Source organism: Vigna angularis, chromosome 7 (assembly GCF_016808095.1).
Source record: "Vigna angularis cultivar LongXiaoDou No.4 chromosome 7, ASM1680809v1, whole genome shotgun sequence".
In the NCBI taxonomy this organism is placed as follows: domain Eukaryota; kingdom Viridiplantae; phylum Streptophyta; class Magnoliopsida; order Fabales; family Fabaceae; genus Vigna; species Vigna angularis.
In genome coordinates this window covers 13,785,971-13,845,474 of record NC_068976.1, presented here as the reverse complement: position 1 = coordinate 13,845,474, position 59,504 = coordinate 13,785,971, and the positions used below count along the sequence as shown (strand labels likewise).

Genomic DNA, 59,504 nt, shown 5'->3' with positions numbered 1-59,504 from the left:
TTTTATTATAAAAAATTACTCTAAGAATGCATTTTTGAAAAAAAATCTAAAAGCAAATGTTTAAAAGCTACACTAAAATCCAAAGAAAAACAGAAGTCTACGTGACAAATACTACTAAAAGTAGTAGTGCTTTAAAAATGATCATGACTTAGCACCACATAAATAGTTACCAAATATATAAAACTCTCAGATTATATTATGCTTTCGCAATCTACACTTTTTCCTATATGATAATTTTTGAAAAATGAGTAAACTTATATGATTAATTAATCTCATAATATTTGGTTTTTTTTTTTTTATCGAATTTTATGGTTTGAAGCGTTCTCCATTAGATCTTAACTAAGTTTGTAGCAAATCATATATGACATAAAAATTTGACCAACTTCATTAGAAACTTCAATCGTTTTTATCCCTTGGCAAAAACCTCAAGGAATCATCTTCCAGTAAGCTCTCAACTCTCAAAAAGTATTTTCCTAACATGGAATTGGAATACGAAATCCTTCGTATGTACTATATATGTTAACATCGACCAAATAACACAGTAACGACTATTTTCAAAACGAAAAAGTGAAAACGTTACTGAAGTCCCATAGAAAACTTTGGCAATTTCGATGCTGTAGTCTGTGACAAATATCAAACAAGACATGATAGTCATAAGAGAGGTATACTTACTAAAGACAAACTCGAGCTGAGTAATGGAAAACACAATGTTTTTTTTTCCTTTTTTTTTCTTTTTTCTGTTCTTTTTCTTCTGTTTACATTTGCTTGAGAACCTGAGAGATCGCATGTTTACAATTCCAAATAAGACCTCTACAGACAAAGAATAATTTTGTACGTTTTTTTTTTTTTTTCATTTCAGTTTCTTGTTTTTCTTCCCTCTCGGGATCCTTCATTTGTACCTACCTACTCCAACTAAACCTCCACTGCACTTATGCAGATATTGGGGAGGGACCTGCTCTTTTCTGAAAGGGTCGTGTCCACTGCCAACTTTCAATGTACCTGACTTCCCAGGTCAACAATCTTTTGATGTCAAGATGGACGAAAAAAAAAAACTAGCTGTTCTGGTTCTTTGAACCAACAAACAACTTTTGGTATTATTACAGTAACTATGTTATAGACAACTTCGTTTAATGTGTTGAACCCGTTTTTGGGGCAACCATATGTTGAACACGGTAAAGACGAGACATCAGCTGTGAGAAAGATGGCCGCAAGTGTGGCTCCCTGCATCAAAAGCAACCCAAATAAAATCAAACAGCACAAACCAGTAGAATCAGTGTAACTTGAAATCAGATTTTTTTTTTCTTTTGTTTTGTTTTTTCTATGGTGAGGGAAGGGATGATCCTTGTTCTTATACTTTTCTAATTTTAAGAGCATCAATCCTTACGTTTTCTCTTTCAGGTTTTCTTTGTACTTTATTATTTTCTACTTATTTGGGTTCTGATGAATATGATTGCTTTTCACTGAAGATATAGACCCTCTAAGTATCAAATCAACTTATTCTCGTTTTTGTTCTCACGAACACCAATATAAGATGAAAATATGGAACCAAAGTTTTATTTAAACCATCAACAAATAACTAAAATCTAAAGTTTACTGATGCATATTAACATATCATTATATTTTAGTCAAAATCATAATTGTAAAAGAACATGAACATGGCGAAACTTTGACAATAACACCCACTGGAAATGCCCACAAATACACAGCTTTCCAAGAACGGTGGCTCTCATAATCCACATTGTAACAATCAGAAAAGATAAGTAGAGAAATGGAACTTACGTTTGCCAGCAATCACGTATAATCTGTGCTACTACTGGATTGGCATCTTCTGGAATTTCAAGCCGTTTGTTTTGGAATCCAACAGCTCCAACAACCTGCATTGGGTTCAAACCTTTCCAGGGAATTCTTGTAGTAATCAACTCCCACAAGATCACACCAAAACTATATACATCACACCTGCATGCAAACTTTAACTATCACTTTGCGAACTTAGACATCATATTTGAATGGAGAATACACAGATACAGATTAAACTTACTTCTCATTGGCTGGCTCATTTCTTAAGACTTCCGGTGCCATCCACTCAGGCTGCAGGCAAAAGATATATTTAGTTTTTTTGGTAAATATTATATATCCCATAAGAAACCAACTACGGTGATAAATTGATAACTTATATCAATTATGTTTGGTAAATATTATATATCCCATAAGAAACCAACTACGGTGATAAATTGATAATTTATATCAATTATGAATAACGAGAAATAACAAATTACCGTTCCAGCACAAGATTTTGATGACAAAAATGTATGGTGCTTCATTCTTGACAGACCAAAATCACAAACCTGTGAAATGACAAACAAAGAAAGAAATAATAATATATAATTTTAATAGATGTTAAAAAAAGGGCAGGGAAAAGGGTTTTAAGTTGTCATAAATGTGAAAGCCTGACAATTCAAAGAAGAAAAAATATCGCCTTTCATCAAGCTTTAATTCGAATTAGTATGAGCAGAGTTAATTTTCGTACAACAGCTCTATGTCTATCACTTCTGGAGTTAAAAAGTGAAAATAAATTATTTACTTAAAATTCTTTAACGATTTTTATACACCAAGCACAAGAATAATTTAGTATCAAATCTACTGACATATTTTCTATATCAGACATAATGTTGGATGCCGGTCTAAAGCCCTATTAATTAAGCACATTTTGAAATCGTTTTAAAATATGCCCGGCATAGCTAAGAAAACTGTCACATGATCACATACCCAAAATTTCCTGGATAATAATTAATTCAAAGTGCATAAAGATTAGTTAATACTTATATATGATTATATATCAAATGCAGAATAGTTATCAACAGTGCGCAATAGCAGTGCGAAGCAGCAATTCGAACCAACAAGGTTTGAATATTGCTTCAGTTTGGAATATATAATTTTGTAAGAATGATTTCTAAAAAAAGTATGTCGTGTTTACTTTTAAGTGGAAAAGTTATGTAGTTACTTTGAATTCAGAGGTTGTGTAAATAAATTCAAAAGTTATTTTTATTTGTCAGAAGATAACATTTTCTAATTAAAAAACGACACCAAAAATAGTTAAGGAAAGGTGTATCCCCTTTATATAATGGTATAGATAATGTAGTAGTAATTTAACGTGTGTATTAAGCATAAAAATAAATCATTCAAATAATACCAACTGTATCAATGACATTTTATGACCAATTAATTGGACATAAAATAAATTGATACTTATCACTAGGGGAAACCACCCTTAAAAACTAGTTGTTAAGGGGGGGACTACACACGGAAATACTTTATTGAGCATCTTATATTATTTGATGCAGGACACAGATACCTATAATACCCATATTTCTTCAATTTGCACATTAGTCAGAAGAATAAATTTGTTAATGCCGCAGAACAAAAAAACATCCATTACTCTCTACCAAGCAAGCATAATTGTAACTTTTCACTGAGTTCTGTTTCTCACATCAAGCAATCTATTGATATTTCTTTCCTTTTTTTCAGCTTTTTGAAGTAAACTCCCAAGACAGAATTCATATAAAAATACCTTAACAATCCAATGCCTGTCAACAAGAAGATTTGGAGACTTCAAATCTCGGTGTACAATGGGAGGATGGCTCGTGTGCAAGTAATTCATTCCCTTAGCCTGGTAAGTGCACGATAAATTCACATTAAGTAAAGGAAATAGAGAATGGGATGACTGTCGAACTCCTTATGGTTCAGTATAAAAGCTTTGACAATAATAAAGCTAAGATGTGTCAATAAATATGTTGTTTATACAAATATTGGATAGAGAGAGATGCTCACATCACATTTATAAGAAAATCTCAGAGCCTCTACACTTGCTCCGCGATAGAATTATATTCATGGACTCTATTTAGTGTTCAGCCCATGGCCAGTTGATTTTCTATATCTTAGCTGTTTCTAATAAATTCCTTATTTCTACAACCAAAAAGAAAGGGAAATTATTTTCAACTCTTACCACATCTAGAGCCATGCGCAACCTTTTCTTCTCATCAAGCCGAATATTGGGACGATGCAGTAGCCTATATAAACTGCCTCTGTATACCAAAAGACAAATATACTTTAACAAGCAAACAATAATATAGAAAAAATAATAATTAATTGTTTTTATGGGAGGCATAGTTGCAAGTAGACTAATTGCCAGAACAAAACATTAATAAATAAAAAAATAAATGTACAAAATCAATAAAAGAAAACATTTCATGTAAACATAATCAAAGAGACCATTCAAGAAAATCACAAAAAGAAGTCCTATCATTTGCATTCCTGATTCAATCTCCCTACTGATAATATTTAACTTAATGCATAAGACAAAACTAACCTTGGAAGAAATTCGGTCAAGATCGAGAAATGTGGGGGCCGAGTAATTGCTCCCATGAAGAGCACAACATTAGGATGTCGCAGCCTTAGCATGATCTCAACCTACAATAAGACATAAAAGGGCATGAGTATTATGTGCGTATGACTGCATTATACATGTCCATATAGAGAAAATGGCTTACTTCAGATTTGAACTGAGCTAGTGCATCACCAGAGAAATCTTGGTCCAGAAACTTCTTTACGGCAACTTCCTGTCATGCAAACCATTCATGCAAAATTACCAAAATCAGTGCACAAAATTACTATTAAGTACTATTAAGTACTTTTAAGTCAAAGCAACAATGTATAATGAGATCTTCGTCATTCCATCTATACAAGTAACAAAAGTTTCAAACAAAATCAAGATGACATAAACCAACTGGGAAGTGACATAACGGCCACATATGTCCATTTGCACAAGGAAAAAAAGTCTGCATATTCATATCCATGTTTCACAGGCTAATAAAAGCAATTTACTAAACATCTTGACAACCATATAGAAAGAAAGTGAAAGTTCAAAGACCTGCAACAAAGCCAACTTATCTAAGATAAGATTACTGCTAGACCCCATCTCACCCTGATCCCTCTTGGAATCTTAATATTGATAGATATTGATTTCAAGAATAGTTAACAGAAAAGAATTGGTAACTTGGCGGTGCCTTAGACAAGCACTTTCACTTCATAAAATACTATTGCATTTGTATACTTTTTGAATGCTTTTATGAGGATGTACACCCAGGTCAAGAGCATGGAATTACAACTTTCTGCACAGGTGAGACTTTCATGGACATTCTAGATTCTTTCTTCACAAAACTACTCAAAGAATAGACCCAATTGTAAGTAAGTGAAAACATTGCAAGTTAAAATATAACCATAATCCAAATGTGACATGAAACTAGACATGGGCACAACAAATATTAATGAGCATTTTATCAAGGAGCTAAATGAACATTTTCAGATTATGTAATTTTAAGAACTTATATAGACAAAAACATTAAAAAGGACTTTGTTGATGTACTCAAGGACACAAAAATGTGAGCAGACTTACAGTGCCATTGCAATCGGCACGATAAACTTCACCATACGAACCTACAAAGGCATGAGTGAACAGGGTTACGGACACAAGAATACATCTAAGATGAGCATATTTCCAATCAGCTTGTACTAGGTCTCCATTAATGAAATCTATCATATTAAATAATATATCATAAATTGCCAATTATCTTACTAATGGATGTTTTGTTTAAGCTTAAGAAATTGTTTCATGATGCAATTTGTTTCAGACCTATTTTCACAAAAATAATAGCTTTAGCAAGTAAAACAACTTTTTAAGAGGCATTTACCTTTTTTATGAAAAAAAATTACATAATTATTATGAGCATTTAAAAGATAGACCTTTTATCAATCAAAACATGCCAAAAGTGTTGTTTTATTTTAAAAAAAAGGTGAAAAAAGAGCCCATAAAAGATATATTTATACATGTAAACCCTTATGTCTTTATATAACAATTGTATCTAAAATATAACATTTGAAGCAAGGAAATACACTTACCAATACCAATACGCTCACCAATATCAAGATCCTCCCATTGAATTTCCCATTCTGAGCCTTCACCAAGCACTTGGTTAACTTCCTTGTTTCTACCATCATAGCATTCTCCATTAACCTCCATCTCATTTCTCTGAACAGCTGAATCTTTGCCCAACCCTCTGTTATTAAAAGAAACTCCTACATTCTTTCCATAGCCATTTTCATCATCTTCACAGAAACAACCAATCCCATTATCCACTTTACAGGAAAGAGCTGCCTTGGGCAAAGAAGATCCAGTACACTTTTCTTTACATAACTTATTATGTGAGTGTATAGAAGCCAAAACAACATTCATTGCGTTAGATTTCTCTAAATCAATATCCCTATCAGAAGCATGTAAAAACCCGTTCCTTATATTATCACTCTGTGAAGAATTGCAAAATTCAACATCTGTGTGCAATTCTTTTTGTTGTTCAGATAAGCAGTCAGCTGATTGACATAACCTAGTATCACTGGCAGAGCCCAACCCATGTGAGGGCATGTGAGATTTTTCATACCTTAACAATAATAATCTATTTGTGTCATCTTGAACAGAATCAACATTTTTTTCATTAACATTATCTACACCCCTATCCTGGGAATTTATATTTGAAAAAAGATCAGGAGGAGGTAAGGCACCACTCTCTAGTAGAACATTATGTAATTTTTGGGCAAATTCTGGGTCCTTTGCTGCACTGAGAACATACTTAGAGACATTTTTTACATGCATATTCTCTGCAGGTCCTGTATGTGATGAGCATTCGTATGCTTCTGTATGTTCAAATCTCCTTGTCTCATTTACTTTAACATGATTAATTTCATCAGGCTCTGTTTGACTGCCCATAACTAATAATTCTTCTGTCCGGACTCTCCCCACTGTTGAAATTCTACCACAATCAGAAAAGACTCCTGGCGCACCAGTTCCATCATCTACCATTGAACCTGTCTTCTCTGGTAATCCAACAATCTCTGCACAACCCCTAACAGAAAAACTGGTGCTTTCGAGCTGGCTGCTGGGTACCTCAGCAGGAATAAGAGTTCCAGGGGCACCCATCATATCAATGATGTACTCACTGCATCAGTACAAAAATTAATAACAGTACTTGAAATTGTTTTGACATAAAGTAAGATCTGTACTGTTTGTGTTATTAAAAGTTCATTGCCATATGTGAGGAGAATAATACTTTGTGACCCAATTCCTTGAAAAAAGTAAGTTCAAACACACTAGTTGAAGTATCTAAATCACAAAAGTAACAATAAACTGCAGTTACTGTACTTCAATGATCTACTAGTCTGCAACAAATTAAAAAACCACTCTTACAAACTCAAACACAGTCACTTCAATATTCTATGCTTCATTTAATAATGTTTCATACTAATTAATTACACAGGTGGTGCCTCTTCCTCATTACATAAGGGAGGTAGAGTTTTACAAAGCACCAAAAGTACAGAACGAAAAGAGTGAAATAAAATTGTTTTTGGAAACCTGCCTCTGGTGTCTGGACTGCCCTAACAAAAAGTAAACATGCAATATAGAGTTTCTAAATAAAACATACAATGGTCATCATTTACATCAGAGGATAACTTAATGTGTCATGGAACTAAACTACCTTAAAAGCAATATAATAAAAAGTGAAACAACTTTCTACCATATGGTAAATACCTTCCATCATCAGCTTTAATCATATTCACAGCCCCATCATCAGTTCCTGTATAATAGCTCCCTTTTACCAGCATGCAGGGAATGTTAATCCTATCAGCAAGTACCTAAGAGCACGAGAAGTCAAGTTAGCGTTAGTTGAAATCAAATAAATTGATGTGCTTTCCTGACTTTGAAATTGAAAGTAATATAACTAAATCTTTCCGCTAAAGAGAGTCAAAAGTAACTCACTTTAATTTTGCAGATATTACTTTTTTAATAAACAGAATAACAAGGGCCGTATAACTCCACAATAGAGAAAAAAAATGCCTTTCCACATACTGTTGGATGATGAATAAAAATTGCACGAAAGCATTTAGTCGGATAAAATCTAAATTGTTCAAATTTGAAAGTCTCACACAGATCTCTTCAATCAATAAATGGAGAAAAATCTCACCTTAAAAAGTAGGGCTCGGTGACGTGAAAGTCCAACATCAAGACAGCCAAGGGGAAGAACAATGGTTTGCATAGAATCCCGTAACTCACGACTCCTCATAGCCCAACTCTTAGTAAGTTTCTCAGCATTAGTAACAGGTCCACCCATTCTATTAACAACAACATCCGCGAGCTTCTGAAGCAAGCCACTCAAAATCAGCCCCAGTTCAGAAACACAACACTCCTCAACCAAACTACACGCCTTCCTCTCAAGCTGATTAAGCTCAAGATCTACAACATGGTTCACCAAAATCACCTCACAATCGACATCTCCTGAGACAGGAGCCGTCTGCAGATCCACCAACAATGGCATCTTCCCTCGATCAACCAAATTCGAGGTAACCCCAAACACATCATAAAACCCATCCATCACTTTCTCATCATAACCAATCACATTGTAGTTCTGCCAGAGTAACAACACCACAACAAACTCTCAAAAACCACACTTTCAAAAAATATTCATCCTACAGTTTCATTTTATTTTTCCTTTAACACTTATCAATAAGTTCAAAATGTCTATCTATAAATAGCAACAACAAACCAAACTTACTCCAATTATACAAAAAAAATGCAAAATTAATAATTTAAAAAAAAAAACTACCATTTACAGGCACCTAATTGGCTAATACCAGTTACGAGAAATAGAAAACGAGAAAATGCCTCGAATGGAAACGCTACTAGAAATAATTATAATCACCGTAATAATAATAACTAAAATATTACCCAATAACGAAGCGATTGAAACTGAACTAGGGCATGAGTGTCAGTGAACGAAGCAGAGTAACCGAGGCTGATCTGTTTTGCGGCGTCGATCTGCGCAGATTCCGCGGTGTCACGGCGATCGGAATCGGAAGCGCTGATTGCGAGCGCTAGTTGCATCTGAAACTCCTCCTCCTGCAACAAGTTGAACTCCACCACGTCGTTCTGCGCCTCCACAACGGGGCTCCGAGTCGGCGTCGGATCCGAAACTATGGTGGGCGAAGAGAGCGTGGAAGTGGAGGGAGCGTGATGCTCGTGCGAGGACAATGCGTTATGATTGTGATTGTGATTGATGGTGGCAGCGCCACCACCGATGTGAAGCTTTCTGAGAAGGTGCTTCATCTTTGGCATGGATCATCGACCGTAACAGCAGATAACGACGATGAAGAAAACGATGACTATGCAGATTGAGATTCGCTTAACCGCTTCTATCCACCCTTTCGCGTTTGCGTTTGCGTTTGCGTTTCGCGTTTTACCCTTAAACCGTTCCTTATTCAGGGTTTCATTCCCTCCACTTTCTCTTTACTTTCTCTTCCTCTTCTCTGTTTTCTTTTCTCTCTCTCTTTTTAATTTCGAAATTAATTATTATTTATCATTAATACTTAATAATTAATAATTGGTGATAGTTTAAATCCAATTAAATTCTGGCCTTGTAACTCCCACCACCCTCTGATGGGTTTTATAATTACAGTTGTAGTTGCTTCTGCGTTGGAGGTGTGATTGGCTGCGACAGCTCTCAGCCGTTGGATTCATTGACCGAGAAAGTGTTTCACATCGTACGGCTGTAAGAGAAAAAAAAGTCAAAGCGTGTGATCACCGGCAGAAACTATAGCCACGAAATGAGTATTCGGATTGAAATTTTGAGACTTCGATTCAATCGTCTTATCCAATCGTGTGAAAATACGGAAATATATAAATGTTTAATTTAAGATTAAGGATTTTAATTTTATTTAATGTTTTCTTCATAAAAAGTATAAGAGGAAATATATCACTAGTCACGAGTTTAATCATCATGCATTAACAATACAAAGTACTTTTATACTACAAGTTAATTAAAAATCATCATGGTAAGTTGTTTGGCTCTACAATAATTAAATCAAAAGTCAAAGCTTATTCACTCTATAATGATTATCTTAAGGAGTGTTTGATATAAAATAAAATTTTAGTTTCATAAAAATAAAAAAAAAATTCAAATATGTTATATAAAAAAAATAATAAAATGATTAAAATATATTTAGTTCATTATTATTTTAATTTAACATCGTTTTTACATGACTCAATAGACCTATTAAATATATTATAACTAATCTCATCAATTTAGCATTATAATTATTATTTATCATTATGTTATTATTTATTACTTTATGAGATAAGAATTACTCTCATAGAAATATAAACTCATGATACATGTTAGATTCAATAAATACCATTATATTTTCTGAGGAATATTTATAGATCTTAATTATTTTTACTACCTTAAGGTGAATTTTCTCTTTCCAATAACAAGGAATCTCTTTCTATATGTTCAAAACCACTGTTAGAATATTCTCATTTATCCATCAATTCACGCTCAAAATCCTGGTAACATAAAACATCATTTTATAATTTTATTAAAAAAAAGATGAGCAAGGTAAAATGGTGTTAAAAAATGAAGTGTAATTTATCCTAATGTTCGATGAGGTGAGAAGCTACTAAATGACTTTTGGACATAGAAATTGTCCTTTGACGAGCTTTAATAGCAAGTAATTGGAGAGATGGGTTAAAAAAAAGAAAAGAAAATTATGATTTCAAAAAATTCTATTATAAAACATTTTTATATTATTCATTTATCTCTTTCTGTTGGTTTTTTTCTCATTCATTTATCTACCAAAAGAGCATATTCTTTCCATGTTATTCTTAGCATCGCGTCAAAGGTGTCTCTAGTAATTAAATATATGTTTTGACCATGCGAGTTCTTTATTATTTGTAAAAATTGTCTGATATGACTAAGGAATGAGTCATTTTTATTCTTTTGCTCACTGCATTGTATATAAAAGTTCATGTCTCAATTCAATGCACCACGGAACTTTGCAGTTTACCAGGGTGCAGTGGTTAATATAATTATTTAATTATTTTGTAAGGTTAACATCTCTATAATTATAAGATAAACTTTTGACAAGCTTGAAAAGTGAAAATTATCTTCTTGTCTAAGTCATTAAACGTCTGCGTTAAAATCTAATTTTTAATTCTAACTCTGGTATAAGCTAATTTTAGCTTATAATTATGGAATAGTTTCTTCCAACCAGCTCTCACTTATATAATTCAATAACACAACATAATTTGATGTTGATGTTGCTATGCAAATTCTAGCAACAACTGATATTTTTAGAAAGGGACCTGGTTTGTACATATAACAAAATGTTGGCTATTTTTGACTACCAAAATGTGATGCAAACTCAGACCAAACCAATCTGATTGCAGCTATGAACATGTTAGTATATGGCTTACTGAGATGGTAAGCTAAACCCCATCATCACCATTCACTCCATCTTATGTTTTGTTAAGAAGAGAAGCCAGATTGCGAAGCTCCTCAAATGCATGCATTGTTTCTGCATCAAATCCTCCAGCAAACTGCATTCACAAAATTTACTAACATGTTACTAAATGCAGTTATATTTAGAAAAAGAGAATAATGATTCTAGAAAGAGTGTTGTTACTTTAGTTACAAATTACAGTACAGTAATATATATATATATATATATAGCTTCAGAAGGATGTACTGAGATACTGAAATAGATTGGACTACAAACCTGATGGATTCGAAAAGCAAATCTCACTCCTTGGAGAAGCATGTAATCCATTGCAGGATCTTTTTCTAATGCTGACTTTACCTGAAGTTCCATAGCTACCCTTTTCATATACTTTTTAGCCAATTTAACTGAGCTTAGCTTTATCTGCAAAAGTTGATTGTAGAATTAAATGTTATGTGGACTTGTATAAAAAAACTCTAAAAGAAAGAAGCAATGTCAGATAGAACTTTACAATAATCTTGGTAGAAGGTTGTTGAAAAAGACCTATTTGCCAGCCTAATCCTTAATTTATGGCTCACACATCAATTCCTTGTATGCTTAATTTCATATTAATAAAATGGATACTGGCACATTGTTTTTTCTGTTCTGCAGAACCAATTGCTCAAGAATACTAATATATCTTGAGCTCTTGTATGTTATAAATTTTTTACATTTTGCAAGATTGATGCACATTGCAGAGTACGTGTACCTTGCCAATAGTTCCATTGTCAAGCATCCATTCTATGGGAATTTGAAACTCCTTGCAGTGACGCATTAGTGACTCTCTTGTGCGAAGAAGGTTATGAACTGTACGCTCCATCCTGACAATGTAACACAAATGCGTGTGTTATTGCAAAGACAACTAAATTTAGGACTTCAAACACTTTTTTCTCTTTTTGCAGGGGTGATGCAGAATGCTTTTGTGATATTTAAGTAGCTTACTTTTCAGACAATGCAACCATTTTCTTTAGAGCAATATCACAAGGTAGACGAGGATCATCCTTGTAGGAGTAAACTTCAGATTCTAATTTCTTCAAATCTTGATACCCAAATGCTGCTTCTCTTAATGTGTCGGCTTTCTTCTCTGGCCAATCAAAATGCTTAAGGACTGCTCTCTCATCCACCTTTGAAAGCACACAATCATATTTCTATCAGATGGCAAATTTAAGCATAAAATTCAGAAATAGATTAATTCTGTGATGAACAATAATAACAATCACAAATTTCAATTCTGTGATGGATAATTGGGACCTGTTTACAAGGCATAATTTCAAGATGCACAGGTCATAAGAAAAAAGAAACTTACAAGGAAACACAGTTCATCATCTAGCCACTTCACAAATGCCACCACATCTTCTATGTTCTGATAAACTGCGTTCTTCACCTCTCTAATCAATGAATTCACAAATTCTCCCTGAGTCTCAATATCTGCCTTTATCTGCATATCAAGGGAAAGTTATAAGTCATGTTGATGTGAGGCAAAAAATTCAATTAATTATGATAAAAGAATTTCTCATGTAAGCAGTCTAAATTATGTGCATAAAGTGGAAAGGTACTCACAGCAAGCAAGTGTGATGAACGGTTTTCAATTTCTCCAATCATGCTGCTACGAACATCAGCAACATCCGGTGCATCAGATAGTCCTCCATTTGAAGAATCCTTTCTAGAGTCTCTCTTCATAAGTGAATGATACAATTCCACCACTTGTGGGGCTCTTTTCACAGTTGCTGTGTTACTTTTTGATGCAAAATTCATAGGAGGTGGGGGAGGAGGTGGAGGTGGGGGAGGTAGAACTTGAGCAGAACTTTCTTCTTTTATTTTGCTTGAAATAGAACATGAAGGTCTTGGAGGAGGATTAGGAATGCGTAGGGCCCTTTTCTCAACATCTGAAGAAACCAAAAGCTTGTTAGTTTCTTGGCAATTTCCAAAATATTGTGGTCTTTGGACAACCTCCACACCAGATTGTTGAAAAGACAATGACACTGATTCCTTTTCCATTTCCTTTGAACATACAAAATAATCAGACTGTCTTCTCTTACTCAAAACAACCTCTTCCTCTGAGTAGTTTGATCCACTGATAGAGTGCCTTCTTCTGGGGCTTCCCCCTGCAACATCTGATTCAATACAATTTTTCTCAATGAGACTGCCTTGAAACTCTTCTTGTGATGTTATGGGCCACTTTTTTGGCTTCTTCATCATGTTGAACCTATTTGCACTGCCACAATTTAAGTACCTATTGGCTTGATCAGAGAAAGAACTTACACAATCTCCACTACTGCTCACAACCGTGTGAGGACTAGATGGCTTATCAGAATCCAATGCTGAGCATGTGTTCTTCAACTCGTTTCTTAAACATGAATTCACCCACCTCAAGTAGGCAAGCTCTTCAACCTCATTCAATCTGCTTATCTGCAAACCTTCCACTTGTTTGCATAGGTCTTCATTCGTGACCCTCAGCAATGATGCCTCGGCTTTAATTTTGGCAACAACGTCACTCTGCTCACAAAAAAGAAAAGGGCAATCAGCAAAACTCAAGCAAGTTCACCAAGCAGCATTATATGTACAACTTTAACTTAGTTGAAGTTGGATGTTATGGCCTAGCATCCAGCTATTCACGTCTAACTATGATAATGTTTTGTTAACAGTGTCTAGCTTAAATAAGTTATCGTAATGTTGGTTTATATATATATATATATATATAGATTTTGCTGCTTGTCGTTTTTGAAATGTATTTGAGCCAAAATGGTTGCCAAAACATACGAATACCCTCTCCAAAGCTCTAATACTAGGTAGAGGATCCTATTAAATAAACATGCATAATAATTTATGCTTTGTTTGTTGGAATGTTGCATAATATTAATCTAGCTTTGTTTGTTAAGAAAACTACCAATGCTTCTACTGAAAAAGCCCTCTACTCGTAAGTCTCCTAATAATAAATAGATATTGTCTTTTATACATCAACCGTTAGATTTTCCTTTTTCTTTTATGTATGTTAGTTTTTTTGGGGTAAGATTACATTTATAGCTTTAACTTAGCTAAAGTTTGATGTTGTACCTAGCATGTGATCTTGTGTTGTTGTGGTCACCATTCATGTCTACGACAATGCTTTGGAAACAATGACTCGCTGTATTAAGCTATTGTAAGTTTAGTTTAGGTTTTGCGATAGATTTTTGAAACTAAAGTTACATGGTTGTTTAGGGTGCTAACATGTTAATTGACAAAGTTTGGGCTTTTTAATGTACTTGAGCCAAAACGGTTGCAAAACATAGCAATACTCTCTAAATATCTAAATATCACAACCGAAGAAATATCTGATGCCCTATACTAGGTAAAGGATCCTATTTTATAAGCATGCATAATAATTTATGCTTTTTATTGGTGGTATAAGTCATTGGCCTCTTCATCAATTAGATATAAAAAAAAATGTTTTCTTTCGTGATGATCTAGAAGAGGAGATTTATATGGTTGGTTTGTAAGTTATATCAGTCTTTCTATGGTCTAAAGCAATTTCTTCGTGTTTGGTTTGGAAAAATTCATTCACATTGTTCAAACTTTTGTAAGTGGGGGAAATCATTCAGTTTTGTATTGCCATAGTCGTTACAGGAAATGATGCTACTAGAATCTCTCAGCTACACTTATGTAATCACTTCTAAACCAAAGATCTTGGAAACCTCAATACATTTTAGGCATTGAAATGGCTCAGTGAAAGGAATGTATTGTGGTTTCTCCAAGGAAATATGCTTTAGACATCTTGAAAGAAACTGGCATGACTAACTACATAACAGTAGATAGCATATGGATCCAAATAAAAAATTAACATTAATCTAGATGAACCTCTCTTATTCAGAAATAGAGAGATATAGAACTTGTTCGGAACTTATTTATCTCACTATTACTAGCTCTAGTATCATCTAAAAAAGTGAACTTTAAGTTTAACTCAAATGTACAGAAATGACATGTATGGTGCATGCTATAAATTTGTTGTATATCTAGTCCTAGGCTTGAGACGTATATATCTTAACTTGAGATAAAACAAATTTGCAATATATAAATGGATGAGTTAAATGCAAGACACTAGGGAAAGATATACCACATCTTAGTAGCTCGTATTCAAAGTAGAGAAAAATATGCAAAACAAATCAATGAGCAACTGAAATTTGATTAATGAAATACTTCAAAATTTCCATCATTTTGTAGCGAATATGAGTGAATTAGCTAATGAAGCGTTGATTGTATAATTTAAATTCAAATTAATTGTTTCAGACTAAAGGTCTTATTATTTCAATAAAAAATTTCAGAAAAATAACATATCACTCCAGAAACACTCATAAGGGGTAAGATTCCCTCACAAATTGAATTTAACTTATGTACTTTAATTTTAATTGAAATTCTTTCATCTAACTTCAAAACTTGAGTTGTGTTTAATCCATTTTTGGTGAATGTTAATTCATTTTACCTTCTTCTCATCACAAGTGAAAATTTATCCTAGCATGACCACACTCACAAGTAATGAAGCACCATGTCTTCTAACAGTTCCTACCCAACAATTCACCAAATGAAACATAAAACATATAAGATGTTTTAGTATCTTATAAATTTCAAATGAGTGAAATTGAGAAATGAACCTCAGAAGATTTATCAGGACAATGTGATTGAGCCTCAATAGAAGAAAGCCTGCAAGTGAGGTTCCGTTTCTGCATCTGCAGCTCCTTATTCAGCCTCCTCAACTCCACAACTTCCAGCTCAAGATTCTGCACTTTCACTTCCTTGTGCTGTTCTACTTCCCCTTTCACTTCCTCACAAGTCAATGCAGCCAATTGCTCAGTGAGAGTGACCTTCTCCTGTTCCAACAACCCAACCCTCTTCACAATCTCATCCACCTCACTCACCCTCTTCCTACACTCTGCCAGCTCAGCATTCAGCTTGCACTCCCTCTCCTTAGACTCTTGCAACAACCCCCTCATGTGGTCCAACTCAGTGAACAAATCAGTGGAAGACTGTCTCCTGTGAGTTGGGAATGCATGTGGATGAACCTGAGCAGGGTTGATTGAACATGACAAGTCACCTATGAGAGACCTCTTCACTCTGGAATGAGAAGGTACAAAAGGGTTGCTGCCGTTGCTCTTCTGGTTTGCAACAACGACATTCTCCGAGGTTGCTGTTGAAGATGTTAGTGTTTGTTTTTTGGTGGCAAAGGGCTTTGCTTTTTTGTCAGCAGAGAAACCCTTCACAATGTGAGCACCCCACAACCTGGTTTTGGAGCCGTTGTTGTTGGGGTTGGTTCCCTTGGTGGTTTGAGGCTTTGGGGGTTGGTTTTGATCAGATAATTTTGAAACTTTGGACCTGTTCTCTGAAGGGTTTTCTTTTTCTTCCCTCATGATTTCTACAAAAGAGTGCACAACCAACAACAACACAACAACAAATTTATTTGAGCTAATAGAAAGAACGTATATCACCGAAGATGCTTTGGTTTATTAGAAGCAAGTGAAAGGCGATGCATTTGCATAGAGCTAATAGAAAGAACATGATAACATACATAACAATGGGGTAAGGATGTAATAATAATGTTTATAAGAAAGGCGAAGCTTTGTTCAGTGATTTTGAAAGTTTGAATTTTGAAATGTGTAAGAGAGAGAGAGAGAGAGAGAGAGAGAGAGAGAGAGTACAACATTGGAGTGTGTGAGAACTACGAGGACGGAGCCTGAGAACAGGGAAATCTAACGGTCGATTTTTGGCTTCTTTGGCCCCACATTGTTTGGCCTTTTGCCTGTGTACGCTTCACATTTTGTACGTGCAATAAAAGTTGACTTTCTTTTAAAAGAAAGTTACCACTTAATTAAGAATAGGAGTATTTAATTATACGTTTTAATTGTAATTATTATTATAATTACGGCTGTGGAGATAAGTTTTGAATTTAATTGAAGTGTATTTATTGTAGTCAAACAAATTATTATCTATAATCTATAATAATATAACACATATAACACCCAACATTTAAACTTTTACTTTTTATCATATGCATACCATAAGTGCTAATTTTATTGCATTTATTTTATTCAATTTTGATTTTTCTTAAATTGAAGAAATAGAGAAGTCAAATTAAAATTAAAATTTATTTTAAAATATTCATTTTTATAACATTTTAATTACAATATTTAATAATAAGATTTAAAAAGTTTGAAGTCATTTATTTTGATATCTTGTGCTCTTAATTTTTATAGTTTTGTAGTTTAATTTTTTTACTTATTCTTATCATCTGGTCATCTTACATATTTCTCTCTTAAGATTAATAAATGTGAAAGATTTTATGATTAATATAAAATTATTTACATGTCATATCTTGCTCATTTATAAAATTTGAATATTATTGACGAATAATCATTATTTTTTTAGTTTAAATTATTGAAAAGTTTTTTATCAGTCATATCTTAGTATTTATCGTTCTTAACTAATTTTTACCGTATTTAGATTAATTTTTTCATAAATTTACACATATGGATCACATTTTAAATTTATTACCAAAAGAGTTAAGTGGTATATCGTGTTGGACTTTATTGTGAAGAAATTGTGAAATGCATACACTATTTTTTTAATAATATTGAAATCGTGCTTATTTTTTACAACTTTAATGAAATTAAATTTAATTAATTTAAAATGTGACCTAGATATTTAATTTGTTTTTTAAGAACCTTCTTAAATTGTCTTTTTGTGATAATCAATCAAATCTCTTTATTTTTTAAAACTCGATTTTTCAGTAAAAAAACAAAACATTTCATAATTAATTGACAAATAAGATTATTAATAAAAATATCAAATTAACTTGGATTTTAACTCTTAAATGATTAAGCGACTTTTTACTAAGACTATTGGTACATTACATTTTTTTCTTAATGATCAAATTAGACTGTTTAATAAAATATTATTGAAAATATCTATATAATTTTTGAATCAAAGGGTAACATGTTATTTTTAACAAAAGTTTTAATTTAGTATCGCATTATATAATTTAAGAAGAATAATATGTATTTTTTATTAATTTTTATTATAGCTCTGAGAAGTTGGATTCTCATATCCCATGACAATGTTTTTGTGAAAAGCTTTGACTAAAAATTATTCTAGATAAACATGGTTTATTAAGAATGTTATCTTTTAAAAAAAATCAAATGTGAAAAACGTACTCTTTTAATATTAAATTACTGAGAAACTATTTTTTCACTATAGGAAGTGTTCATAAAAATAACTTTTAAATAACAGAAAAAAGCTAGACAAACAGTAATGTTACTAACATTTAACAAATGTAAAAGTGATAAGTAAAACTAAATTTTATTATACTCATTGTATAATGTGTAACAGGTAACAAATTTAATTTTACTTATTACCTGTTACATTTGTAAAATATTAATGAAAGCAGACTTAAAATTTCTTAAAAACATAAATAGTGAAATAAAATTGATACCATCTAAGATAAATTGTTAAAGCAAATTTATAATCTCCTACTTATGCATATGTACCGAAGATAAATTGTTAAAGTAATTTTATAATCTCCTACTTATGCTTATATGAGTTGTATAGTAATTTAAGGTTAAATTTGTTTTTATTTTTATAGAAAAATCTTAAATAAGTCTTTGTATTTTTATTTGTCTTAATTTGATTTTTAAATTAGAAAAATTGATATAATCAGATTATTATCGTTAAATTGGTTCGAATAGTGATTATGTTTAGTAATGGAGAGTTTTAAAATTCTGTGGTTTAATAAAGAAATTTGTGACGTTTAATTTTGATTTTTTTTAAAATAGAAAATGGCGACTATTTAATAAAACATATTTTGTGGTCAAATTAGAGATTTAAGTCGTGGATCCATTTATCAAGTTTGGAGATTGAAAAAGCAATTAGCATAACTAGGGTTTAGAGAGTCATACATGTACCTTGTCAATCTAAGTTATCTTTTAGATGAATCGGTCGGTTTAATGAACTGAGAGTTTCGAGAGTTGGAGGGCACATTGAACCTGACAAGCTTCATTTGTATCCCAAGTATTCTCAGCTTCGGAAGAACTAACTATCTAGCTTGTGAAGCTACCTAACATGAACACGCTTTCGACTAGTCCCACAACATAAAGAAGAGGTCCTTAGGGAACAAGGAAGCGAGACTTCTTCCACACCAACAATAATAGGTGCCAATTACAGCTTTACCCTAAAATAAGCAAGGAAAAATGCTAAAATGGTTCAAGGGGAGAGATTGGATATGAGAAGCACCTAACTTTCTTTGTGGGTCACATAGAATTGTCATCCAACATAGCTTTTGGTGGTAAATACATTTGTGGCTTACTAAAGGCAAGGTGAAAACAATTCTTTACTCAAGGAACAAGTGAATTAAAGGGTTTAAAAGATGGACTTTTTATTTTTCTTCTTATTGTAAGCTTAATCTTCATTTTGACTTGTGAATCATTCCCTCCCTCGTACTCAAATGCAATCATTCCCTCCCTGACATGTATTTGCAACAAATTTTAACTAAGACCAGTAATCTCCAACCATTCTCGACATCTTCACTAATACTCCTTCTTTTTACCCAAAAATCTAGGACTTCAACAAAAGAGGAGAATTATTTGACACCTATTGACATGTTTGTTGAATTGTATTTCAAAATCAAATTTGATGTATTCATTATGGATGTCTACCCCATTATCTCCAAACATCGTTTGAGCTAATTTAACAGCAAGAATCTAATTTTATCAATTTTTTTCAAATTAAAGACTAAATTAAACCATAAAAATACGAAGACCAATTTAATATTTTTCTAAAAAATAAGAACAAAGAGAATGATTTAACCTAATTTCAAAAAGTAATATTATCCCTTATTGGTTAAAATTGTTTGAATTCACCGTAATTATCACTTGGTTGGTTAAAAATCATTTATAGTTATGATCTCCCCATTTAGATAGTTAAAATTGTATTGAGATTTTATCTAGAAAGTAATTTTTTTTATTGATTGTTCAGTATAATTGATTTAAAAAATCTATTAAACATTTAGATTTTGATGTTTATAATTTTTGTTTTCCAAATTCTAACACCCCTTATTATTTATTTCCAAAGTGCATCAAGCGAGCAATAATCACAGAAATATATTTTACTATAATAATAGATAATTTTTTTTGACGTTTATTTTTTTATACTTATTTTCATTTTGTTAAATCACTTCCCCTTTAGCTTTCTTTTCTTTAGAACATAGTAGTGAAAAGTATTTTTTGTCTTCTCTCATATCGAGAAAAGTTGTCCAAAGAAAATGACAATTTGAGTGGGAAAGTGACCCAATTTTTTTAATTGGGCCCAACACCAAGAATGTTATTTGACAGCAAATTTAATGTAAGGGATTGATTTATCATCGATATTAATATCATTACAAATGTTATTTAATTTTCTAATTAAAAATAGAATAATAATATTTCACAACATCTTAACATCATTTACATATCATTACGTGATTAGTACAAAATTAATTCACAATCAATAATAATAATCATAAACACCAACATGGACCAATCAGAGATTAATATGTAGATAGTGTTAAAATATTGTTAAAAAAATATTTTCAAAATATCATTACCAAGATCTTGATGTGACGTCAAACTCATAATCTCCTTGAACAAAATAAGATGAGAAAAACTTAATTATATTAGGAAACTCTTCACTAAATATATTCAACAATGAAAACTATCCAGCTATAAAATTGTTGGTTAAGAGGAGGACAACAGAATACAGGATTTTTTTTTATTGATTTCAGATTTTGGGCATTTGATTTTTATTCATTTAATTTTGCATTAATTCACAATTCAGGTTATAATTGAAACAAGTCAACTTAAAAAAACTCAAGAAACGGGGTAAAGATGCCTTCAATACCTCTACATAATATATAAGAAAAAAAAACATTTTAGAGTTTTGCCAATAATCTAATAAAAAAAGGAATAATTCACACTAGAAGAAACAAGATAAAAAGTACATCATTTTACTTTTATCTCTAAACCAAGAACTCCAGATTCAGACATTTTTCTACCCAGTGCAATTAAAATTAGTGTACAATTAGTCACATTTGCAACAATGGCAAGAATAACATGCAAACACCATACTTACTCAATGGCTATGATGCCTGGATACATTACCTCTATCAGACATGATGCATAGATGATAAGGTAATACATTTATTTTAAAAATAATAGAATACAATATATAATATGCATATTAAGAAATATACACAAATTCTTAAAAATATGATAAATATATAATTTTAATTGAATAAATACAAACTAAAATCACATGCATTATTATAAATTATTATCATAAAAATATAAGTATATAAATTAGATGCTTCATTGATACATACATGCTATGGATTCGTGACACCAATTGAAGTATTGGTTGTATTGATGCATCGTATCTCAGTAAGTTTCAGAATGGCTTTTGAGGTACCTAGCAAAAATTCTGCAGCACTCAGTGAATTGCTTCATATCTGGATTTCAAATGACACAATAAATATTTCTTCTCCAATAAATAAAAAATAGTAACCTTAACTACAAGAGCCGATGATCCCCGGTGAGTGGTGATTGATCTACACAGTCTACAATGAATTTAGTATCACCAATAGCTGATAATTGCAATCAATGTTTTGAATGCAGCAACATTTGTTTAAGACTAAATAGAAGTATTGTAGTTCAAAAACTGATACTACAAACAATACAAGTGCAAATCTCCTCAACAATTTGAAAAAGGATTAACAAACTATAAAGTTTGTAAAACACCTAAGTTTTATTATCACCACTGTGTTTCCTTTTCATTTTCTTCTTACTCAAACCCCCACTTGGATGTTCTGGTTTGTCTCCCACATCATCACTTTTCCTATTCTTGCTCCGTTCCAACTTTCCCTCTTCAGCATATAATGTATTCTCCTTTCCTTTCTCATATTTCTTTTTTTTCTTGATTTGTGAGTCCTGGGAGCCACCGAGCCCTCCATTTTCTCTATCTATACCGTTGGATAGTTTTTCTTCTATATCTTTCTGTTGCTCTATTCCTTTTTCATTCTCAACCTCATCCTCATAACTTGCCTTGTCCTTCTTCTTTGCACTTTTCTGTTTTCTTCCCTCTTCCATCTCTGGTTTAAAATCACCATCATTGCCCTGTTCTCTGCCTGACGCAATTGCAAGTTGCGCCCCATTAGGCAGCTTGCTATCATCTATCCCATCTTCAAATTTAACAGCGCTATCTCCGTTTTGCAGGGACTCAACTTCCAGCTTCTTCTTTTTCTTCTTCTTAAGCATCTCACTCCCACCCAAATTTTCTGTCTCATACCCAACAGAACCATTAAGTTCTTGATTACTTTTAACCATTGTCTGATTTGATTTGTCATCATCTAGATCAGTATTCTCATTGCCAGTCTGCTGTCTTCTCAATTCAATAGATTTTACATGTTCAAGGCTGAGCTCCTGGTTAATATTAACACTCCGAACGGAATTTTCCACTACCCTCCCGCTGTCAGTACCAGTCTCAGTTCTGTGCTTTTTGTGCTTCTTACGAGAGTGTGAGGGATCAAGCTCCTTGTGGATCTGGTTGAGCTCGCTGAAAGAAGCACATGCTCGATGGAGATATGCACTGATGATATGTGAAGCACCATTATCAGCAGAGACAAACTTTGTCAGAATTTTCGCCGCTTTGGATAGTGATACGTCTTTCACCGAGGCACAATGCCCAGAAATTGTCCTCATCTTCCTCCCCTTTAGTCTTTACGCATATATCTAAATTTCGAAAGGAATGCAACGGGGATTAGAGGGGCACATTTCAAAAAAACACTCAAAATCTCAACTTCAAAATTCACTCACGGCATTTAGGAAAACCTAACAAAAAGAATCAACTCATTCACATCACAATTCAAAGGAAGCACAAAATGATTGATTGTAATCCGTACCACACATTTACGAAAAACACCACGTAAAACTGTAGAATATGAAATCGTAAGCTAACTGTAATTGCCAAAGATTAACGTTAACAACCAAATAGCATTAAAAGAGACGCGGATTTGTGGAAGCTACAGAGCCTATGCTTAGAAAGAAACAAAACTCACTCTAATCGTATTAAATATCAATCTAAAGCGAAATTTTTTGCAACGGTAATCACATTTCCCAATTGAAAGGAGGCAAATTGAATCACTTCAATAATCATAAGTATACTATGAAAGTAGATTGAGAAAGAAGAAATACAAGAAAGAAAACCCTAATACCTTTAAGCCTTGTCTGGGTTTTGGAATTTGGATGAAGGTGACAACCATGATAATGGAGTTTGCCGCCACTACTTTTCTCAGTGAAACTAGGTTTTTGTTACCAATGGAATTGGGTTTGATTGGGCTTGACCCAATCACAATGGGCCCACTTCAGAATTCGCATGTGGTTTATATTTGCTGCACCCCATCATTGTTAAGTGCAGTCCATATAAATTTCAAAAAGGCTAAAATATCCTTTATTAGGGCACAACACTCCAGCTGCCTCCCACAACCACGAAGAAGAGAGAACATAATACAATGTAAAAAAAAAAGTTAAATATATTTTTAGTTTTTTAATTTGGATATGAAATTAAAATGTCATTTTTTAAATTAGTCATCCTATATAAAGTTAAATCGTTACTTTTAAATTAGATCGAATATGTATTTGATCCTCTAAAATTAAAATTTTGATAATTTACTTTTAATTCTTGAAAAAAGTTATATATTTTTTGTCTCTGCAAAGCTAAAATATACTAAATTTGTTTCCTACATCTTTTATTTTAAATATTTGCACTTCCAACTTTATTTGTGACACGTAGGTGTTGAATAAAAAATTAATTTTGATGCATTATTTCTGTAAAAATAAAAATATATTAAAAATTCTGGACAGAGGAAAAGCACATTACTAATTTTAGAGAAATCAATCGTTTTTTTCATATTGTTTAATTAAAAATGTCGTTACAGAGTAATTTAATCTATATTTATATTCATATTTACATTTATATTTTTTCATATTTTCTTTTTTTCCCCATTTACCCTTTGAATATTTTTTTAAAATTAAATAACTATTTTATTAATTTTATGATTTCTTTAAATTTAACCGTTTTTCCTCATTTTATAAAATTTAACAAATTTTTAATTATAAAATTATCTGAACTATATAAAAAGTATTTACAATAAAATTATAAAATTTATTTATATTTCATTTCATAATAATAATGATCATTTTATTATTTTTTAATATCATAATTGGAACTACAAGATTATCTTTAAATGAATGTTTTAGGTGTCTATATTTAATTTTGTTTCTACATCTTCAATTTAATTTAAATTATCATTTTACTAAAAGATATTTAACTTGTAGAGTTCACTAATTGTTTTAATCTTTATTCACTCTAAAGTGTTTTAATCTTTATGATATAGTGTAGATATATTATGTAAAGACTTAAAAAATGATATTTTAAAAGTGACAGTAGTTTAAAAATAATTAGATTTGACTATTTTAATATTAAACAATTTTGTTATGAATGAGTTCACTAAGCATACCATACCATCCTTTTAGAAATCACCTTTTAAAGTTCTCTTCTTTTTAGGACTTTTCATTCCCATTCATCTAATTGAAGAACTGAGACAATAAGATTGATCCTGGTAGCGAACTTTTCAATTTGGATCCACCAGTTTCTTAGATAGAGTAAGTTGGTTTTTTGCTCCTCTTTTTGGTTTGTTTTCACTACAAAAAAGAAGGGCATTACCGAAGGTCAGAAGCCCTCGGAAACAGCCCAAAACCGTCGGTAAAAGGTAATTACCGAAGGCTTATCGACGGCCAAAGAGCCCTCGGTAAATCCCTTGTCGCTAACATTTACCGAGGGCTTTTGCCCTTCGGTAATTACCGAGGGCCAAAAGCCTTCGGTGATTTCCGAAGGGCGAATTTTCTGCTGTCCAGTAACCAATTATGGTGTAGTTTATGATCTGCTTTGGTGCTAATTTCGTGTGATTTTTTATTACTCTCCTGCATTGTGGTGCAGTTTATGAAATTTTTCATGACATCAAGTCAAACTAACCACTGATATTTCTATTGGAGAAGGATAATTGAAAAGGAGATATCAAATTATATTGCATAATATGTTTGTAGTCTTTTACATAAGATACTTGTTGCTACAACACTACAACACTACAAGTTTTCACATCTCAGTACATAGGAAAAACATTTAAATTCTAAGAGCAAATGTAAACGAGAACTAATAATAAAGACTATAAAGACTATCCAAGTTCAAGCGGCATGATGAAGCAAACTTTGATCAAGGTGCCACATACCTGCAAACCATAAAGTATAAATGTAAGTAGAAGTCATAGGTATTGGGAGAAAATTACCATATTGCTGGAAATGTACATCAAAAGTATATTTTTTCAACCAATATGAAAAATAATGGTATAAATATTAGCAATATATCTATAATATGATATTATATAAAAAGTTATTAAGTCGAGAAATACAAAATTGTCAAAAAAAATGTTTATATTTTTAAAGACAATATAATTTAAAAACACTATAATTTAAACATGATGGGAGATTTATAAAAGTGATTGAATCAAAAGTTTAATTTCACTTGGTATATAGGGACCCAGACGAAGAAATGCTTCAAGCATAAATTTATTTATGCAACAGTTCTTCAAGGTATGCATCAACAAAGTGTGTGTGTGTGAACCAGCGCAAGAAGAGCAAATTTTGTTTATCCTACTACAATACCTACTTTTTACAAAGATACCACTATTGAGTTATCACTTCTTTTACTTGTATAAATTAAAACAGGAAAAACTTGTCATGGTTTCTTACACCGACAATGCATAGAAATTAAACACTTGTTTGGATTGAATGGTATATGCGTTAACAATCTAGAATTAGTCAATCACAAACCATCATTTATAATGAGTTTGTTAACTATAATAACATGACAATGCTTAGAAATTAAACTCATTTGGTTCATGCTTGCGGAACAGGAAGAGATAGCAAAAGGCAAGCCCTCTGGAGAGGCACGCACATGGAAAGACCTTTCAAAGATGAAGTACACATGGAGAGTAGCAATGGAAACTATTAGGATGTTTCCTCCTATTTTTGGTGGCTTCAGAAAGGCTACTGATTCAGTTGGAAGCTATGTTCAGACAATTTCTTTAGTAGGGATCCAAAGCCAGTACCATCTCAAGGGCTACTAATTCAAATTTGGCCAAGGAGACTTTCTTAATGGTCATTTCAGTAACAGATGGTCTTATAATACAATGTACCAAAAATAAGTCAATGTTAATAATCAAGGAGTAATTATTACCTTATTTTGTATTCACACTTGAAAATAACTGAGTTACAATCTTACTGGAACCAAAAAGAAGAATAAGCAAACACTTAAACTACACTATTTAAAATCATTTCTCATGTATCTCCTAATTTGCATATTCCATCATTTGACAGAATTGTAAAAGTTCCGTTTTCAGATCCAATTTCTTTTGGATTATAATTAGATTTTTAAAAGTGTTTCTAAATTAGAAGTAATGGAGAGATGATTAACCCAATTTCTTTTAGAGGAAGATACAAAAAAGGTTGAAAAGCAATAGAGAGATGATTAACCCAGATTGAGAAATTTAGAGAATAAGTTTATGATAAGTTCAATTAAAGCAATCTGGAGTAGCTAAAAACTGCACCAAAAACTGATATAATAAGACAAATATTACAATTAAATGCTCCATGCTGAAATACATAATGCATTTAAAATCAAAGCTGAAATGTCTACTTTCTACTTCAAAACTTAGTTCAAAACTAAGTTCAAAACCAAGTTCATATTAGAATTTACAGGTTTATAATGATATAACAGAGCATCTAATAAAAACTTCCAGTTAAACAATGCAACACGGTCCAATTTAGGGGCAAAAACATACGCTCTCACACACACAAATTAGTCAACAAAATTGGTGCAGTTGATAATAAAAGAATTCGAATTTCGGTAAAGATATGATCTTGCTGGATCCAAGAACCACCCAGTTCATGTAAACTTCTTTTTTATAAACAAAATAAAAGAAAAAAAGATCTACATTTTACCTTGGTTACAGGATTCTAAAAAACAACCTCAAAACACGAACAAAAAAAGAAGAAAAAGTAAAACAATTCCAAAACACTCCGTAAAGTTTTGAACAGTACTAAGCAATCAACCAGGAACAATAAACATGGTGGGAATTAACAAAAGAAAAAAGACAAATGCCTGGACCTTTTTCCTTGGAGTAAAAGCGAAAATTAAAATTTAAAACTTTAATTTGGTAAGAGAGAAAAAATGAGTTACCTGCAGCAAACGGTGTTGAGGAGTGGTTGTTGAATGAGAGGACGATGAATCGTAAATAGGCTGCGATAACTCAATCTGCTGAATAGCTCGAAGAGGAAGAAATTGGAAGAGGACTATGGAGGAATCGTGCCGGTGGTGATGAGGTTGTCGGCGGGATCCAAAGGGAAGACGACAAAGAAAAAGAGAAGTGCAAAGAGGAGAAGAAGAAGGACAACTTACCAGTGGCCGCAAACGATGGCGGAATAAACGACCAAGCACAATGGTCGGTAAGAGGCTCTCTGATGGGTGATGAGAACTGAACAAATGAAGCAGACGGCACAAGGGAGCCTCTGTGAAGGAAGAAAGGTGCTCAATAGGGATACAGAGAAAAACGCTCACAAAGGAATGTTTCATTCGAAGAGGGAAACTAAACCCCAAAAATGTTTAATCCAATTTCTTGAGCCCTTTACCGGCGGCCCACATCCTTCGGAAGATCCTTCGATAAAAAAAGATTATTGATGGCCTATAGGCCTTCGGTAAATATCCGCCGGTAATTTTAACATTTCTTGTAGTGTTTTGTCTTTCTTTGCATGCGAGCTATTTGGGATTGCATGTGGCGTTTGAGTCTTCTATAAAACTCTCTTGATAAGTGGTCCTAATGGTGTTTCCTGATTGTGTTTCCGTTGTTCGTAGGAGTATATATGACCTCTTGTGCGTTTGGATCTATTTTAGGCTTTCTAGAACGATTTGATTATCTATCATGTAAGGGAAGCTAATTACATTGATTTTAACTAATAGGCAACTTATAATTGTTGTTTGTATGCTTATATGATAGTTGGTTTGTGTAATTGAGTTGTCTAATGAAATATGACATGTTAAATTAAGTTAGGGGTTTTGAATTGTCTTTAGTAATTCTATGTTGAAATGTTGATATATGTGTATTTGAGATTGCATTTTAGATAAATTGAGTTATTGAATTATGTATAATTTAATGGTTGGTTGATTTGTCATCTAAGGTTAGTGCTAAATTGATTTTGCTAGGTTGGAATGACATAAATCTGCATAATTCTGTTATGCAAAATTATGCAGACTCGTTGGAGGAGCATATACTTGTTGGGCAAAGTCAAAGTCAGAGAGTTATTGACTTAGCATTAGGCGAGGCCAAAATCATAGAGTTCACTGACTTGAAAGTCGTCAAACGAGAATATACTCGCTGGACGACTTTTAAGAGAATTTAAATCTGTAAGTTTTAGTGGTATTCTCGCTAAGCGAGCTATTTGGTCGTTGAGCGAATGTGCAGTCAAACACTACGCTGAGCGAGCAGATCTGGTGGCTGAGCGAGTGTGCAGTCAAACACAACGCTGAACAAACAGATCTGGTGGTTGAGCGAGTGTGCAGTCAAATACTACTTGTTGAACAGCATATCTAGTGGCTGAGCAAGTGCACTGTCAAACACTTCTCGTTGACCGAGTGTACTGTCAAACACTAAATTTTCTTATGAAAATATAAGGATTTTAACTAAATTTTCTTATGTCTCTTATGATGTGTTTAATGTGTGTGTTTATGTGAATGTTAATGTGATGGTTAGTTTGTGATGTTCATATGAGAATAGTTGGAACTGATCCAAGGAGGAATAGGTTGTGGTTTTGTTTAAGTGTACGCTTTAACATACGAGAGTTCTGAAAATTGGTATCTAGCCATTCAAATCATATAAAGATAAATAGGGTGGAGGAGAGAATGACAAAAGGTATTTTCTCTAGACTTTAGTTTAGGCATGAAAATATTAACCTCGTGAGTAGTAGAGTGATAACAACTGTGTTTAGGATTCTGTAGAATATAAATACTACTAGGAGTGCACACCTACATTAAATACATATGTTAAAGGCATGCATCCAGATAATTGAGTCTAGTGTCAATTGTTTGTGTGTTGATACGAGTTATTATATTTTATAAATGTTTAGTTTAGATTTGATATGGTTTAATTGTTTTAGAAAACCTTTTTGTACATTACCTTACCCTGTCGTTTTCTTTTGGTAATTCCTTGTGTCTTTGTATTTTTATTTATTTTTCAATGATCATCTAATTAGTGTGAGTAGATGAAAGGTATGTGTTAAAACATATGTGGAGGAAGACAGTGATCCAACCGAACTTTCTTTTGGGGACATCTAGTAGTTTTTCATAGTAATTTTAGATATATATTTTTATAACAAATATTTAATTTGATAACTGTATTAATAATTTATATTTATTTGTTGAGATAATCGTTTTATTTATCAATTTTATGAAATCTTATTTTATTAATTAAACCGACTAAAATTGGAGATGCTACATATTTAAGCTTATTCTAATTCTAATCATTTAACTAAGATAGATAATTAAAATATATAATTGTATATTATACAAATAAAATAAAAAAAAAACTGAGGGAAATTAAATAAATGAGACCTTACTTGGTATGAATAGAAGAAGGAGATAATTTTTATACGGAAAAGATTTTCATTTTCTTTATCTGACCCATGTCAAATTAGAAATAACTATTTTTTCTATGTTTTTTTTTCTTCTCGTTATTTATGAAGATATTCATAATGAAAAACAATACAAAGTAGGAATTTAAACTGGTACTCAGTCAATATACCATGACATATCGAATTAAAAATTAACCAAAGGAAGATTGAGACTATCCATTCCTATTTATCACATGCAACATATTGAACTTTAAAGTCTAAACTATTAAATAATTTATGAGAAGTTCTAGAAAAATATAATAAATATATTTTGATATTTTAAAATAAAAATTGTTAAAAAGATAAATTCTACGTGGTCGATCCTGCTAACTGCATTCTTTGAGTTATTTAAAACAATGACATGATACTGTATACCGGATACTGTTGTCGGATATACTTAGCCGACCATCGAATACTGGGTATATCTACTTTGATAACAATGCCGCTCATTAAATCAGGGTGCCACTTACGGGTATCTTCTCATGTCTATCGAGGACACTCTCTCTTATGAGGTAACTTAGCCAAAAATCACTTCAATTTTTTACAGGTAAGTTGGCAATTGGGGCAAATGAAATAACACAACAGTATAAAATCTATATGAACAGATTACGGCAAATGCATTTTTTATTAAAAGGAACTACTACTGATTTTTTTTTCCTTTTTTACACTTGTGTTATATGAATGAAATTTATTTTTCACATTACTGTGATACATAGGCCTAAAATACATTTCTAAAACCTAATAGCAGCAGAAATTATGTGAATGATTTTTCTTTTCAACTTAAGAGGAGATGATTATCATCATTATCACATATGATGAAGCAATATTCAAGAGGTGAAAGCACTGTATGAATAGGAAGAGTTTTATGTACAACATGAAATGGAAATAGTTGTCAATAGAGCAGTCTAGGCTGTGGCTGCAGCTTCTTCTTCAACAGCCTGTGATGCTGGGAGAAGGGTGCAAATGAGGTTGCGGTCACCATACACATTATCAACACGTCCTGATACACATGTTACATTTGTTAGTCTAAGCATTTACATTTGTTACATTCAGCTATTACATTCAGTAGCACAAAATATTAAACAGGGGATGATAATGGTGGTAAGGTTAATCATGAGAAGGATGTCATAAGAACATATTAAGAGGTAGATTTTAAATCTAACCTAACTCTACAAAATCAATCCATCTTAGAGACATATAAATCTCAAACGTGTGACTAGATATTTATGAGTATTTCGATAACAGAGCACGAGAAGTAGATTTTAAATCTAACCTAACTCTACAAAACCAGTCCATCTTACATCGAGACATATACATAAGCGTGTGACTAGATATTTATGAGTGTTTCGATAACAAAGCACGATAAGCCCAACAGAAAACAAATCTTATTATGATAGATATTTTTAAATGACTTTGATACGATCTAAAAAAGTGATTCTAAGTCTAACTTAATCCTATAAAACCAACTTTAAAGTGAAGTTTGTATTTATTTATATACTGTAAATTTGTCTTATCACTAGTTGAAGTGAGATTTCAAATAGAAAACATAGTTATATAAACAAACAACTGCATGATTACCTGTGGTAGGCCAGAACTTTGAAGCACGGAGCCATGGAGCTGGGAAGGCTGCATATTCCCTTGAGTAAGGTTTTGTCCATGCATCAGCCATGAGCAATGATGGTGGATGAGGAGCTCCCTGCAGAACATTTTAGATAATCAGTCAAAGTGCATGAAGTAAGTTGAAATTGTGAATGAAATGCACAGCCAATGACAAAGAAATTGTTACATGATCTTGGACCACCATGTGTCTATATGCTCTTGACTGGATCATGTAATAATCTCTCATTTTAAAGGGTATGTTACTAGCACTTTCCAACACACCCTCTGTGTTACTAGATTATGTAATAATTAGTATGCTACTAACACTTCTAACATGTCCTCTTTCATGAGGGAGTAAATAAGTGACTCTCAAAATTTTGTGATTTCCAACAAGTTTTAATCAGTAGTAGAGTGTTGAAAAGTGTTAGTTACAATTTAAAAGACAGCCTTGAAATTTCTTGTGTACTGTAAATAATCAAAACTGAAACAAGCATTCCTCTTTTTCTGTAACATCATATCAATGAAGAACAAATTTTTTACCTTAAGCACATTGTTGTTTATGTCAGCCTTTCCTTTCTCTATTTCAGCAATTTCTTCTCTAATTGAAATAAGAGTATCACAGAACCTGTCCAACTCGGCCTGCAACGATGATTAGTTGAATTAGAGAAGAAATTACTCAAAAAAATGGTTCAAAGGTCGAATTTTCCAAGGTTAGTATCAACCTTGCTTTCACTCTCTGTAGGCTCAATCATGAGTGTGCCAGGCACAGGCCACGACATTGTTGGTGCATGAAAACCATAGTCCATGAGGCGTTTTGCAACATCTTCAGGCTCAATTCCAGCAGTATTCTACAAGGGAAAGAGCTTACAAGTAGTCAGAGAAAGAATAATTCTAAATGATTGAAAAACATCTGCAATCATGGAATGGACTTACCTTGAAGCCTCTCAAGTCAATAATGAACTCATGAGCAACTGTTCCATTGACTCCGCGGAAAAGAACTGGGTAATAGTTCTGTAAGAATAAACGTATAAGTAAAACCAGGGATCATATACAGATTCATAATAATAGGAAACTAACTAGAAAAGGAAAGAATACATATAATCTATGAAAAGGGTCAAACCTCCAATCGTTTGGCCATGTAGTTTGCATTCAAAATGGCTATCTTTGATGCATCAGTGAGTCCTTTAGAACCCATCATAGCGATGTAAGTGTAAGAGATTGGCAATATGAGTGCTGATCCCCATGGTGCAGCAGAGATGGTACCAAGTGGTTGAGGATTTTCAGGGGCAGGAATTCCACCAGTTGATATCTTCATTTTGAAAACAGAAAATAAACAGCAAGAACAAAGTCACACAAATGATTTATCTTCACAGGAGTTTAAGTTCTACCTATGAAATAAAAAGGAACAATGCTATCCAATCTAGAAAATTAAACTAAAGACTAGTTGCTTTTTTCTGTGAAAGCAATGCACTTTCTAATCAATGTAATAAAAAACATAAATTCATAACTATACACAATACCATCCACAAGAATGAGAGAAGTGCTTACCACAGGGTGGGAAGGTAAAAATGGTGCCAAGTGTTTCTTTACACCAATAGGACCCATGCCAGGGCCACCTCCTCCATGAGGGATGCAGAATGTCTTGTGGAGATTGAGATGACAAACGTCTGCTCCTATCCAACCCGGGCTTGTGAGCCCCACCTGTAAACATGACCAAATATAATTTGATAATTGAACACATATTTTTGGAAAATTAAGCTCAAATTGATAAATTCTGGGTCACTATGAAATGAAGAATCTGACAACAGAACAATTTGTTGTGAAGAGTATGAAAAGACCTTACTAAGGATTTTGGATCTATTCACATTTTGGAGAAGACTAACAAATGGAGAGAAATTGGTTTCTTGAACTCTTAGGCTTTGTTCACTTGAATGGAATTGGGGGAGAGTAATTGAGTGGATTTGAGAGGATTTGAAGATAAATTTTTGTTGTTTATTTGAGTGAATTTGGAGGTAAGGGAGAGTGGATTTGGAAGTAAATTTTTTTAATCTGTCACATCAATCAAATCTTACACTAATTCTCACAAATTTGCTTCCAAATTCACTCTCATTTACCTCCAAATTCACTCAAATAAACAACCAAAAAATTTATCTCCAAATCCTCTCAAATCCACTCAATCACTCTCCCCCAAATCCATTCAAGTGAACAAAGGGCTAGTGAATTTCATCCTGAACATACACTTGGTCCAACACAAATTACATGAATGTAAAGATACATATATAAAAACAAACCTGTGCATTCATGTTGGCACCATCCATGTATACTTGGCCACCATTATCATGAATAATCTTGCAGATCTCATCAATACCTTCCTCATAGACACCGTGGGTTGAAGGATATGTTACCTGCAATTAAATCAAAATCAAACTACTGTAAACAATGCCCAGGTTTGACAATACCTCAATTAGCTTGTATAAAGTCAATATTGAGTAACATTCTAAAGGACTCAATTTGTACCATAAGTGCAGATAAGTTGTCCTTGTGTTTTTCAGCAGCCTTTCTCAACTCTTCTATATTAATGTTTCCCTTGGCATCAGTTCCAACTGAGACGATTTTCATTCCACACATTGCAGCGCTAGCAGGATTTGTACCATGTGCTGAGACAGGTATAATGCAAACATCGCGGTGATGGTCACCTCTTGCCTACAGTTTCGAATGGCCAAAAGATGTAAGAACCATCACAGGTATTTAAGAACATTTATTGGATATGATAATGTAGGAAAATCATTGCATCTCTTGTAGATACTTAGCAATAGAAAATGGCATATCTAAGACTATGTACAATTTGGCTGCAATGAAAATACAATGTTACATTCAATAGTAATCACAGAAATACTTATATATCCTAAGACTAAATCAGAAGAACCATAAATTTCTGATAAGTTATCATAATAATCCAAGTATGGTCCATACCAGATGATATGCACGGATAACCATAAGTCCAGCATATTCTCCAGCAGCACCGGCATTTGGTTGCAAGGAGAAGGAGTCAAACCCGGTGATGGTACACAACAAGTCACCCAAATTGTCGAACATTTCCTGATATCAAAATTGCTTGTTCAGACAGAAAAAACAATATTTATCTAATACATTCAAGGATGAAAAAGTATGTATATGAATTTCTTTGAGTGATTAGTGTTGTAAGATTATTTGAACATCGGATTACCTGATAACCTTCAGCCTGGTTAACTGGTGCAAAAGGGTGAATATCACTAAAGTTGGACCATGTCACAGGCATCATTTCTGTCGTTGCATTCAGCTTCATTGTACAGGATCCCAATGGAATCATACTGTGGCATAGTGAGAGATCTTTTGATTGTAGCCTATACATGTACCTAAGCAACTCATGCTCAGTTTGGTACCTGTGAAGAGAAAATAAAATTGATGTAAGCTTCCATAATATAATTGCATTAATTGCATGAATTCAAAGTTCATGAAAAGGGACATACGTGTTAAAGATAGGGTGTGTCAGATAAGGGCTATTCCTAGTTAATCCAGAAGGAATTGCACTTTGAACTTCTGATGCAATAGATGCAGCTGTGAAGGGGACCTGTATATAAATTAACATCAAAATCATGAGTAATGACAAAACTGTTAATTTTGAAATGAATATAATGTGTAATCATACTTACTGGCTTTCCACCAGCAAAGACTTTGAACAGCTTATCAACATCCTCTAATGTGGTTGTTTCATCAAAAGCAACAGTGATCTGAAAAGCCACAAAGCTCCATTATCCAAAGGCATGCAAACACAATTAACCAATTTTAGTGCAACAAAAAGCAATACTTACAGTGTTTCCATCTACAACTCGCAAATTTATTTCGCTTTTGATAGCTGCATCAGCAATTGCATGTGCATTGGAAGTCTTAACCTTCACAGTGTCAAAGAAAGGAAGGTCTTGAACTTCCACAGTTCCAAGTTTCTTTAATCCAAGAGCAAATGCCCCAGCAAGACCATGAACACGGTTTGCAATGTTCTTAAGGCCTTCAGGTCCATGATACACAGCATACATAGCAGCCATGTTTGCAAGAAGTGCCTAAACAAATCACCCCAGTATTTAATAATATCCTCAGCCAACTCAAACGAAATCACAACATACCTCCAGGAATACACTAACACAAGGCTTCATGATAATCCTTAACATAAAGTTCCCTCCCAAAAAAATAGGATTCGAAACATGAATATATATTTAAAAATATAGTTTGATTCTGATACGTAAGTCCGCACACAAATTTATACACTATAAACTAATAAGAAATCACTCTCAATATGACTTTTAAACCAGATATTTCAATAGTCACCCATGTTATCATACATTGCAAACTATGATTAAATGATAGTGTAAAAAACCTTTCCATAGATGGTGAATAAGTCAACAATTTTATGATATGGTAATCTATAATAAAAAGACAGCATTAAAACCATTTACACAGTCAGTAAGTTCTAATTGATTTCTAAAAACAACGTAGAAATAGTAAAACTATCAATAGCTTTGCAAATGAAAAATAACTAAAAATTATTGAAGGAACCAAATGAGCAAGTTACCTGGGCAGTGCAAATGTTGCTGGTAGCCTTGTCCCTCCTGATATGCTGCTCCCTAGTTTGCATTGCCATCCTCAGAGCAGTCTTTCCTGTAGAATCAACACTGACTCCAATGATTCTCCCTGGCATCATCCTCTTGTACTCTTGTGATGTGGCCAAGAAAGCTGCATGAGGACCTCCATAGCCCATTGGAACTCCAAACCTCTGAGCTGATCCAACAACAATATCTGCCCCCAACTCCCCAGGAGGCTTCAACACAGTCAGTGCCAACAGATCACTTGCCATAACAACCTTCACCTCATGAGCATGAGCCTTCTTGATGAACTCCCCATAGTCCAACACCTCACCCTCAGTCCCAGGGTACTGCACAAGCACACCACACACATCCCCAGATTTGTAATCAATATCCTTAAGATCTGCTGTCACAACCTTGAGATCAAATCCAGCAGCTCTTGTCTTGCAAATATCAATGGTCTGAGGGTGGCAGTTACTTGCGATGATGAAGGTCTTCTTCTTCCCCTTTTGGATGTTATTGCACATGGACATTGCCTCAGCTGCAGCAGTGCCCTCATCAAGCAATGAGGCATTGGACATGGGCAAGCCAGTGAGGTCAGTGATCATGGTCTGGTAATTCAGCAGTGACTCAAGCCTCCCCTGAGATATCTCAGCCTGGTAAGGAGTGTACTGAGTGTACCAAGCAGGGTTCTCCATTATGTTCCTCAAGATTACTGGTGGAACATGAGTGTTGTAGTACCCCATCCCAATGTAGGACTTGAAAACCTTGTTCTTTGAGGCCAAATCCTTCATGTGCTCAATCATCTGGCTCTCTGTTAAACCTCCATCGAATTTCCCGAACTTCATCTCCTTCAAGCGGATCGACTTAGGAACGGTGGCGTCCACCAGAGAATCGAGGCTCTCAAAGCCAATTGACTCTGCCATCTTGCTCTGTTCCTCTGGGGTGGCAGAGTTATGGCGCCTGGGGAAAGTGTCACTCCGTTGAAGCGCTTCAACAGAGATGGATCGGGTTGAACCGACACCAAGGAGGCCACCAACAACGCCGCGTGACATGGTGGCGATGTTCATGCTCCTTCCCAGAAGGGTCTCTGTTTTGAATCCTCTGTTTCTCACTGCAGCGGAGGAAACAGAGGACATGCACCTAGAGGAAGAGTACAGCAACATGGGGGTGGTGGAAGAGTGCAGTAAGGATTCATTCTTCTGGTGCTGCTTTGCCTCTGAAACCAGACGCTTCAGAATGGCGCGGTTCGCAAGCCTGCGAGCACGTTCCATGAGTGCTGCTACAGAGAGAAAGAGAGAGAAAACAGAGGGAACAGTGTCTTGTGTTGAAATTGTGAGGTTTCGGAGTTGTGAGGTGTTTTTGTTTTTCTCGTTATGATTCCATTGGAGTTTGTGAGTGAGGATGGGGTGTAAAGTAATGCTGATGATAATAGAGTCGTTTGAAGGCTATATAATTATATAAAATATCAACGTAAGTTCTACTTGCATATATATAAAATATAAAAAATAAAACGATGATAATACAATTGATGTGTAATTATGTCACTTAAAAACTTGATTTTGAATTTAATTATGGGTTTGTGTGCATGAAAAAGAGTCATTAAGAAAATTGGGTCCTTTAAATATGTCTTTTATGATAAAAAGATTGGTTTTTGACTTGTAATTGAAAATGGTATGAACATTAAAAAAACAGAGATTAAGATAGGAAAAGGTTCGATTTTTCCGAAATGAATGGGTAAAAATGGATGATTTTTTTGTGGGGGTGATAAAATATGGTTTTTGAGATCTGGTGGAAATGGTAGGTGGTTGGTGAGTGAGAGTCCACCAATGAAGGAAAATGACAGATTGAAGGTTATCACTGTCTCAGAAGAAAACACCACAAACTGTGGAAGGGAGGAATGGATGGAAGGCATTGAAGCTGGAAAGATTGAGTTTCAATGGAAGACATTTAAGGTTGTTTTACTTGGAGAGGGAAAAAAAGATGTTTTGTTTTTGTTTTTCTTTTTAATTTTGTGAGGTTTGAAAATGGTAAGATTCTGATGAGTAGTTTGTGGCAGATCCTTCACAGAATCAGCAGGCTTATCCTTTGTGTCTGACAAAGCAAAAATAAGTAAAGGGGTAATTTGGGGTTTTGAAAAATTTGGGGCTATGTTTTTGGTTGAGATAGATGTAGTGAATGGTGTGAAAAAGGACACATTGTGATGCTTAAAGGAACAATCACAATCTGAAGTGAGATTTTTGATTCAGGTTGGAACTTCCTTTATTTTAGGTGTGACACTCAAAGAATTTGATAAACGGGGTTGTTGAGGAAATTTAAGGATTCATTAGTCCATGAATCAAAGGTTGCAATGAATGAAACAATCTTTGCAGTTTTTCAGCAAATTCAGAAAATCTTGTCAGTAAAAACATGCATTGTTATAGAAAGTTGTTACAATAAATACTACACAGATAAGTTTACATTGTAATTGTACTTTTTGATTAATATTTACTTTTATCAAGAACTAATTTTTATAAAAAAAATGTTGATATAACTATTTTTATATTCACAAAATTCAAATATTGAATTTAAAAGAAAAGGAAAAGTTGCCAATTAGATAAAAAGAAATTATTGGGAAAATTCAGCAAAAGGGTGGTAGGTGAGGAGAAAAAATGCATGCTTTATAAGCACATTATTAAAGCATAATCAATGGTTTGGTTTGTAGTATTTATCAGTATTGTACTACCACCATGTGGCAATAATCAAGGGTTTAATTGGTTCAGGGTTTAATTATTTTATTTATTTTTTCTCTTCTAACTTTTCTAATGCAAAAAAAATTGATGGATCAAAAGGATTGAATGAGTGAAGACCAACTACAACTACAGATTCAACATAAGAACAACTTTTATTTCAAAGCACGTCATTTTTTTAATTCTTTTACTGTCAATATCTAAATATTAGGTATTAAACATTTAACTATTTTAATTTAAAGAGAATAAAATTGATAAAATTTATTTCAGTTATTGCATAAAAAGGTTTTATATTTTAAAATGAGATTTCTATAGTTGTTTTTAAGGCATGTAAGTTAGAAATATAATTAGATAGTGGGGATTACAGGAATGAAATGATAGATTGAGAGAATCGATGGTTTACGGACATGGAAAAGGGAATTATTTTATTTTAAAAAAAATTCATAATAATAAGATCTAGAAAATTATAAATTCTGTATCAATACTTGAAATCTCAAATTAAATTTTCTTTGATTATACTTTGACTAATTTTTACTGTATTTTTAAATTGTACTTGATGGGTGATGGCTTTGGTGGACTTCCAATTCAAAACATTATGAATTGAATATTAATATATTATTTGTATTTATATTTGAATTTAGAACGACAAGTTTATAGCTTATTAATTTAATTAGTCAGTCAAATTAACTTTTATTTAAGAGGTAGGAATTTATTTATTTTTTATTTACAAATAAAGAGACCAAACTCTAAAACTAAATTTGCATTTAAATATTTTGAAATTTAAAAATAACTATGAATTATTTTGACAGCACAGGAAAAATATTTCTCATGTTTTTTTTTACATATTGTGATCTTATAAATTTTCATTTTATTCTCGTATTATGTTTATGATATAAAATTGAATTAAATTTAAAATCTATTTTTTAATATATATCATTTATAAATAAAAAAGAGATCAAATTTAGTTTTATATAGTTTATATCATGCATGGTCTGTGAAATTGAGTCCAAAAACAATGAAAACAAAAATGAAGAACAAAATAGAAATTATAAAGTTATAAATTAACATTGTGTTATGGTTCAGAATTGAATTATTAGAAAACACATATAATCAGAAACTCAAAATTATTAGAAGTTAATTAAAATAGAAAATTACTTCATCACATACCTACTTCTAACTATGTTTATTTCAATATTTGAAATTAGTATAATCACTCTATTTCAAAAGTTGATATTAAGAAAAAAACTACATAGTTATATAATAAACTTTTACACAAAAATAACCGTAGTTCAAACTAGAGAAAATTTGTAAAAGCATAAAATAAGAATATATATATATATATATATATATATATATATATATATATATATATATATATATATGTATGTATGCAATTCCTTTCAATATATATCACTTTTTGAGCTATTTCAATAATAAAGACTATCTATGCTCTATAAAGATGTACAATTATAAGAAAAAGAAATACAATCACAAACTAGAGTAAGTTAGTATATTTAGAAAAAAATATTTTAAAGGATTAAAAACAAGTAATTACTCAAATAATTTCATTCAAATATTCATATTCATTTAGACAAATTATAACTACCACTTTCGAAAGATTTCACGTATTAAATAAGACATATAAGATTTTGCATCTATCATAAGTTTCACAAGAATCTCGATAGATTTTGGCTTATAATATCATGGTTCTACTCAACCCTCCTACATGTCAAGGTTAGCTCACTATGAAACATTAGAAAGATTGTCTTTGAAATTAAATTTTGTCATAGGATCTTACATCAACTTTTACTAACTAAATATCTACCTAGTAAAAATACTTGGTACAGTCTAGATAATCTTCTACCGAATCATTAGTCAATACACTTTACACAAGAGTGAAATATTTTCTCCCCTGAAAGTCATTCCACTTTCATCACATCACAACTTTTTCATCACATATGTCATCAACAAATTAATAATTAAACTATTATATATATATATATATATATATATATATATATATATAAATAAATAAATAAGTATTTTTAAATTTCATACCATTACTATATTATCATAGTTGAAAAGCCTTTTATCGCTGAGTGACAACATGGCTCGCCCAACAAGTGAATACTAGGAGAAAATCCTTCGATATTTGCTAAGAAAGTGTCTCACTCATTCAACGAATAGGACCACTAAGAGTAATTTGCATAATTAATTCGTCCATTAAGTCATATCTCACCCAACGAGTAAGACACTTTTGTTTCTCTAACTTTCAACTAATATGTTCTCGCTTAGTGAAGGTATTACTCACCTAACGAGTAGATCCTTTTTTGTTTCTCTAACTTTGCGAATTATACTTTCACCTATGAGTGAAATGCTTGTTCAATGAGTTTATATAATTTATAAGTCATATAAAAAATATAAATATATTATATTGGCCATAGTAGGTATTTTTCTTTTCTCTCAATCAAAACAGGTGATACTAGGTAAAATGTATCAATTGAGTTAGATTTATCGAGATCGTTGAAGTAAAAATTCATCAAACCATAATCATAAATATCCAAATCTACTAAAGCTATTAAGTAAACCAAATCACAATATCAGTATTGTACCGGTGAATTTCTTAAACAAGTTAATTCATCAATTTCAATAAATCCAAATCAATACCTCGTTCACAAATTGAAATCAACTTTTTAAATAACTAACTTCTTTTACTGTCTATGAACAAACCACTACAAAAACAATTGCATTTACCTATAACAAAAATCAATGGGAAATGAAAAAAATCTATGGATAATCACTAATGTATTTTTTTGTCTGTGGGAAATATCAATCTGTAGGTAATACAGATGGTCCCCATCCATAGGTATTTGAAAACTAAAAACCTTAGCAAATTTGAGAATGCTTACCCAACTCATTCAAGTCCCAAACTCAAAATCAAATCTCGCAGAAGGTTCAACTAGGGTTTTTTAGACCCATTTTTAGGGTTTTTGAGAATGAGACTCGAGGCTTTGAAATTGGTGTTGGATAGATTGATTGAATTTCAGAATGGCTAAAGTTCAACTCATTTTTGAAGTTTTGGGTGTGTTAGTGAATTTTAGAGAAACGCATGTTGATGAATTTGTGCATTTGGTGGATTTAGTACGTGGTTGTGGAGTTGGGAGAATGGGATATTAGGAACGAAAATACCATTTATTTTATTTTTTACTTTTTTTTTACTGATAAATTAAATAACTTTACCCATGGATTTTGTTTTCTCATGAAACATCTACCGTAAGTAAGTTTTCTATTCAATACACTTTCATCCAATTTGTTATCAGTGGATAAATCCCGTAGATAATAAATTTTACATATAGATTTTATTTCATGAGTAATTTTTCATGGGTAATTTAAGTTTTTCTTTTAGTGAACACACCACTTTTCTGCCTCTAGGTATTCATAATTACAAATCTTTACAAGAAAAGTTCAGATTAATAATCTGATCATACCTCAATAATCGTAATTAAAAATATTCATATAGAGTTTTGAGATGATACATATAACCCCTTAACCTCACACATGTAATACAAAAACCAAGAAGGCTTTAAAAAGAGAAAAAAAATATAATTTACTTTGTTCGACAAACTGAATGGATAGAAAGATAAACATTACCGTAAAAAAATTCTATAATATATTCCGATCTTCATACAGACGAAAGATAGAGTCATACATGTAGAAAAAAAGACAAAGAAAAAACTTAAAAAATACTTTTTAAAAAATAATGATTTTTATAAAATAAAAATCAAATTAATAAAAAGTTATATTTATAGTTTAACTCTAATTAGTAATAAAATAATTAAATACCATTCTTTTAAATTACTCTTAACTATTTTCTAAGTACTTAGATTTATAACTAAAAAATAGTTGATAAACTAAAATTTAATTTAAATAAAATCTGTATAAAAAATTGTAATATTTAAAGTGAGAACGAACTACAAGGAATTTACTTTATGAAACATTGGTGACAATTTTTTTTTTCCAATTGGTGACATTCTATTAGTTAGTAGTTTAATTCTAACAAGGTTCATAAGAAAATAGTTAAACTAACTCTTTTTAATTGTGATCTCATTTTCACTTTATTATTTATACAATATAATATAATCCTTGGTCGATATATAAAGACACTCTTCATTATTCAAATAGTGAAAGACATCTCACCAAACAAAAGTTATTTGCAAGACTTTGTATGAGAAAGTGGCTATTAAAATTGTCTAATCTTCTGTTTTACTATTTTAATATAAATTTTTTTATCAACATCATAACTAATCTCCAACTCAAAACGATAAACACAAGAGTTTAGTTCAAATTCTTGTGAAAACGCTCTCAGAATACAGTAATCAAGAAATTGTCTGTTTATTAACACTGCTAATTGCACTATTTATGATATATATTTTTAATTATATATCATAAATTTAGTTTAGATTATAAAAATATAAAACTAAAAACATATTTATATATCTATACAGATATTTAGATATAAAAATTATTAAGCTAAAGTGTAAGTATTAACAATTATAAAAAAAGTGAAAATAATTTATATTATAATCGATAAAAAAATTTAGTCAAAATCTTGATAATTAATAGTAATGATCAATTTAAAATTTAATTAATCATTAATTATAATTTTGATTTATAATAATGACTAATTTAAAAATTAATAATTTTTAATTTATAAATTAATATATAAAATAGTGGCTATTTTTTTTATCTCTAATCGCTATTTAATTTTTTTAATATAAGAATGAATGAACCAAATATTTAAGGTTTGCTGTAATTAAAAAAAAAATACTGATTAAAATATCTTTTCCTTGTACCATTGCTGCCTTTATCGAAGGAATGAAATGATTCTTATTGATTTCAATTATCGGAAGAAAAAAAAAATACAAACAATAAAAAGGAACAGAACGTTGAAAGATATATAGAGAAAAAAAAAGAGTAAATCTGAACATAAATATACTTTTAAATTAATATTTTGAATAGAAGATATTATTAAAAGGAGAAAAATTAAGAAATTGGACAAAAGTTGAAATGTTATATAAATTTTTATGAATTTAATCCTTTTTTTTTTGTTATGAAAAGGATTTTTGTGTAAGTTTAATACGAAATAATATTGGTCCATCTCATTCATGAGAATGAAACAGAAGCATGTTAACTTATTGGTTGTTTTTAGAAAGAAAAAAAAAACAAAAACTCTACAGACCCATTTGGCACATTTTCATCTCACAACCACGTGTGTGTGTGTGTGTATATTAAAGAAAGATAGAATTTTAAAATTAAGTTGTTTTGGAATTAATAAAGTTAGTTTGTAGTTTTAGTTTATGTTTGCTTGTTGAAATTTGTAAAAGGTTTTTTCTTAAAAGAAAAAAAAGTAGAATTTTGATATGTTTAATAGTTTAAGAATCGAAATCAAAAGACAGTTTTGATTATTTTTTTATTTTTTATTTTGGAAATATTTTTTAAAGATAAAATTGTAATAAAATTTTAGTTTTTAAAACAGATAATATATTATAAAATCATTCTTCAAAAATTATTCAAACAAAACTAATTTTTCTAGTAATTGAATATAACATTATACATAAATTATATTCAAAATGTGAATTTATGTATAAAGAAAAGGAAAAATAGATGACATGTTTATAAGAATATAATGCGTTAGTAAATTATGTAAATATAATAACATTTATGAGGAATGAAGTATTTATAGACAAATTGATAACAAAATCACATTTTCTTACATTTTTGTGTTGTCATAACTCTTGTTGAAAACGAACATTATTAAAATAAGTATTTAAAAACACTTGAAATCCAATAACGTTCATAAAATATAAATAATATTTTTTTTCTAATGTTCTTTCTCTATTTGTATTTTCTTGAAATTGATTCATTTGCACAGTAAAATGAGAAATATTTATATGAGAATGTTGAATTTGTTTCTTATATACTTTTTTTTTTAATTTTTGCTAATTGTTCTTTGTTTTTATTGATTTTGCTTTTCTTTTACTAATATAATGTAAGGATGTTAATTACTTTAAAATCTACCATTTGAAAATTGATTTTAATTTCTCTTTATACCTTTATCAATATAACAATTTTATTTCATTTGATATTTCATAGATCAATTGAAGTTTAACACAACTTTAAATCTTTTCTTAGATCTTTCTTGGATTCTTAATTGTTGGTACCTTTGTCAACATGCTAACTAAATTCTTATGTTCTTTCTTAAATCTTTCTTAATGTTAGAACTTTATTTTTCATCTTCTTACCATTGAATTTGTTTTAAGGGATTTAAAAGCACAATTTTTTTTAGTATGAATAATCTTCATGTTTACTTTCTACACCTAATTTACTAATTTTTGTTCTATTTGCTTACCCTCTCTCACTCTGTATATTGTGCGAATTATAATTGTTTATTTTGATTTTGAAAGAGGATTCACATGTATAAAAATTATGACTTTGTTTGAAAAAAATTGTAATACATTGAGTGATATTTATGTAACATATTAAATTTGTAGGGCAAATTTTTTGAACATGCAAAACCTATTATTACAAAAGATAAGGCTTTTCCATTGTTGGAGTTATTTATTTATTTTATTGGGGGCGATAAGTGACTTTGATTGAATCTTTCAATTTTTTTAGCCTATCATTGATGTAATTCTATTTGAAAGATTGCTAAAACTGACAATGACTAAAAACAGTGTTTGTACTTTTTTTTTTTGAAATAAATTTTCTTATTGTCTTTGATTTACTTATTTTTAATGGTTGAATAAATAGACAAACGTTAAGGCAATGATTGAGATGTTTGTATTCTCAAATAGTTAATTATTGATCTTTGAGGGGTTAATAGTCCAATTAAGCATGACTCACTATTTCCTCCAAAGCTTTTAAAACAATTTAAATCAGTCATGAATGAATGCTAATTCTGATATGTTATTTTATTTTGTAATTTTATTGAATTTCACAAAATTAAAGAGTGGATAAAATAATTAGTTATGATATATAAAATTAAAGATATATAAAATTACATTAAGTAGATATATAAAATTAAAGAAATCATGTTTAGGATTTCTAATAAAATTTACTTAACTTCTAAAGTTTAGATTGTAATTACTTTTAAGAGTTATATTTGTATGATGAGAATTAGAAGAAATTAATAAGTATAAGATTTTTTTTTACAAATGAAAGCCGGATGCATGGGTATTAAACTAGAAAGTGTTATATTTGATTGTACAAATTATTGGAATTGGTGAGACAATTATCTTCATTTAGAAAAATGATTTTTATAATAATACTTCTTGCAAGATATTTTGAAAACTCATCGTGTTTTGAGAAATTTATGTGAATGTGATTTTTCCCATGTACTATTCTTATCCTCTTCAAGATGGTTTAAAAGTGATTGATAAAACACTTCATAACATTAGAGAGGGTGTTAAATATGTTAAATCATCAAATTGAATTCTAAAATTTAAAGAACAAGTTAGTCATGGGAACATAAGTATAAGTATTGGTCTGTGATTGTTAGATATATTATCTTTATTTTATTTTTATTTTTTATCTTTAGTTAGTTTGTTGTTATTTCTTATTTGTATTTTGGAGTTACTGTTAGTCCAAAAACTTGTTGGGCTCGATTTCGGCAAGTGCACCGAATCGTTCAAGTAATAAACCGGTAAGACCGGGTATCGTTTTCCCAAGAGACTCGTAATACTAGAGAATTGTGCGATTAACAACTCATATAGACTCAATAACATAACATCAATATACAGAACAAGTGCAGAAATGTAAATTCATACATAATTACAAAGTTGGACTTTGGTATTGAAGGCACTTGGAAATGGAAAAGACTAGAAATGATATGAAATGACATTGCTAAGGCTAATTTTCACCAATGCACTCTTGTGTATAACCAATTTTATCTCCTCACTATCAATTTACTAAAGTCAATCCACTAAAACACTCTAGCCCTAATTCCTTAGGTGAAAGAGCCTAGGTTTTCCTTATCAAACCCCAATTCCTTGGCAATCTAACAAGCAAAACCCGCATTAAAGAGCTGGGATCTAAGACAACATGTGAATCATCTTCCATTCCTAGAATCAATGACCCACAAGGACTCTTATTTCAGTTCAAGATTTCATCTTACGTTCCCATAATCCATAAAACCCCAAAATCAAGTCATGAACGTTCCCATTACATGCAAGCTTTAAGATTGGAAACAAGAATACTAGCAATTGATAGAAAAGGCATATATATAATCAAATCATTCAACAATTACACAAGAATTCAAAGGCTACAACTAATCCCAACAAGATGGGTTTGGTTCTCCATTTCCATGGAGAACCCTAAAGCTTACAAGATGACCATGGAAGAAGATGAAGAACCCAAGAGGAAGAAGGGAGTGTTCCCACGAACCCTAGCAGTCCTCCAAGCTCTCCTCTGAGTGAAATCGCGCCTCCAAAATGACCAAAGACCTCAAACCCTTCGCGTTTCTGGGTTAAATAAGCTGTCTGCCACATCAGTAAAAATCGCGCCCGGGCGCCCCTCTGTTTTCGCGCCCGGGCGCGAGCCTCTCGCATTTGGACGAACGTCCTTCAAGCTGGCCGAGCGTCCTCTTGTTTGCTGGACGAACGTGCTGCACGAGCGTCCTCTCTGCTAGCTTGGACGAGCGTCCTCTGCCTGGCTGGACGAGCGTCCTCTGCCTCTCGCATTTGGACGAGCGTCCTCGGACGAGCGTCCTCCTGGACGAGCGTCCTCTTTCCTGGACGAACGTCCGCTCTCTTGGACGAGCGCCCACTTATCTCAGGACGAGCGTCCACTTGTTTCTTTGCTGGACGAACGTCCACTTCTCTGGCGAGCGTTCTCTCTTCTCTTTTGGACGAGCGTCCTTTCTTGTCTTTTTCTGGACGAGCGTCCCCTCTAAACGTCCTGGACGAGCGTACTCTTGCTGGCGACGAGCGTTTCTGCATGTTCTTGCTTTGGTTTGCTCTATAATTTGTTGGAGACTCTTCCAAGCTCATTTTTAGCTACAAAATAAGGGATTATTGATGAAAGTACATCAAAGTAGCCAAAAACACAATTATTTAGAAAACAAGGCAAAACAAGAGGATTAAGCAAGTTATAAATAAGAAAGGAGTTGATTTTGCCACTAAAATGATGCTTAAAATATGGTATAATTTAGCATTATCAGTTACCCCATATTTTTTTATAATAAATAGAGTACTCTAGGTGTATATTCAACACAAGAAAAATTAGACTCATACATAGTTTTCACTATATTCAACATGATATCAGAGCCTAAGGTTCTTTTGAGGAAAAAATTTATGTTGCCTCTGTCACTACACCCACCGCTGTTGGCGGTGACGCCATCTACCGCTGTCGGCGGTATCATCGTCTACTGTTGTTGTCTACTGTAGCCACTACATACCGGAGTTTTAGTTTCGACCGACGATCACACGGTTTTGATTGTCTCGGCCAAGCGACCATGATGTCGTCAACGATGCTTTCATTACGCGCGCCTTTTGAAGTTGTGGATCTTCTCATTTTTCCGTCATGCATGGTGGCACGTGTCGTCTTCTTTCAGGCAGCAATTTAGAGCGCCGATGTCACTCTTCTTCCTCTTTCAGGTTCGTCATGTGTGGTTGCACTCCATCTCCTCTCAAGCAGCTATTTAGCAACTCTTTTTCCTTTTTCAAGTACCTTGATTGAAAAATCTTGGATTCTTAAGGTTTCTCTCTTGTTCACCAATGACTTCTTCTGTTGCTATTTTTTCTGACCTCCCTTTTGTCACCATTGCATTTGACCCGTCCATATATGCATTTTCTCCTGTGGCAAAGATGATTTTTTTAGTTTATTTATAGCCATGGTGACTCTTTTACAATGACCTTTTTACCCACTAGATGTCAACAATGCATTTCTCAACTTCAATTTGCAAGAAGAGATTTACATGGAGCAACATCCCAGATTTGTTGTTCATGGAGAGTCTTTTGGGTTGGTATTTCATCTTCTATGTTGTCTTCGCAAATCATTAACAATTTGGTATCACTCGAGTGAAAAATGAGATATTTTCACTAAGTTTTTATTGATTATATTAGTAACAAGCTTGCTACATACAATTTGTATGCATAAGCTTGAGGGAAAGTGTTAGATATATTATCTTTATCTTTTATCTTTATTTAGTTTGTTATTATTTCTTATTTGTATTTTAGACTTAGCCCATATTTCTTCTATTATAAATAAAATACTCTATGTGTATATTCAACACAAGAGAGATTTATCCCATACATAGTTTTCACTATATTTAACACTGATTATATGTGACTATAAAATGAATAACACTTCATAATATTAGAGAAAATGTTAAATATGCTAAATCATCAAATTGAAGAATTCTAAAATTTAAAGAAAAAGTTAATGATAGAGATATAAGTATGAGCATTGGTTTTTGATTATATTGGAGACATAAGTAGGAGCATTAGTTTTGTGATTATATGTGACTATAAAATGAATATTCTCAAAGTGATATATAAAGATTATAAAAGCCATCCATTTTCCAAGCAATAATATGGGAGAGAAAATGTGTCAATTCCTATAATCATTTGGTGAGATCACTAACATGATTTGTTTTATCTTATCTCACTTCAAACTTGTATTTTATGCAATTTTAAAAAATTTAGGTTATCATAATAGATAATTTGTTGAATGAATATGTCATTTTAAAAGAAATGACTTGAAATACTAAAAATAAGTTTAAAAAATATTAGAAAGAGTATAGTATTTGATTAGCTTAGTCTTAACCCACATTTAAATGTGATTTTATGAAGTATTGGTATAAAAAATGGATCTTTTGATATATAAAGATAAATTAGAGAGTGATAAAAAAATTAAAGAGTTTGTTTGGGAAATATGTAAACAAATTTTTAATCCCTAATGTTTTATTTTCCAATTACTTAATAAATTCATCTTGATGTCTCAATCAAGTACAAAGTGATTGTTGTCATTATTTATTATTGTGTTTTGATAATTAATATAAAATGTGTTGCAAAATTTTAAAATGTATGGAATATTCAAAATTTGTTGTTGACAAATAGATGTTTATTATTCAATATTTGACATCATAGTTAATTTTTTGTGTTACTTTTCAAATATAGAAGTCTATTATTTTTCGATGGTGTGAAAATGTTAGTTTGTACTCAAAATTAGTTATATAAATTTTTCCAAAATTCAAATGATAACATTTCTTATATAATAAATTTTAAAAGACTTACATGAAGTTGTACATTATATCTTTTGTCATGTACATTATAAAGGTTTCCAATTGAATTTTTGTTTTTTTTAAATTATTTTTTATTACTATTATTTTTTTTCATTGATGGGCTTGATTTATGATTATTTTCTTCATTCCTTATAAAAATATAAATTTTCTTCTTTTTTATATTGAAACTTGTAATCTAATTATGTTGAACTATATATAATGTGAATATTAACCATTTATATATCACGTGATCAATGACTAAAAGTTAATACCTTTTTCATGTTAATTAAAAAAATGTAAAGTCAATATTTTTACTTAGAAAATAGCTCACAAATTTAGTTTAGCATGTGAGCATCTTTTTTGTGGATGTTATAGTTTTAATAATTATTAATATTAGGATAGTCGGTAAGCTGTATTGAAAATTCAAATAGTACGGTAGATTGTCTAAATAGCTTAGATAACACCTTATCAAGTTTTGTAAACTTTCGATTGAGCTTCACGTATCGGACTATCCTAATACCTTACTCGACTATTCAGATATCTTGCTGACTTGGAAAAACAATACATGTGTCTTACCGACCTTACTGGGTTGGAGACGTTGCACACCGTTTGCCACCGAGCTAACTTGCCAACCTTATCGGGTTGGAGACGTGGCACAACGTTTGTCACCAAACACTCTTGCAGACTTGGGACACAATACACGTGTCTTAAACGGGTTTGAGACGTGACAAACAATTTGCCACGTTGGAAAAAAACTAACAGCGTTGGTCATTGGAGACTAAATCAATGACTTTCTAAAAAGAGAGAAACAAAAATGGATCAAAGCTCGAAAGAAGGACGAAAATAAAAAACGCGTGATAATTTAAGGATAAAAAACATATTTAATCCATTTTTTTATGAATCCATATTTTCATATCATAAATATTCCTCATCTGATGCTAGTAGTGACATTTAAATACTATACCAGACATTCCTTTATGGTTTAAAACAAACTCGGTGTGAATGGTACACTAAACTATTTGATTTTCTTTACAAAATCAATATAAATGTTCTTTCACTGACACTTCTCTTTTCTTTAACATGATCATAACTTTACCATCCCTATCCTTGTTTATGTGTATGACATAATTCTGGCAGGGAGCAACAATATTGAGATACAACACATCACTAATCTTCTCGACATCAACTAAATCTGGTTGATCTCATATACTTTCTTGACATAGGTGGCTCGCAACAACATTGGTATCCACATTTGCCAATGAAACCATATTCATAAGTTCTTCCAAAGCTGAATACTGTGCTCTTTTCCTCCACCTTTGCTGCCCATGTTTTCCCTTTTCTGTTTTCTATATATTTCTCTTTGTATTTGTTTTTAGTGTGTATTTCTTTTCTTCGTTTTCTCTCTCTCAGTCTCTTTAGAGTTTTTCAGTCTTAGCTTTTGCATCTTCTTTGTGTTATGGATTAAGGATAATATAGTAGGATATTCTTATATTCATTTAGTATAAGTATAAATATCAGTATTACTTGATTATTTAAATTTGATTATGAATGTACGTAATTATCATGTCTCTGTGTTTCCTTATTCAATTCAATTTTTTCATTTTAAATTATTAAGTTATTAGATAATCTAATAAACTTATACTAACTTTTATTTTTTTTAACTTATTTTTAAGTACATATCTAATCTTTTCTATTTTTTTATATAATTATTTTATCTTCAATTGTTATTTATTTGATATTTATAGAATTATAATTTCGCTGTGATTTTTGTTTTTTACAAAAAAATATTAAATTAATATTTATAATAGTAAAAGAACACACAAACACAAATAAAATATATAATCACATAAAGATAAAAAATGTATACTCGTTAAATATAATAATAAAAATAAAAATCTTCAGAAATAAAATAACCAAACTCGTATCCGTCATCCTATTAGATAATCACTGGACACCATCCTCTTTGATGCAAATACTCTATGGCCAATTCCAACTGGGACTGACATTTTGTGAATCTTCGACATAAATAATAAGTGAGACCCATTTATACTTTGTATATATATAATTTACATAAATAAGAATCACACAGTTTTACTAAAAATGGAATATTCCATTACATTAAACTAATAACATTTTGTAGTAAATTTTAAAATTATATTGTTCAGTTAATATGCTGCGATTGCAATACCTGTCGTTTGTTTCTTTAACACGTGAATTCAAGCTACAATATCAAACCAAAGTATTTTTTATTTTTATTTTTGGATGCAGAGAATATCAAACTAGTTAACTACAAATATCTTATAAAACAAATTTATACATGTCTACCATTTTGTCGTTATTTCCCTATTTTAAATCCCACTTATCACATGCTTTTCTTTCTTCTCTTATTATCTTCTGTACATAAATTCTCATAAAAACTTTATCATATCAATAATACATATTTGTTTGTAGTATATTTTCAAAAGACACTAATTTGTTTTGAAATTATTTCTGGTTTGAGAAATCATTTTTTATTACGGTAATTTAATACATTAAAACGTATTAATCCTCTTTAAATCGTTTTTTTTTATTTTTTATCGCTTATTTTAATTACAACTGATTAATATATTTAAATTGTATTAAGTGGGTTGCTTCCAAACAGTTATCGTTTTATAGATATGTGATGAGAATTGTGTAAAATTTTACATATGTATATGGATGAGAAAAGATATTTTAATACAGTTTTTTAAAAATAATATTTAAACATAACATACGTATGTTTTTTATTGATTTATTATTTATTTGTTATTATGTTTTATAAATTTAATAAAAAAATAACACATAAAATTTGTTAATACACAATATGAAGAATTTTTTTTATCTGTGATTTTGTTTTCTACCAATAGTAGCACTAATCATATCACTAACACAAACTTTCACGGATCAATGATCACAGATGTAGTTAAGTAGCCGACAATACTTTGGTTCTGCTGCAAATGCACCAGCTCGATTTCACAGCTCAAAAGTCACAACCAGACAAAAGAAATTACGAGATGCTTCTATATAAAAGTGAAAAAACAAAACCAAATGGCAAAAATATCTAACTAGACATAGACATAGTTAATTATCAGTGGACAAAACCACAGGATAACTCCATCAGAAGCATTGCTGCCTCAGCTACTTCATCCCGTGGAAAAACTTTCTGTTGGAAAGATGAGTTTTTACTGCTCAAACTTATGGCAAAATCCTTGAAATATTCAATCTTTCTCAGCCCTTCAGATGAGCCTGCAGAAGCAGCAGTAGTAGTAGTAGTAGTGGACTTGTACTTGTTCTTGAACTGTGCAAAATGGTTTGCACGAGACTTTTTCTCCTTGTTGTACACTCTGGTCTTTGCACATACTGAGTTTATGGGAGTAACCAAACCATTTGAAGCTTCAGCCATTGCCCTTCTTGCCTTCCTCTGTCTAATTCCACAGGCATTGCAAAGCGACTGCACCACCAAAATCTTGCATGTTAATATAAATTCTAGTTGCTTCTGAATGAATGAACTTTACAATCATCATTCATTTGTTTATCTTGATGATATATATACACTTTGTCCAATAGAATTTAAACTCAGTTTTAATGCTTAACACAGACAAAGTTCATGTGTAATAGGGTAGTACTGTTTAAGGTTTTTTGCAGTGTTATACTATTGAAAGAAAAGAGGGTTTGTTAGAAAGGAAAAGATTAACCTTAGGACCCTTAGGGCCACTCCTCCAAAGTGGGGTAGTGCTTGTGTTACAGTCCGAACAAACCCTAGTGGTGCTACTGCTGGTGTTACGAGGGCTTCTTTGGCTGTATCTGCTTTCTTGCCCTTGTGGATTCAATCTGTCAGAGGTTGGACTCATGCTCCTTCTCATCATCTTTTTCATTAACCTCATCTTTGAAGACATCCATTTCTCAGACCCATCACTGTGTTTTATGTCTTCTTCGTCCATTTTGTACGACCCTAAATTACCCTCATTTCTGCTGCTAATTGGATCAACCGTAACTGGCTCAGGTGAATTCAGATTATTGCTTGATGATCCATCGTGCAATATTACCATCTTCTCATCCTAACAGTCAAGATCAACATATATGTTAGATCTATACCCAGGTGAAAAAATAAGCTTAGAAATGATACTAATGTTTTTTTCACTTTCCAGAGCTAAGTGAAAGAAAAAGAGAGACACAAAGATGATAGATAATATGATAGCTATGAAGAAAAAAATGAAAAGAGAAAGAAAACTGAAAATGAATCAATGGAATGCATGAGAGTGAAATCAAAACTCTACTGTTTCTGTAATCAGATTATCAACAAGAAGAATAAATTTGACCTAGTGTAAAGAGAGACAAATGATTAATCAATCAAGATGATGAAATTAATCAAGGCAAACATATATGCAGTAAAATTAGGTTAAGTAACCTACTAAGAATTTTTTTTCTTAAGGCAAAAGTAATATTAGTTTTTCCTGTTAATTAATTAAAGACATAAGTGTTGCTTAGCAAGCTAATATTTCTCTGATGGATAGATATATATGATAAAGCTAAAACATCCAAGAAGGGGGAAGGGTGTGATTTAATGGTAAAGAAGTTAAAGTAATGAAAAATCTTGATGAAATAAATATGCAGAACATATCAAAAGGGATTGAATATGAATATGATATGTTATACCTGTTGATAACTTTGTGTGAAGCCTCCAATTTGTATGGTTTTCCTTGGATCAAAGATGTTGAAGAAGGTAGGGCAATCCTGATTATTAGAAGAAATGAAGATTTGGGTTTGAGGTTGTAAGGAAGGAGGTGGTGGGTGGAGGGAATAAGGAGTCATGGATATGGAGAGAAAGAGAGAGAGAAAGTGTGATGTGAAGTATGAAAAAGTAATGGACAGTGGAGAGTACAGAGGGATAGGGAAGGAAGAAGAAGAAGTGAGAAATGAATGAGAAAGAGAGTTATCATAGGGTGGTAGGGTTCTTATAAACGGAAGGAGAGGCTAAAAAGAGAAGAGTTGTCTGCTGCAAGGCATTCACGTGATTACTTTCATATACAAAACAAAATACATTAACAAGAGACAAGACAGTGTTACTACTCCAGAATTCCTCCTCTAGTACGACAAATTCAACCATTTCTGCAGTTTTTCTGTCCTCCCGTCAAATTATATATTAATAAATATTATTTTATGCTTTTTTCAAGAAAAATTATCAAAAATAAGAAGCAACTGCAATTATGTGTTTTTCAACCAGATTAAATATGGAGATAATATATAGGAATGAAACATCACTCCAAATTAAGTGATTAATTAAGATTTTCTTTGATATCACTTCCATCCTATAAAACACTGATATAATAGATTTATGAATTTTGTTTAGTTATATTATTTTTAACTGTCTTTAGATGAATCCAAGTTCAAAATCTAATTATACAATCTGAGTCACTGTCGTTCCCACTTGCAATTTTGTTGTCTGACTTGCCTTTTAAGACCTTGGCCTTTCAGTGGTTATTCCATGAGTTATTCGTAGACCCTGTAAATCTCAAAATAAACATGCATGGTCCCTGCCACGATGATGATAATGAACGTAAAGTTTCAAATAATGTTGAGAATGATGAAGGGCTTTGAAATACTTCCAATTAATAATCACTCTTTTTCTCCTTTAATTACTTTCTTGTGGCCTCCCAAACCAACATCCACAACTTGTTTTACTGTTTAAAGCTTCCGAAAACCATTGTTAATGTTGTGATTCAGTGCTAATAACTAAGGTAAATATTCTCTCTTTTTTTTTCTTTCAACGAAGATGAATAGTTTCTTCTATAATCATCAACAAACTACTCAATATTCAACTTAGAGTCACGATTTTTTTTAATAAATTAGATGAACAACGTTTGAAAATTAGTAAAACATGTGTCATGCCAACTAAAATGTTATGACCTAAATTGATTTGGATAATTTTTTGTCGAGTTCTTTTGTCAAGATAGATTTGAAGAAAAAGTATAAATTTGAGGGGATTTAAAGACAAATTTTCTTAAAAGAGATTTGAAAATGAAAGTGGAAGAATTTAGGATAAAGTTTGTAAAAGTTTTGTGAGTTATTTGACTTATGATAAAATAATCATTTAATAGATTTAAATATAATATTACTATTTTATTCTTATAATTAAAATTAATATATTATTATAATAGTAATTATTATTATGATTACTTTTATAAAAGTAATTATTATTATTATTATTATTATATATTACTATTATTATTATTATTATTATTATTATTATTATATCACATCTATACATATAATGCATTATAAAAGTAAAAAGTCGATTCTCATAGTTTGGAATTTGTTTTCCATTCATGAAATTGGTTTCGGTCTTATGAAATAGATTCCGTCATCATAAAATCGATTCACATAAAACACAAAGCACTCCAAAAGCCCTGAGAGTTTAGTAATGTGATATTGCATACACAATAAATCAGCATGAATCTCTTCATTTAATCTCTAACTCATTTCTTCTTTCAAAAATATTCTTAAATCCGTTCAAGTGAACACACACAATTAACAAAAAATTATCCTCTAATCTTCTTTAATAGTATATCGTTCCATGAGTACACAGTTTAAATAAACTTAAGATAGACTAATAATTTTATAATTTAATAATTACATTTAAAAAAATAAAGTAATATTACTTTTAAAACATGTAATGTATTATAATTTATATATATTTATATATCAATGATTATATCTAAAATTCAAATTCAATAAAAATGACTTAAATTTGCATTACCTATTCCGGAAGTAAAGAAATATAATTTTAAGAACGAGTAAGAAACAATAAACAATTATAGTATCTACTTCACAAAAGTTTGGTATATCTCAAGAGTCAATTGTTATTCGCCACTTTATTTTGAATAAAGAACAAATTAGAATATTGCAATGATCACTGTGAGTATATTTAATACTAGTGTTAACATTAATCCATCTAAGAATCTCATTCTATATCTTAGAGTGAAACAATCACGTTTAGAAAAAGATTGAGAATCTATAATATTCATCCACTAAAAGTCAATTGTCAGAATCATTAAAAACGCACTCAAAAATTCTCTGAACGGACGCCAGATGTCAAGCGGAGGGGATCTGGAAATCAGATAGTGGAATACAGGTGTCAGTAGGTGAGCGAACGTTCGTTTGACGTGGGAAGCAAAATTGAGTTTTTGAAAATTTACGTCACACCCTCTGCATGCACTTTCTTCCTCAAACTCTGAAAATTCTCATTTCTCCTCCTTCTCACTAAAAACTCTCCCTTCTCTCTAAGAAATCTCACCCTTTCTCTTCTTCGACCACCGTTCAGGCACCGTAGAAGCACTTCCGGCGTCCAGAGCTTCAGTTTGAACCGATCGGTTTCGAATTCTGAACTGGTAAGTTCTTCTTGTCCTTAGCCGTTCGTTCTCTGGCACATGCAAACCAAGTTCCGATTGCATAAGTTCATAGTCTCATTCTGAACCATTTTGGTCTGTTGTTTGATTTTGGTTGAAGAGTTGTTGAGCGTTGAGGGTAGAAGGAATTGTAGTCAGGCGAACCGTATTCTGTCTATAGGAACGTTCGTTCACGCTCAGAGGTAAGAGAAGCTTATTTAATTTAATTTGTATGTTTACTGTGCTGTATGAACGTTCGTTGGATTGACTGAATGAATATGATGTATGATGGTTGATATGCTTGGATTGTACGAAGTATGAAAATTGATTATGATATGAATGTATAAAGTTATGAAACTATATGTTAAGAAATGAGTTGGAAGATAAATGATTCTGAATATGAAATTTCCCTATGATAGTGTACGTTCGTAACTGAACGGTCCTTGACCGTTCGGTTTTTCTAATAAACTTGGTTAGAATTGGATTCTTTCATTTGGGAAGAATCCTAGTTGAGGACGAGCGTCTTCGGTTCGTAATACTGTGCATGAGCGTTCGACCAAGCATAGTTGTTTTTTGGAATTCGGTTATAAACTTAAGTATATATATATGTATTTGTATATTTTTGTTTGTTCTTAAACACTACTCCAAATGGTATCTTATTATATTTATCAAACCTTCTAATATAAGTTTAGTAGTGCTCGGTTTTACACCCAGCGCTCGTACTGAGTAGTGCTCGGTCTTACACCAAGCGCTCGTATTGAGTAGTGCTCGGTCTTACACCAAGCGCTCGTACTCGTTTCTTTTATAATCTATCTTGATGAAAATAGCGTTCGTCCAACTTCAATAGAGTTTTCTCTCTACCGTGCTCGGTCATTGACTGACATTCGAATTATTTGAGGTAAACTCAAATAAGCTAAGGATTCATAAGTGTTCGGTTTCTTAATGTGAATTCTTCTAAGTATTATTCCATGAATGTCTTGAAGTGTCTACATCCATTGGTTCCGGCCTAGAGCCTTAGTACTTGACATGGTCTTTTCGGTGTTCGGTTGGAACCCTCAAGAGTCATTTTATCTAATTGGCTCACTTTTTAAGTAATGTTCGTTGTAGTCGTTCCTGTTTTATATGATTGTACTCGGTTTCTTTCTCAAACCGATAGTAATCCTCTTGGTCTTAATTCTGTTCTGCAACTGGAGATCTCTCGGTCTCGCTCCAAGTGTTCGGTCTCAAAACGTTCGGTAATTGAGATCCTTATGAATCTTTGTACGAGGTGGTTAAGTGAGATGATTATGAATGAAAGATGAAGAGAATGTGATGTGAATTGAAATGTTTGGATTTTGGACGAGCCTTCCGGGGAGGAACGACTCATGAATGAATATTGAAATTGGTAAAGTATGAATGTGGGCATGCTAAGCTGGCGGTTCATCCTGATGTTCCGTGAGTACTCGTCCTCACGTAGAGGAGGGTAGGTCATGTGTGGAAGCGGCAGGAGGTCCTAGTCCTTAGGGTTACTTTGGACATATAGGACTAACCTCGGGTGGCAGCTGTTGAGGGTATCCCAGTTACTACATCACCCGGGTGCACGAACGTCGTAGCTACACAGATTTCATACAGCCCGGACAGTCAGTCTAGAAATA

General features: G+C 31.9%; 5 protein-coding genes across 5 annotated transcripts; all 5 read right to left on the bottom strand.

The window, feature by feature from the left end:
- Positions 1 to 693: 693 nt before the first annotated feature.
- Positions 694 to 9,429, bottom strand: LOC108338216 (probable serine/threonine-protein kinase SIS8). Its single transcript, XM_017574972.2, has 13 exons — positions 8,831 to 9,429; positions 8,070 to 8,510; positions 7,637 to 7,740; positions 5,956 to 7,046; positions 5,453 to 5,493; positions 4,548 to 4,616; positions 4,367 to 4,467; positions 4,004 to 4,082; positions 3,569 to 3,667; positions 2,277 to 2,345; positions 2,039 to 2,088; positions 1,780 to 1,956; positions 694 to 1,221 (listed from the first exon to the last, which is right to left on the bottom strand). The coding sequence occupies exons 1-13, from the start codon at positions 9,215 to 9,217 to the stop codon at positions 1,128 to 1,130; spliced, it is 2,802 nt and encodes a 933-aa protein (XP_017430461.1). The 5' UTR covers positions 9,218 to 9,429; the 3' UTR covers positions 694 to 1,127.
- A 1,694-nt stretch (positions 9,430 to 11,123) lies between these two features.
- LOC108337173 (protein CHUP1, chloroplastic) lies at positions 11,124 to 16,953 on the bottom strand. The gene is made up of 7 exons (XM_017573638.2): positions 16,041 to 16,953; positions 12,976 to 13,911; positions 12,722 to 12,853; positions 12,358 to 12,539; positions 12,125 to 12,236; positions 11,656 to 11,799; positions 11,124 to 11,476 (listed from the first exon to the last, which is right to left on the bottom strand). The coding sequence occupies exons 1-7, from the start codon at positions 16,791 to 16,793 to the stop codon at positions 11,396 to 11,398; spliced, it is 2,340 nt and encodes a 779-aa protein (XP_017429127.1). The 5' UTR covers positions 16,794 to 16,953; the 3' UTR covers positions 11,124 to 11,395.
- Positions 16,954 to 22,030: 5,077 nt separating this feature from the next.
- On the bottom strand, positions 22,031 to 23,765 carry LOC108337198 (uncharacterized). The gene is made up of 2 exons (XM_017573670.2): positions 23,678 to 23,765; positions 22,031 to 23,195 (listed from the first exon to the last, which is right to left on the bottom strand). Exon 2 carries the CDS (start codon positions 23,163 to 23,165, stop codon positions 22,206 to 22,208), a length of 960 nt encoding a protein of 319 aa, XP_017429159.1. The 5' UTR covers positions 23,166 to 23,195; positions 23,678 to 23,765; the 3' UTR covers positions 22,031 to 22,205.
- Positions 23,766 to 30,848: 7,083 nt separating this feature from the next.
- On the bottom strand, positions 30,849 to 37,893 carry LOC108338145 (glycine dehydrogenase (decarboxylating), mitochondrial). Its single transcript, XM_017574874.2, has 15 exons — positions 36,448 to 37,893; positions 35,693 to 35,938; positions 35,534 to 35,611; positions 35,351 to 35,451; positions 35,068 to 35,263; positions 34,815 to 34,940; positions 34,359 to 34,544; positions 34,133 to 34,246; positions 33,390 to 33,542; positions 32,962 to 33,150; positions 32,775 to 32,852; positions 32,564 to 32,689; positions 32,382 to 32,480; positions 31,821 to 31,938; positions 30,849 to 31,242 (listed from the first exon to the last, which is right to left on the bottom strand). The coding sequence occupies exons 1-15, from the start codon at positions 37,729 to 37,731 to the stop codon at positions 31,148 to 31,150; spliced, it is 3,189 nt and encodes a 1,062-aa protein (XP_017430363.1). The 5' UTR covers positions 37,732 to 37,893; the 3' UTR covers positions 30,849 to 31,147.
- Positions 37,894 to 53,310: 15,417 nt separating this feature from the next.
- Positions 53,311 to 55,425, bottom strand: LOC108337430 (putative GATA transcription factor 22). Its single transcript, XM_017573957.2, has 3 exons — positions 55,142 to 55,425; positions 54,181 to 54,543; positions 53,311 to 53,936 (listed from the first exon to the last, which is right to left on the bottom strand). Exons 1-3 carry the CDS (start codon positions 55,295 to 55,297, stop codon positions 53,574 to 53,576), a joined length of 882 nt encoding a protein of 293 aa, XP_017429446.1. The 5' UTR covers positions 55,298 to 55,425; the 3' UTR covers positions 53,311 to 53,573.
- Between the last annotated feature and the right edge of the window lie 4,079 nt (positions 55,426 to 59,504).

Excerpts from the sequence above, each read along its gene's own strand:
- LOC108338216 (XM_017574972.2), bottom strand. The coding sequence starts at position 9,217 with ATGCCAAAGATGAAGCACCTTCTCAGAAAGCTTCACATCGGTGGTGGC. Across the intron at positions 5,494-5,955 it reads TGGTGAGCGTATTGGTATTG|GTTCGTATGGTGAAGTTTAT; the intron begins GTAAGTGTATTT and ends ATGCCTTTGTAG. Across the intron at positions 4,083-4,366 it reads TTGACCGAATTTCTTCCAAG|AGGCAGTTTATATAGGCTAC; the intron begins GTTAGTTTTGTC and ends TTTGGTATACAG.
- LOC108337173 (XM_017573638.2), bottom strand. The coding sequence starts at position 16,793 with ATGAGGGAAGAAAAAGAAAACCCTTCAGAGAACAGGTCCAAAGTTTCA. Across the intron at positions 12,540-12,721 it reads ATGATGAACTGTGTTTCCTT|GTGGATGAGAGAGCAGTCCT; the intron begins GTAAGTTTCTTT and ends GTGCTTTCAAAG. Across the intron at positions 11,800-12,124 it reads ACAATGGAACTATTGGCAAG|ATAAAGCTAAGCTCAGTTAA; the intron begins GTACACGTACTC and ends CAACTTTTGCAG.
- LOC108337198 (XM_017573670.2), bottom strand. The coding sequence starts at position 23,165 with ATGAGGACAATTTCTGGGCATTGTGCCTCGGTGAAAGACGTATCACTA.
- LOC108338145 (XM_017574874.2), bottom strand. The coding sequence starts at position 37,731 with ATGGAACGTGCTCGCAGGCTTGCGAACCGCGCCATTCTGAAGCGTCTG. Across the intron at positions 34,545-34,814 it reads TTATCCGTGCATATCATCTG|GCAAGAGGTGACCATCACCG; the intron begins GTATGGACCATA and ends TCGAAACTGTAG. Across the intron at positions 34,247-34,358 it reads ACAACTTATCTGCACTTATG|GTAACATATCCTTCAACCCA; the intron begins GTACAAATTGAG and ends ATTTAATTGCAG.
- LOC108337430 (XM_017573957.2), bottom strand. The coding sequence starts at position 55,297 with ATGACTCCTTATTCCCTCCACCCACCACCTCCTTCCTTACAACCTCAA. Across the intron at positions 54,544-55,141 it reads TCACACAAAGTTATCAACAG|GATGAGAAGATGGTAATATT; the intron begins GTATAACATATC and ends CTTGACTGTTAG. Across the intron at positions 53,937-54,180 it reads GTGGCCCTAAGGGTCCTAAG|TCGCTTTGCAATGCCTGTGG; the intron begins GTTAATCTTTTC and ends TTGGTGGTGCAG.